At 40.0% G+C, this 72089-nt stretch overlaps 2 protein-coding genes and 2 long non-coding RNA genes across 4 annotated transcripts; 1 reads left to right on the top strand and 3 right to left on the bottom strand.

Moving 5' to 3' along the window:
- Positions 1 to 24254: 24254 nt before the first annotated feature.
- On the bottom strand, positions 24255 to 26299 carry LOC129747885 (uncharacterized). The gene is made up of 3 exons (XR_008737593.1): positions 24554 to 26299; positions 24416 to 24490; positions 24255 to 24352 (listed from the first exon to the last, which is right to left on the bottom strand). It is a non-coding gene; the product is annotated as an uncharacterized LOC129747885 (long non-coding RNA).
- Positions 26300 to 34183: 7884 nt separating this feature from the next.
- Positions 34184 to 34697, bottom strand: LOC129750186 (uncharacterized). The gene is made up of 3 exons (XR_008738325.1): positions 34483 to 34697; positions 34345 to 34419; positions 34184 to 34281 (listed from the first exon to the last, which is right to left on the bottom strand). It is a non-coding gene; the product is annotated as an uncharacterized LOC129750186 (long non-coding RNA).
- Positions 34698 to 38794: 4097 nt separating this feature from the next.
- LOC129740963 (transformer-2 protein homolog alpha-like) lies at positions 38795 to 39934 on the top strand. Its single transcript, XM_055732627.1, has 3 exons — positions 38795 to 38920; positions 38986 to 39476; positions 39540 to 39934. Exons 1-3 carry the CDS (start codon positions 38918 to 38920, stop codon positions 39643 to 39645), a joined length of 600 nt encoding a protein of 199 aa, XP_055588602.1. The 5' UTR covers positions 38795 to 38917; the 3' UTR covers positions 39646 to 39934.
- A 9888-nt stretch (positions 39935 to 49822) lies between these two features.
- LOC129748864 (2-oxo-4-hydroxy-4-carboxy-5-ureidoimidazoline decarboxylase-like) lies at positions 49823 to 50749 on the bottom strand. The gene is made up of 3 exons (XM_055743628.1): positions 50608 to 50749; positions 50209 to 50547; positions 49823 to 50145 (listed from the first exon to the last, which is right to left on the bottom strand). Coding segments are annotated over exons 1-3 (525 nt in total). The 5' UTR covers positions 50610 to 50749; the 3' UTR covers positions 49823 to 49961.
- Positions 50750 to 72089: the final 21340 nt, after the last annotated feature.

The following is a 72089-nucleotide window of genomic DNA, read 5'->3' as shown; positions in this document are numbered from 1 at the left end:
AAACCCCGCATGTAACGAATGCGAAGATAACAAACTGAGAAGACTTAAACATCGATAGATGCGTTTCTGAGTTAAAGGGAGCTTATCTGAGCGATCACATACCATCTTTTTGTTCGTCCGCACTACAAGTTCTCGCTTGTGGGGCGGACCACGCTAAGCCTACTAATGTGTGGTGGTAGATGCAACTCTATCTGTATCTACCACTTCATAGTAGTAGGCTCGTGAGGAACAAAAATTTGGTATGTGATGGTAATGCTTCTAGACAAATTCTACCCGCTCATTTTCACCATCTTTCATTTCTTCTTACCTTCTATCCATCTGTATAAAAATTTCATAATCTTTAGATGTCCCTACTAAAAAGGACATCACTTTTCACCGCTAGGCCGATAAATCAAAGTAACAAACAAAAATTACGGTGGTTAATCTCTTCATAAAATTGAAAGCAATTTTCTGAATTTAATATTCAAATTGGTACACTTGTTTTAGAATGAATTTCATACAAGATAAAAAATTTTTGGAGTCGTCATGAGAATGAAAAATTGTGAATTAATTTGAAATTAATTGATATATGAATCAAACATATGTTTACATTCTTATTATATATTAGTTTTTAAATCATTCAAGAAACTACATCGGGGTTTTGAGATAACTATCTTGTATTTTCAATCAAATGTAAAAAAAAAGTATTATCTAAACATGAAGAAGCGATTGTGAAATATTTAATCAAAATGGATTAAAGTTCATTGAGTGCTATTAAATGGAACTTATAATTACGTGTGGCTGCAGATAATGGAATGAATTTACAAATATGGCTCATTCTACATTCAACTTAAAAGGTTGTTTTCAATAGAATGTTTATAATGGTTGATTTTTTTTTGTTGATTCATTTGTGAACAAGAGTACGGGTGGAGTCGAATGTATACATTGTATGTATGTATACATTGTATATACATTTGTCGCTACACGTTGATTAATCTTGAAGCAGAAGAGGGTGTTTCAAAACTCATATCAGTTGTTAGCCAAGACACATTTCAGCTGCGCAATGATAGAGCGCTACCTTGATGTTGAAAAAATAACTAATAGGTAATACACACTAAATAAAAATTTAAGACATGTTATTTTCGATTCGAAGAATATTAGTTTCATAAATGTTCAAATCGATTTCAATCAATTAAATTTAGAACTACTTTGAGTCATATCTGTAGAGAATATTGGAAATAATAAAGAATTAATAGAATCATGGAACATTATGAAATTATGAAAACATTAATACTATTAATAAACTTTGGAAGAAGTCGAAATATAAAAAGAAATGCATCTTTTACGAGACACCCTGTGTAACTGGGAGATTTCGCTCGGAATTAGTCGGAATCGAATGAGCAAATAAAATGGAGATAGCAAGAGAGAATTCATGAACGAGCGTGAGAACGACTTCCCGAAATCTAAACGAGCAACGAATGAACCGAACGATAGTCAGTTTGCAGAAAGAGCTTAAAGAGATAAGACGTTTTGCCCGAATTGAATATGGGTTGTCGGTCAAGAAAATGGATGAGACCAGACCATCAGTCACGACAATATCGATCGCTCGAAAAGCTGCCCAGTTAACATAACTTCATTTTGAAGAAGTTTTTTTTTTTTGCTTAACTATTTATTGGCTTCACCTCTATTACATAACCGGCCAAGTGTTGTAAAAAAAATGTTTTTTAAAGATCTATGTTACATGTTATAATCAAATCAGCTATCACTTTATATAATTCAAAATCTTTGTGTTTCAGAATAATTTCTAAATCCGGAATAATACGTTTATCAATCAAGCTTCTCCAAAGTGGTCTACGATGAGTTTCAATGAATTAGCTGATCAGGAGGCCAAGTCAGCTTGCATCAATGGATCTTCAGGAGACTACGAATTCACAACTTTCGACATCGCTTTTCCGGCTCGTCAAATGGTACTGCAATCTTGGCAAAATTCTTGGAATACAGCGAATAAGGGCCGTTTTTGCTTCGGAATTTGCTCTCGTGTAATTTTACAACCATGGTTCTACACGGCGAACATGAATAGAAGGCAAATTGTTATCCTGTCCAAGCTCATCACTAACCATTCTCGAGTTCCTGCTCATCTGGCTCGGAATCAAATCATCGCAGATGCAACGTGTACGTGTGGTGAAGGTTTAGCAGATCCAAACCACATTATTTTTCTATGCAGTCAATATTTTGAAGAAGTTAAAGAAACAACAGGTATATTTTTTATTATTTTCATCAATATTTCGTCAATCTTGAAGGTAAACGAGGTTCGGACATTTTTTCGGTATTCTTTGAGCTCATTTAAATTTTGAATTTATTTAAGGAAATTAAAACTTGAATTTTCTTTACAAACTTTAACCGCTCATTTTAACCTGAAATCGAATGTTAAGAAACTTTTTTTTTTTTTTTAATTATTTACATTCCAATCCAAAAACACAGAGTTGGAAAAAACCGCTGCAAAAAAAATCAATGAGCTGCAATACGTTTTCATGTTATTTTGAAAATAGGAGAGAACATATCTCAAAAAGCTGCCTTAACCCTGTGGGTTTCATGGTTTCATTTATTAGAGTCAAATAGTTCCAAAAATAAAGCTTATTTCATTCTGTAACATTTTTATTCATCTTCGCAATTAAGGAAAATTTTGGCTAAGCGAAAAACCGTCCACACTTACTCTGGTGTACCTTATATGTATGATTTTTTATTTAATTTCAAACAATACAGTTGGACTAGTGCGGATGTCATTTTTTCACGACCGTCTCGAAGTGAATTTTTTCTATCGCAAAATCGAAATTTGGCTGAATTTGCCACGATCGGTGGTTTTCCTGCAGTTTGCCACAGAGTGTGGTTTTTCCTGCTGGTACGGTTGTCAATTGCCGTACACCGCCAACAAACAACCGGTGCGAGGGTGCAGTCGCCAATTTGGTCGGAAGCTGCGGATTGTTTTTCGCCATTGTCACCAACATCGCCAAGGCCATCATCATCATCATCAAAAGGGTGCTCTTTGTTCGCTCTGAACATACGGGTTTGCATACCGAGGAGGGCGTACCGAGGATTCTGGTTCTGATTGCCGTAATCGGGATACAGGGAGGACCCAGCAATTGATTGATCGTCGCCACCTTCAACCAACGAAGGACGACAACGTGGTAGAGCCGGTGCCGAAACTGAAGAAAAACACTCGCTTAAGTCTAAAAAAAATAACTGTGAGTTCTTTTTATTCTTTTTTATCTTTTTCTCCTCTATCTTTTTCCCTTTAGTTGATTTCAACAGTTGTAAGCTTTGCTTATATTTTCCACACGGAAGGCATTCGTGTCCCCGTTGGAAAATATGAGCGAAGGCGGGGGGCTTTACCCGTTAACTGTGGATGACGAAAGTGTCACCTACGAGGATGAGGAGTATTTGGAGGAATCGGCTGTTGCTGGTCCATCAAATGCTTCCCATGCTCTGATGGAGGATAATCTTATATCACCCACAGTTAATAGTAGACCCACCCGGCTCCGAACCTACACAGATGGTTCAACTTTCAATGGGCCTTGGGTGGTTTTCATCCGGCCCAAAACCGGTGGAAAACGACTTAATTTGATTCAGATAACTAAAGATCTGGCGAGGTGGACCTCCGTGACCAGCATAACTAAGGTGCGACCAGACAAGTTGCGCGTTGTTGTGGCTGACCGGAAAGCTGCCAATGAAATTGTTGTCAGCAATTTCTTTAGGCTAGAGTACAACATTTTCATTCCGTCTCGAAACGTAGAGATCGAGGGCGTGATAACGGAAATGAGTCTGGAGGAAGACTACATTAAATCCAAGGGCGTTGGTAAGTTTAAAGGCCTTGATTCGGCTTCGGTCGAAATCTTGGATTGTCGTCAACTTAAAACTGCCAACGTTATAAATGGAGTTAAAGGGTATTCGCCTTCAGCCTCATTTCGTGTTACCTTCGCGGGAACCGCCCTCCCTCACTACGTCTTGATTGACGGAATGTTGAGGCTTCCTGTGCGACTCTTTGTGCCTCGCCCAATGAGTTGCAAAAGGTGCATCAAATTGGGCCATACCGAGTCCCATTGTTGCAATAAAGCACGGTGCTCTCGTTGCGGAGAGGATCATGAGGAAGGAGCGTGCTCAGCAATAGAGCAGAAATGTATCTATTGCGGGGGCTCTCCTCATGATATCTCTGTGTGCGAGGCATTTAAGAGTCGCTGGGATAAGGAGAGGCGCTCTTTGAAAGAACGATCCAATCGCTCTTACGCCGCTATTTTAAAGAGCGCTTCTCCCCCGATTCAGCCTCCGATAAGTAACATTTTCTCAGTGCTGCCAGTTGACAATGGAGATACTGACACGACTGATGAAGAACATCCTATTGTTTTTGTTGCGAACTCTCGAAAACGTTCTAAACCAGCTCCGAAGAACCGGCAAATTCCAAAAAAAATTCCTACATTTAGCTCTTCAATCGATGATGGACAAAAACCATCTACTTCGGGAAAAGAAAAATCAATTCCGCCAGGATTTCCCATTAATTTTGTTACCCGAAATAAACCAAAACCAGCGGAGACTTCGGAACCCCCAAAATCTAACACAGTTTCGGCTGAGCCATCAACTCAATCGGGAATTTTTAAGTTGAGCGACATCTTAAATGGAATATTATCGTTCTTCAACGTATCTGAATCGATAAGAGGCATCGTTTCCGCGTTGCTTCCTGTAGTAAAGACATTTTTAAAGCAATTGATGCAAACTTGGCCCCTTCTTTCAGTGTTTATCTCTCTCGATGGCTAATTTAAGCCGAGAGGTCGGAGATATCACTGTTCTACAGTGGAATTGTCGTAGTATAATCCCTAAATTGGATCCGTTCAAATTTCTTCTTCATGAAACAAATTGCGATATTTTTGCGTTATCCGAAACTTGGCTTGCTTCTCATTCTATCATCTCTTTCCACGATTTTAATATCATCCGTCTGGATCGTGACGATTCTTACGGAGGGGTGCTTTTGGGGATCAATAAGCGCCACTCCTTTTATAGAATTCACCTTCCATTATCAGGCGGAATTGAAGCTGTTGCTTGTCATACAACTATAAGAGGTAAGGACTTAAGCATTGTCAGTTTGTACTGGCCTCAGAGAGTTGCAGTGGATCGAAGTCACCTAGAGGACCTGTGCTCAGTGCTCCCTGAGCCAAGGTTGATCCTGGGTGACTTCAATTCTCATGGAACTGTCTGGGGAGAACAAATTGACGATAGTCGTTCTTCTCTTATCTATGACATTTGTGACAGTTTCAATTTAACAATTTTGAACACGGGTGAAAAAACACGAGTACCCAAACCTCCTGCAAGACCAAGTGCAATTGACCTCTCACTCTGCTCAAACTCACTATCATTGGATTGCCAGTGGAAGGTAATTCCTGATCCCAATGGTAGTGACCACTTGCCTATCAAAATTACAATCACCAATGAAGTCAACTCTTCAAACTCAACAAATATAGCATATGACCTCACTAGACACATCGACTGGAAAAAGTACTCAGACACAATTGTCTCAGCCATCCATTCCGTTGATATTTTACCTCCGATGGAGGAATATACCTTTCTTGCTCGCTTGATTTATGAAAGTGCAGTTCAATCTCAAACGAAACCCATCCCAGATCCATCTGTTCGTCGAAGGCCTCCCAATCCATGGTGGGATAGTCAATGTACTAAACTATACGTGGACAAATCGAATGCTTTCAAAATATTTCGGAAACACGGTACCCTTGATAATTTCAACACGTATTTTTCTCTTGAGCAGCAATTCAAAAATCTAATCAAGGGGAAAAAACGTGCGCATTGGCGAAATTTTGTTGAAGGTTTGTCGCGGGAAACGTCCTTAGGCACTTTGTGGAATGTGGCACGGAGCATGCGTAATCGTTCTTCCACGAACGAAAGTGAAGAACATTCGCATAAATGGATTTTCAATTTCGCACGGAAAATCTGTCCAGATTCCACACCTGTGCAAAAAATTGTCCGAAGTGTGCCTCCGAATAGATGCGATCTGGATTCTAGCTTTTCAATGGTGGAATTCTCACTTGCTCTCCTTTCTTGTAACAATTCAGCTCCGGGAGTTGATAAAATAAAATTCAACTTGTTGAAAAACCTTCCGGATGCTGCCAAATTTCGCTTGTTGAATTTATTTAATCAATTCTTGGAGCTTAACATTGTTCCCGAAGATTGGAGACAAGTGAGAGTTATTGCTATTCAAAAGCCTGGGAAACCTGCGTCCGATTTTAATTCGTACCGACCAATAGCGATGTTGTCTTGCATTCGGAAATTGATGGAGAAAATGATTTTGTTCCGTTTGGATAAGTGGGTGGAAACAAATGGTCTCCTTTCAGATACTCAATTTGGGTTTCGCAGGGGCAAAGGGACAAACGATTGCCTGGCTTTGCTGTCTTCAGAGATACAAATGGCGTACGCGAAACGTGAGCAAATGGCTTCAGTGTTTCTAGACATAAAGGGAGCTTTTGATGCAGTTTCAATAGAGGTTTTGGCAGACAAGTTGCACTCCCGGGGTCTGCCTCCTCTTTTGAACAACATCTTATACAGCTTGCTTTGTGAGAAACATCTGAACTTTGCTCACGGAGATATTGCAATCAGAAGAACCTCTTACATTATTAAGGGCTGATGTTGGTCGGTGCCACAGAATAAATCAAAATGTATTTGCAAACAGAAATTGTGCAACTTTTATTGAAGTGTTGCTAAATTTCAAAACCCATTATTTCTCCCACCCTCACATGTTACAAAAACGACTTACGTGCATGCTTGAGTCTTCAGCGCCACCGGTATCCTTTTGGCTGGCTTTGGGCGGCTCCCTGGCGGTTCGGCTTTCGCTTGGGGCCTGCACCTCACCTTGTTGTGCACCGATCTCCTACGATGCGTGGGCGGTTGCCCCCTTGCTGATACACCTGCTGTCGATCCGGACCACCACTTCGACTCGCATGCGCTGTCTGTTTTCAAGCGCCGACCGTCGATTCTGCTACTTGCAGGCGCACGCCTGCAATGGCTCGTTGCTTCGCTACCTGTCGCGCCAATCCCGCTTTCGATTTCCGGAGCACAGTGGCACCAGAATTTGATGTCGCTTTCCGCTGGTACACGTGCGATATGGCTCGCTACTCGGCCACCTTTCGCACTGATTTCACCTTCAATCCTGCTCAAAACCTGATGCATGCGCTGCCTCGCTTTTCGATGAATTCGTCCACTCCGTGGACTTCCGCTTGGCCACTGGTCGTTTGTCATCTGCTGGCCAACAAGTGAAAGGGTGCCTCGACGACAATTGCACCACTCGTTGACACACACGCGGTGGGTACCGCCTGACGAAATGCTCGGTTTACTGTCTAGATGCGGAATGAAATGCTGATCGCTCGTTCGCTGGATAGCACCAAGTGATAATGCTGGTAATATGGTGCCACAAGAAGTGCTGTGCTGGCGTAACCCGGACAGAATTGTCACTCAGAGGTAGAAGGGTCGTCGACGGTAAGAGTGACTCGTCGCAGACGAAAAGAAAGCTTGTCGTAGACGGAAGAAGAATGGGGGAAAGAAAGAAGAAGGGGCCGATTTCCGACCCCTTCGTATGTGTTTTCTGTTTTGGCTGGCAACCTTCTGTGCTTGCGTGGCCGGCTTTTGAATTGGCCAATCGGTACGACAAATCTTTCTCTTTCGCTTCGATCGGAAGTTGAACGGAATGGTAGAAATTCTTTCCGGGATGCCTTCTTCGACCACGGATCAAACTTTTGGCCTCTTGTGAGAACACAAAAGCAACTTTTCCGGCTCAGAATGGCTTGTTCCGACGGCCAATCGGAGTGGCAAATCTTTCTCCCGCTCGATCGGAAGCTGAACGGAATTATGGAAATCCTTTCTTGGCCCACGGGCTCAGACCTTTCGATTGTTGCGTATTTGCCAACTTTTCCGTTTCGGAATGGCTTGTTCCGGCGGCCAATCGGCGGAGCGTCTGTCGGTTCCTGCTCCCGCTGCACGGGTATCCGTTTTGGTTTTTTGGCCGACAGCGTTGTTCCGACCGATTTGCTCGCACCGACACTATTGCCTTCTTTGTGGCTTTTTTCCGGAAACGCGAATGGCAAGGCACTGCTGCCAACTTTTAAAGCTTCTTTCGTTTATTTTGGTTTTTAACTTACACGCCGAGCGTTTTTTACTCAAAGTTGTTTCCTGTTTGAGCTAGTTTTTTATTTCAGTGTTCTTCCTCTAAGCACTCAGAGAAATGTTTATTGCATTTGCGCTTTTGGTTTATCTATGAGGGGAATGGGTAAAGTAAAATGTTTGCAAAATAAGCTCTTATCGTATCGTCAAATTAGAAAGAATAATTAATTGTAACACAACATTGCTGCTTGAGCAAAAATTTTCATGGATCATGGCAAGGATCCATGAAAATTTCTATCTGCTTTTAGGAATTCGATGGAGTTTAAACGACTACTTCCCGATTCGATCTCGGAAGCATATCACCTTTGAGATAGGTGTCTACAGCATACTACATAAACTCAATACAAACGGCACTCAAAACCAACTAATCTTGGCAGATATCCAAATACAAAAATAACTCTAAACCATCGCATCATGGCAAATTGTGTCGGTAAGCACCAAAAGATCTGGCAAAGATTTCCATCGAATTCTGAGAATATTCAACAATATTATTCCTACTTCAGCAGCTTACAATTATCCTAGATCTAATAGCCATTGTAATGAAGAATGACTGAGATCTTACGAGTAGGACTTAACAAAACAAAACTAGGCGGTACTGGTATACTTGTTAACGAAGCAACAGAAGTCTAGGGAAAAGAGGGATTTAGTCCTCTAAGTTACGAAGAGCCCAATATAGAGGTTTTACCGCGCCTCCAGATCGCGTTCCTTTTGAATTTTTCTTGGCAACCCCCTTTGACAACTGTGCATGATCCTTTACATACGAATTTTATGCGATTTCGCATTCATAGAAGACAGTTTTACTGTCGGCACTTATTCTAAACGATGTTCCTCTGCTTTTCCATGGCTTTGACCGTAGTAGGTCTTTTGGCTTTTGTAGAGGATGTTGAGAGATTGTTTTTTGATTCGACGACCAATTTCTTGATCGGAAGGTCTTAATCGGGAAGTCTTAACCGGGTGTTGTGGTTGGTTGACGGTAGTCTTGATTGGGTAGTCTCAATCGGGAAGTCTTATTCGGGAGATCATGGTTGGTTGAAGGTAGTGTTGATCGGGTAGTCTAGATCGGGTAGTCTTGATCGGATGGTCTTAATCTGGTAGTCTTAATTTGGAGTTCATGATTGGTTGAAGGTTGTCTTGATCGGGTAGTCTTAATCGGGTTGTCGTAATCGGGATTGTTTATAGATGTCACTATTCGGTTCTTGTTGTATCCAGGATGCTTGGTCGAAGTATGGTTCTCCGGATTAGGAGAAAGTCAAAAGGAAACTAGCAACCTCTTTTAAGCAACACTGGGCGTTGTCCTGTTGATACTGTGCTTGTTCAGCAGTGTTCATGTTTGTGGGACAAGATCGGATGTTGCTGCTGCTGTGAATGAACTCCCTCAGATGGCGCCTTCTTCCGGAGTCGTCGAGCATGGCAGATGGTGGTGGTGGTGACGATAGACGTGTTTTTGCATCGACGAGGATTTTGTTGACTACCTTGGGTAGCGGACGTAGCTAGACTTGTTACTGTACTCACGAGGAGGTAAATGAGAGATATTGCTCGCTACGTTTTCCAGATGCACGATTTTTCTCGATCGGCCTAACGGTATTTGCTGCGCTGTGTCGTTGGTTGACAGGCTTTGGCAGTTGTCATAACTGAAGGTTTTGTATTGATTTGGAGATTGTTAGTGTTGGTCGATAATCTCCTAGTTGTGGTAGTAACGACTGGCGTGTTTTGACCTCGAGAGGCTCTTGTTTACTACCTTGGGTAGCGGTCATAGCTAGATTCGATAGGCGTGTGGGTTTCGATAGTTAGCGAGAGAAAGTCGATATAGTAGTAGCGGCCGTCATGATGTCTACTTCTCACAACTTCTTCGCATAACTGTATTCTGTGGTGCTGAATCCTCTTCTTGATGTCCTGACAATCCTTTCAATTGCAGCGACGTGGTGTTTGGAGCTGCTGTACTTGACTTTCCGAACATTCCAATATCCCGAACCTGGATGGGTTCTCTGCGATGGTGTGTAGCGCCTGGCTACGGTGGCTCACCAATGCTACTATCCCCAGCGCTGCTGCGCTGCTTCAAGATGATAGGATTGCATTCTGGACAATGAGTGGCGGCAATCCCACGCAAGGTTGCCAGCCCTCTCCAAATTCTGGCGAACTTCCTGGCAGAGTTCTCAGAGTCCATTCAGCCGACGCTGGTCCAGCGCAAGGCCGTTGTCTCCTTCATAAACACCTGCTTCGTTGTGTTCGTCGGTGTCCTAGCGACGAATTAGCATTAGCTGTGCTTCATTGAGTTGTTCGAATGGAAGAGTTCTGCAAAATTTTACTCCGAGTTGTTGGGGGCGAGGTTTCAAAGATGATGTTGGTCCTTCAGCCTTCTCCATTTCGTATTTTGTGCTCCGAGTGAGCATGTGGTCAGCGTTATTGCTTACATAGCTTGAATGTTTAATCAGGTTTGATGTCCTTCACATGGTAGCGCCCACGCTTTCCTGTGACGACATCCTCTAACATATACAAATTCGCTCCCAGTTTCTCCTTCACGATGGCAGCGATGAACTTCGGATCCAGCTTCTTGTTTATATGGTCCGCCTTCGACGATAGTACAAACGAACGACGCCATACTAGCTCGCCCGGTTGGAACGAGACAATGCGCTTTCGTAGATCGTAGCGTTCCTTCGTTTTCTCGTGGTTCTTCTTGATTCGCTGCTGGATGAACTTGTGAATCCTGTTGATCGTGGACAACCGCATCTCCTGCGCGACCTTTGGATCTTCTGACACGTTTAAGTCCTGCTGAGTGTATAGATCCGTATGCAGCAAAAGTTCCCGGCCGAAGTTGGCGAAGTGTGGGCTGACCCCAGTGGATTCGTGCTTCGCACTGTTGATAGCGGCGGTGATGGCTGCCAGATTCTTGTCCCATTCGCGGTGATCTTCCTCCAGCAAGGAGCGAATACATGTAATGAGAACTCTGTTTACCCGCTCGGCGTTGTTGACCTGCGGTGCGTAGAATGCTGTCTTCATGTGGATGATGTTGTGACGGCTAAGCAGCGCTCGAAAGACTTGTGACTCGAATTGCTTCCCGTTATCCGACAGTACTATCCTCGGCCTAGAGAATTTCAGGAATACCTTTTCCTCGAGAAATTCGACCATCTTGGTTGAATCGGCTGCCCGCATCGGGTGGGCAATGACGTATTTGGTGATCCAGTCGACGATGACCAGAAGAACTGTGTTGCCCTTCTTGGATCTTGTGAGCGGTCCGACGAAGTCGATGGATATTAACTCCCACGGCAGCTTTGCTGGCTTAAGTTTCCCCATCTGCGGCATCATTTGCTTGTTGGGAGCTTTGCTGGCTTTGCACGTAGCGCAAGCCTTCACGTAACGAGCGACGGTGTCCTGCATCTTCGGCCAATAATAGTGTTGTTGAAGTTTGTGCCATGTTTTGTAGAAACCTAGGTGCGCAGCTGAAGGCGAATCGTGAAAACGACGGATCAATTCTGCTCGCTCTTCCTCTGGAACGATCTTCTTCCAACGATGACTGATGACACCCATTTCGTCTTTGACCTGACAATTCTTGTAGAGTTCTTCGTTTGCTATTCGGAAGTCTGGATACTTTCCGCCTTGATTCTGCACCTGCGTGATGAGGTTTTTGTACCATGGATCGTGTACTTGCGTGATTGAGAAGACCAACGAACAAACTATCCTGGACAATGCGTCTGGAACGATATTACAGCTGCCTTTCCTGTATCGTATCTCGAAATCGAACGCGTTGAGCCTCAACAACCACCTGCTCATCAGGGCCGTTGGATTCTTCAGAGTCTTCAGATAACTGAGGGCGGAATGGTCACAGTAGACCACAAAGCGTACTCCTTCGACGTAGCCACGGAACTTTTCAATTGCACGTATTACGGCCAGGCATTCCTTCTCAGTTACGGTGTATTTCCTTTCCGATGAAGAAAGTTTTTGTGAAAAGTAGCAGATTGGGTGTTCGTCTCCGTCGATTTTCTGCGTCAACACGGCTCCAATTGCCATATCGCTGGCATCGCAAGAGATAGAAAATGGCTTCGTATAGTCTGGCATGGCTAAGACCGGAGCTGTTACTAAGGCCGACTTAAGTTTTAGAAAAGATTCCTCGGCTGCTGCTGTCCAACGAAACTTCGTTTTGGTTTTCGTAAGCTCGATGATGGGAGCGGCAATACGGGAGAAATCGGAGATGAAACGACGATACCACCCACACATTCCCAGAAACCGTTGGACTTCCTTCCTGGTTGTAGGTACGGGGAATTTGACAATACACTCTACTTTCTCGTCGTCCACCTTCCAGCCTCCTTCGCTGAGAATGTAACCGAGATACTTGATCTGCTGACGGCAAAACTTGGACTTCTCGGCCGAAATAGTAAGCTTTGCTCGATGTAGTCTGGCTGCGACTTCCTTAAGGACTGAGATGTGTTCCTCAAACGATTTGGAGCATATGATGATGTCGTCTAAATAATGGAAAACGTACGGTTCCATGTCCGCAAACAAGTGAGTCATAATCCTCGCCAGACCTTGGCTGGCTGTGCAGAGCCCAAAAGGGACCACCTTGAATTGAAAGTGCCCTCGGGAAGGTACAGTAAATGCCGTCAGAGGCCTCGATTCCTTGTGAAGCGGCATTTGCCAAAAAGCATCTTTGAGATCTATCGACGATATGAATGAACAGCCTCCTAGATTGTTGATAATCGAAGAAATCTGTGGGATAGGGTAGCCCTCGTTGACCATGATGGAATTTAGATGCCTTGCATCTAAGCAGACGCGGTAGTTCCCGTTTTTCTTCTTGACTGCCACAAGAGGGTTGTTCCATGGCGAGAAAACTGCCTCCTCGATCACATCCAGCGAGATCATCCTGTCTACTTCACGGTTAACCTCCTCCAGGACATATTGAGACATTGGATAGTATCGCTGCTTCCGTGGCATGGCGTTGCCCACATCTATTCGGTGTTCATAAAGCTCCGTTCTTCCCAATTTCCCCTCCTCGGCTTTCGGGAATAGGTTGATTGTCTTGTTCAGTATCTGGCGTTGTTCTACCGATAGTTCCTTCATCGGCTCTGCTTCAAATTCTTGCTCAGTAATCATTGAACAGCATACTGCTTTGACTCCGAACGTTTGCCAGAAGTTCATGCCCATGATGGCGCAGTCTGGCAGACTCGGCACAAGAAGGACTGGTAATATTTCATTTCGATTGTTATATGATATCGGTAGACGTGTGAAGTGGTTGATTTTGTGTGGTGTTCCATCCGCTGTCTTGATTCCACCGTTCAGTGCTTCCTTTCGCAGTCCAAGCTCTTCTACAATCTGTGCTTTACTGCCACCTAACAACGAACAGTTCGCACCACTGTCCAACAAAGCTGTGATTTTCTTTCCTACACTCAACGAAATCGACACATTGTGGCTATGTGTGAGCCTATATAGATTTTTGCAATTTGTGTTTCATATGTAGAATATGTGTCCCGCATATAGTCGAAAACATCGAAAACGTTATATGTGGGTGACACATAAACTGTATGTGGTAAGATAAATAAAAGTTATAAAATTTGTCATATGGCTGTCATTTGTAAAAAAATAATAAATTTAAAATCATTTTTTCTTGGAAATGTTAAGTTCATGTTACTTTTCTATTGAAAATCATAAGACGGAGTGATATCATTTTAATTTATTACCCTTTAAAGTTAGTTTTATTTTTGCTAATTTCTCACCCGACTCATTCGCAATTTTTTTCCAATATCACCCAGCGAGATATTTAACATGGTTTTGCATTCAGCTCGCCCACTGCTGCGCTCTGGTCCTTCCATTGGGATTGGGCGTGCTAAAAAGAATAAAGCTTGCTCTTTATTCTTACACAGATTTCCATAAGAATGACAGCTAATCGGAGTGAAATTGGAGTGAAGGCTATTGCTTTCTCTGTTTAACACACGAGAAATCCTATACCGGGATTGCGAGCGCGCCCATCGCCCATCGAATGCGGCATGATTCTTCCGCTTACTTCTCAGGTTTTTCGTTCTCTGTTTGATGCATTGATTCTGGGAAAACGAAAAACAAACTGTTCATAAAAGTTAGTTTAGGAGAGCGTAAAATCTAAAAGCTTACCTGCGCGTAACTTTGGAAGAAACAACTTCCGCAAACAATACTGCCTGAACAAGCCAGCGGGTATTTGGCCCTTTCCTCCGCTCTTCATGAAATCTTAATTGCCATCCGTGTCTATTCCGGAATGTAGATCGGGGTTGCATGGATCGGTGTACGGGCCAAATAGAACCAGGTCGCTGAGTTCCGGGAGTGTACTTTTTTAGAACATTGTCGTTGACCATTTGCACGGGTAATAACTGACATTGTTCCTCTCGAAAATACTGCACCCACTCCGAGGCTACCGATTGGAACCATCTTCCTCCGACCGAGGACATTTTGAACAGGATTCCAGGTTTTTCTTTGTCGGTTCTATGCGAGCAAAACAAACGAATTTCGCGAACGCCATTTTGAGAACACCAGAAAAATATCATCGACGACAAATTCGATGATTTTTCGCTGGTCGCACACGCTCATTTTATTTGACCCGGTTCGATATATTCCTCCCACATAAAACTTTTTTTTTTTTTTTTTTTGTAAATCCTTTATTTGAAACGGCTCATACCTTAAGGCTTTAAGGAGCCAAACTCGTTTTTTTTTAACAATTTATTTCTTAGCTTAACACTTTTATTTTTGAGGAAAAGAGAGATAGAAAGGGAAACATGAAAATAAAAAGATTCATAGGCGAAGATCGATAGCTTTAAGGAAAAGATATATTTCGAACATGTAGTCCAAGTCAAGCATAGCCAGCACATCTCTCACCGGAACGTTGGGTGGCATTCCTCGGGCCCGAAGGGAGTCTATAAAATTCGTTCTGGCGATAAGGTGGACCTCACACGACCAAACAATATGCTCGATGTCATGGTAACCTTGGCCGCAACCACACAAATTGCTGCTAGCAATGTCAAAACGATAGAGTACCGCATCTAAGGAACAATGATTGGACATGAGACGGGAAAATATACGAATAAAATCCCGACTCAGGTCCAATCTATTAAACCAGGGTTTAAGGCTTACCTTTGGGATAATCGAGTGGAGCCACCGACCATCCTCATCCTCGTCCCATTTGCGCTGCCAGTTGACAAGAGAGTTTCTTCGAACCAAAAAGTAAAATTCGTTGAAGACGATTTCACGTGGATACGTGTCGCCTTCCATCGCTCCCACCTTTGCCAGAGAGTCTGCCTTCTCATTACCCTGTATCGAGCAATGAGAGGGAACCCAAACAAAGGTGATGATAAAGCGACATCTTGTAAGAGCACTCAATATATCCCGTATCTTCTCGAGGAAGTACGGCGAGTGCTTTCCCGGTTTTATCGAGCGCATTGCTTCAACAGAGCTCAGACTATCCGTTACAATAAAGTAGTGCCCAACTGGCCTTGAAGCGATACTGTCCAAAGCCCAATGAATTGCTGCTAACTCTGCTATGTATACAGAGCATGGTGACTCAAGGCTGTAAGAGGCGCTAGATATTTCGTTGAACACTCCAAATCCTGTTGATTCCTCTATAAGTGATCCATCAGTAAAGAACATTTTATCAGGATCGACGTGTCTATATTTAGCTTCGAAAATTCTTGGAATCAGAAGTGGACGATGTGGATCCGGGATTCCACGAATTTCCTGCTGCAAAGACAAATCAAACTGGACAGAAGAATCATCGTAGTCTAGGCTACAAACACGAGCTGGAGAATACGAAGAAGGGTTTACCTGCATTGACATGAGGACATGGTATATAGACATAAATCTGGTATGAAAATTTTGCTCAAGAAGCTTTTCAAAATTTACAATCACCAATGGGTTCATGACCTCACACCTGATGAGGAACCGGAGTGATAATAAATTGAATCGATCTTTTAGTGGGAGTATTCCTGCCAAAACTTCGAGACTCATGTTATGCGTTGTTGGCATACTGCCCAAAGCGATGCGAAGACAACGGTATTGGATACGCTCGAGTTTGATGAGGTGAGATTTGGCAGCTGACTGGAAACAGAAGCTACCATATTCCATCACTGAGAGAATGGTTGTTCGATACAATTTTAAAAGATCTTCTGGATGGGCTCCCCACCAGGTGCCAGTGATTGATCGGAGAAAATTGATTCTTTGTTGGCATTTTCCTTTCAGATACTCAATATGGGCCCTCCAGGTACACTTGGAATCAAACCAAACCCCAAGATACTTAAAACACCTCGATTGAGTGATCGTTCTGCCCAGGAGTTGAAGCTTAGGTTGAGCTGGTCTATGTTTCTTAGAGAAAACAACCATCTCCGTTTTCTGAGGGGAAAACTCAATCCCAAGCCTCAAAGCCCAGGAAGACAATCTGTCTAAAGTATCTTGTAAAGGTCTGTGCAGATGAGACTCAGTAGATCCTGTGACAGACACCACGCCGTCATCTGCAAGTTGTCTTAGAGTGCAGCCTTCAGAGATACAACTGTCGATGTCACTTACGTAAAAGTTATACAAAAGTGGGCTCAAACATGAACCTTGTGGGAGGCCCATGTAAGAGGTTCTTCTAACTGCAATATCTCCGTGAGCAAAGTTCAAATGTTTCTCACAAAGCAAGCTGTATAAGATGTTGTTCAATAGAGGAGGCAGACCTCTGGAATGCAACTTGTCTGACAACACCTCTATTGAGACTGCATCAAAAGCTCCCTTTATGTCTAGAAACACTGAAGCCATTTGCTCACGTTTTGCGTACGCCATTTGTATTTCTGAAGACAGCAAAGCAAGACAATCGTTTGTCCCTTTGCCCCTTCGAAACCCAAATTGAGTATCTGAAAGGAGACCATTTGCTTCTACCCATTTATCCAAACGAAACAAAATCATTTTCTCCATCAATTTGCGTATACAAGACAACATCGCTATTGGACGGTACGAATTCGCATCGGACGCTGGTTTTCCAGGCTTTTGGATAGCGATAACTCTCACTTGTCTCCATTCTTGGGGAACAATGTTGTTTTCCAAAAATTGATTAAATAAATTCAACAAGCGAAATTTGGCGGCGTCCGGAAGGTTTTTCAACAAGTTGAATTTGATTTCATCAATTCCCGGAGCTGAATTGTTACAAGAGAGGAGGGCAAGTGAAAATTCGACCATCGAAAAGCTGGAATCCAGACCACACCTATCTGGAGGCACATTCCGGATTATTTTTTGTACAGGTGTAGAATCTGGGCAGACTTTCCGTGCGAAGTTGGATATCCATCTATGTGTATATTCTTCACTTTCATTTGTAGATGATCGATTGCGCATGCTTCGTGCCACTTTCCATAAGGTACTCAAGGAAGTTTCCCGTGATAAATCGCCCACAAAATTCCGCCAATACGCCTTCTTTTTCCCTTTGATTAATTTTTTGAACTGATTTTCAAGGGTAACATAAGCATCAAAAAGGACGAGAGTTCCATATTTCCGAAAATCTTTGAATGCTTTTGATTTGTCCTTATAAAGCTTGGAACACTGCTGGTCCCACCATGGGTTTGGAGGCCTACGAGGAACTGATGAATCTGGGATGGGTTTTGTTTGTGCGCAAAGTGCACTTTCATGTATCAAACGTGAAAGAAAGTGGTACTCCTCTAAAGGAGGCAAAACATTCATAGAATCGATGGCTGTTGTTATTTCGTCCGAGTACTTTTTCCAGTCGATGTGTCTTGTAAGGTCATATGTCATATTCGTAGAATTCGAAGAGCTGACCCCATTGGTGATTGTAATTTTGATAGGCAAATGATCACTACCATTGGGATCAGGGATTACCTTCCACTGGCAATCCAATGATAGTGAATTTGAGCAGAGTGAGAGGTCAATTGCGCTTTGTCTTGCAGGAGGTTTAGGTACCCGTGTTTTTTCACCCGTGTTCAAAATTGTTAAATTGAAACTGTCACAAATGTCATAAATAAGAGTAGAACGACAATCGTCTGTTTGTTCTCCCCAGACAGTTCCATGTGAATTGAAGTCACCCAGGATCAACCTTGGCTCAGGAAGCACTGAGCACAGGTCCTCTAGGTGATTTCGATCCACTGCAACTCTATGAGGCCAGTACAAACTGACAACGCATAAGTCCTTACCTCTTATAGTTATATGACATGCAACAGCTTCAATTCCTCCTGATAAAGGGAGGTGGATTCTATAAAAGGAGTGGCGCTTATTGATCCCCAAAAGCACCCCTCCATAAGAATCGTTGCGATCCAGACGGATAATGTTAAAATCGTGGAATGAGATGTTTGATTGAGAAGAAAGCCATGTTTCAGAAAGGGCAAAAATGTCGCAACTAGTTTCATGAAGAAGAAATTTGAACGGATCCATTTTAGGAATGAGACTACGACAATTCCACTGTAAAACAGTGATATCTCCGACCTCTGGGCGTAAATTAGCCATCGAGAGAGATAAACACTGAAAGAAGGGGCCAAGTTTGCATCAATTGCTTTAAAAATGTCTTTACTACAGGTAGCATTGAGGTTACAATGCCCCTGATCGATTCTGATGCGTTGAAAAACGTGAAAACACCATTCAAAATGTCAGACAACTTGAATAGTCCCGATTGAACAGTTGGTTCTGACAAATTTACATTAGTTTTTGGGGTCTTAGAAGTCGTCGGAATTTCTGGTTTATTTTGGGGTGCAAAATTCATGGAGAATCCTGGAGGAACATTTTTTTCTTTTAAAGATGTAGTCGGTTTTCGCCTTACGCTTATTGGAGAGCTAATGGTTGGGATTTTTTTTGGAACCCTGGGGTTCTTAGAAGCAGGTTTTGCGCGTTTCCGGGAGTTTGCTACAAAAATAACTGGTTGGTCTTGATCAGTGGATTCATTATCTTCAATGTCAACTGGCAACACTGAAAAAATATTTGTGGACTTAGGTTGGATCGGAGGCGCCGCGCTCTTCAAGATGGCGGCATAGGAACGTTTTGATCGTTCCTTTAATGAGCGCTTTTGACTATCCCAGCGACTCTTAAATGCCTCGCACGAGGAGGTATCATGGGGTGAGCCCCCGCAAAAGACACATTTGTGTTCAATTGCTGAGCACGCTCCAACCCCATGATTCTCCCCGCATTGGGGACACCGTTGCTTGTTACAGCAGTGCGACGCAGTGTGCCCCAATTTAATGCAATTCTTACATTCCATTACGCGAGGCACGAAGAGCCGCACAGGAAGCCTCAACACTCCGTCAATCAAGACGTAGTGAGGGAGGGCGGTACCTGCAAAGGTCACTCGGAATGAGGCTGAAGGCGAGTACTTTTTAACTCCGTTTACGACGGTGGTAGTTTGGAGTTGGCGGCAATCCAGGATTTCGACCGAAGTCGAATCGAGGTTCCTAAACTTACCAACGCCGTTGGACTTAACGTATTCTTCCTTCAGACTCATTTCTGAGATCACGCCCTCGATTTCTACGTCCCGAGACGGAATGTAGACGCGATACTCTAAATTTATGAAATTGCTAGCAACAATTTCATTTGCGGCCTTCCGGTTGCCCACAACGACGCGCAGCTTGTTTGGCCGCACCTTAGTTACGCTGGATACAGAGGACCACCTTGCCAGATCTTTCGTGATCTGAACTACATTAAGGTGCTTACCATCTTTTTTGGGCCGGATGAAAACCACCCAAGGGCCAGAGAAATCTGAGCTTTCTACGTATTGTCGGAGTCGGGTTGTTCTACTCTCCGCAATGGATGATGAGGAATTATCAATCTGAGTGTGACTTGCATTTGAGGGACCAGACTCATCCGAATCCTCCAAATGCTCCTCATTCTCATAAGTCAACCCTTCTTCATCCATAGATGAAGGGTTAAACCCCCCGCCTTCGTTCATATTTTCTAACGGAGACACTAATGCCTTCCGTTTTGAAAATATGAACGAAGCACTTAAATGTCGAAATTACAATAAAGAGAAAAAGATAGTGTAAGTAAAGTGAAAAAAGAAAAAGTACAAACTTGTAATTCGTATTCAACGATTTGTTTCGGTGTAAGCGATGGACCAGATTCCAAATATAAACAATGGCCGGCCGCCACGTGGTTTCGTCTCGGTCCGTATCGTCCGTATCCACAAAACTCCGTCCGAACTGTTTCGCCGTCAAGATCGGAGTACGTGCTGTGTCAAGCTTGGTGAGTCGTCTTGAATCAAATCCTCTTTGGATCCTCGGTCACGGCAATCCAGGCACGAATCAGTCGAGTCTCCAAGAAATTCCCAGCTGCGCGACGGTAGTGTAATTCCGGATTCAGCAGGCTGCCTGGTAGGTTAGTCCTCGATATCCCAGTGAACCGTGTAAAAACTCGCGGATTTAACGTTTTCACAGTCTCACTAAATCAATCGAATTAAAAAAATTTCGATGGAGAAACGGGACACTACGACTACACTCTTCGATGTATGAAAACAGAATGCACATAAAACTTATGTGTGAAAATATTGGTTTTTATTTACTTCATTTAAATTTAATTAGTAGAAGAATTTCAGAATCGTATGTGTGGAAACACATATTCTTTAAATGTCAATTTTTTTTTTTTTTTTTTTTTTTTTTTTTTTGTTTTTTTTTTTTTTTTTTTTTTGCAGTGTAGGATGTCCAGAACGGCGTGTGGACGATTGTCATGTCCGGGATTGATGATTATAGAGTTAATGTTTTGAAGGTCGGGAGGTATTGAAGGTTGATCGATTTGTTGCGAAGAATCTGGCCCTCCATCTACCACTTCCTCGCTGCGGCGTTTTCCGCTTCGCTGTTACAAACAAGACAGCTGCGTAACGTGTAACCTTTTCGACCGCATCGGTAGCAAAAGAGAATTGCCTGTGCCTTCGTGCAATCCGGAAACCTATGCCCCTCCTCATCGCAGTTCCAGCAAAGCGCTGGACGGTACGCTGTATGCTGAACAGGATCTAGATCGTACATGTTGCTGCCTGCTTGCTGAAGCTGCTGGTTCTGAAGCTGTGATGGATAGTGCTGTTGAAACTGACGTTGAAGCTGCTGTTGTTGAGGCTGTTGAGGCTGCTGCTGTTGTTGCTGCTGCTGCCGCGGCGCCCATTTAGCTTGCTGTTGCAACGGATGTTGTACTCGATAGTTCTCCGCTTGACTGCCTTGCCGGTTTACCAAATTGTTCTGACCTGCCGAAGTTGTGGGAGGTTGCAGACGTTGTTCCGGTCGCTGTACAGAGTGTGACTGCTGCTGCCCTGTATTGAAGCGATTTGGTCTGCGCTCCAGTTGAAGCTTCATGGCACAAACTTGCTCGTACAACTGTTCGTATTTCTCCTGCCAATCGACGAAGTCTTGTGGAGTCGTGTGCTCCTCTGCCTGGTGATATGTGTTCGGCTGCTCCATCACAACTCGTTCGTGATTATCGGCTTCCAATGCGTGAACCCTGTTGAAACGCTGTTGTTGATGCTGAGTCGCTTGTGCACGACCTGGCGCGGGTGTAGCGAAGTTTGGTTCCAATAGAGCTGTATGGGGTATTGGAATCCTACGCTGTCTGCTTAACAATAACCTGGTTTCATCGAAGTTGCTGCATACATCCAATAACTCCACCAGTGTTCTCGGTTGCCGTGCTGTAACGATGGTAGCGTACTCCATGTTCATGTTCTTCTTCACCATGAACATCATTTCCTCCTCGGTGAGTGGCGGCTCGATAAAGCGAAATAATGTTGAGATATCTCGGTAGAATTTGCCAAAAGGTTCATCGGGACCTTGATACCGGAAACTAGCTTCTTGACGCAGTATTTGTGCATATCCACTCGGCAAGAACTCCCGTCGAATTTCTCGCTTGAACGCTGACCACGAAAGAAGAAGTCCTTGGGCTAACGCTCTGGAGTACCAATCAAGTGCGTCTTCTAACAGAAGGTGTTTTACTGAAGCAAGGATAGTTCGATCGCTAAGCCCTTCGGATCTGGCAAACGTCTCGACCCTGTCGAGGAAAATGTTGAGTGACGTCGTGTCCTTTTCACCCCGGAACTTGAACGGCCAGTTGTGAATCGCCTTCACCATTCGCTGCTCCTCATAACCGAAGCTTCTGCTGGAGTGTGGAGAACTGCCACCCAAATTTCGCTGCCTCCTCTGTCGATGTTGAAGATCCACACGTAACTCGTCGATAACGTCTACGGACCTCAAACCCACTTCCGCTTCAATGTTGAAGTTCGTTGGACTCCGGACGTCCTCCTGCGCTTGCTGCCTTCCAGCTAATCCTTCGACCTGCTCTCGTGCTGGATTTTGTTGACCTGTGGCACCTCTTCGTCGATTTGTAACTTCTTGACCCCAGCTAGGATTGTCGTCTTCATCTCTGCCTTCCACTGCTTCACTGCTAGGCTCACTTAATCTGCCACTTAAATTTCCCGAATCACTGCGTACCACTTTGTTGACAGCGCTGCTGATTTCGGAAATCAACATCTCGACTAAATCGCTTAAAATCTTTCGCGCTTCCCTAACCGAAGAGACCGGAGTATTATTGACAAACGTTGCCGGTAATGTAACAATCTCGAGCGAGCGCAAGCCATTTGCTCCGAGTTGCCATTTTGTATAGCCAAATCTACGAGGTTTTTTAATTCCTGAAGTGCCATCTGACAGGCTTCAATGTTTGATTCCGGAGACATCGCGTGTTCAGAGCTAACGTAATTGGTTTCTCTTAAAATGTCTCTTGGACTAGTGCCTTTAATTGACCACCTTCGCACGTCTGGTGCCAGGGGCTAGATTGTTGCATGGCGCAAGGCCAATTCGTATGATATTTCCTCATCATTGAGGTGCAATAATTCTATTCGAGAATTCATAATAGTCGATCAAAGACCAGTATAAGTGTGTTACAAAACAAAATTATCGACGAACGATACGATATTTCCAAAAAAGAGCAATAATAATTTCGACTAATATTAATGATAATTACTGAATATTATAATAATCATCATAATCATGAGCATACACAAAAATAACGATGTTGTGATTAGCATTATAAATTTATCGAACAAACACAACTAATTAGGTTCGATTTAGTTGGGCGCCATTTATTATGGGCTGATGTTGGTCGGTGCCACAGAATAAATCAAAATGTATTTGCAAACAGAAATTGTGCAACTTATTGAAGAGGCTTTTCGTGGGCGATGCCACATGAATAAAAATGATGGCTACAAAGGATTATGCAAGACACACCCACACTTCCCAAACCAGCGTGTACTCACCGCATTTTCGCCGAATGGATCCCACTGTGCGGCACCTCGCCTGCCCGGCATGCGTCCGCCGCCTTTCGACCGAGCGCCGATCGGGTGGCACCTCGTGCCTCTTCCGCTATTCGGCCGCCCTACGCCTGGGGCCGATGGTGGCGCTGTCGCTGCTGGTCGGCCGCCCTACGCCTGGGGCCGATTGGTGGCGCTGTTGCTGCTGGTCGGCCGCCCTACGCCTGGGGCCGATTGGTGGCGCTGTTGCTGCTGGTCGGCCGCCCTACGCCTGGGGCCGATTGGTGGCGCTGTTGCTGCTGGTCGGCCGCCCTACGCCTGGGGCCGATTGGTGGCGCTGTTGCTGCTGGTCGGCCGCCCTACGCCTGGGGCCGATTGGTGGCGCTGTTGCTGCTGGTCGGCCGCCCTACGCCTGGGCCGATTGGTGGCGCTGTTGCTGCTGGTCGGCCGCCCTACGCCTGGGGCCGATTGGTGGCGCTGTTGCTGCTGGTCGGCCGCCCTACGCCTGGGGCCGATTGCTGGCGCTGTTGCTGTTGCTTTCCCTTGTGGACCCTTTCTGCCGGAAGACCTCCACTTTTCTTCACGGCAGAGTCCCGGGGCCTCCGAGTTTTGTTGTGCTGCTCGGCGATTCGGAGTGCCGATTGGCAGCACTGCGGAAACTGTGGCCCTACGCCTGTGGCGCCTCCTGGGGTCTACCAGGGGGCTGCTGCTTTTCGTTGATTTGTTCCTACACTTGTGGCGCCTCCTGGGGTCTACCAGGGGGCTGCTGATTTTCTTCGGCTCGCCCGAGATTGCCGCGCCGGAAGGCAGTTGAGTTGAGGGGGGAAAAAAGAGCCCTGAGGAAGCAGAAAGGAAACGCTTAAAATGCTGGCTTACGGGTCTAGTGCGAACGACTTACGCAGCGTGGTTGTGCGGCTCTTTTTGTTTTTTCCTGTCCACCTCTTCTGGCCGGCTTGTCTCGTCGATAGGTTTCTGTCAAGATGCAGAAATTTTCAATACTGCGAAATTATTGGTGCACTGCAGGGTGGTGCTTACCTTTTTCTTTTCTTCGGCCAAATCTATTGAAGGTGTACCTTCCGGCTCGTCTGGCACGCGCTCTGGAGTGGATTTCTGCACGGTGGGGTGAGAAACTGTTAGCGCAAGATGATCGGTGGACTGCACGGTAGGGCTTACCTGCTTTTTCCGGCAAATCCGCGAACGCAACCCCACTTCCCGATTTTTTTAGCGGCACTTTTTCCGTCTGTTCACGACGGTGCTAGGAACGAAATGGCGGATCTGTTCCGCGTGGCCCGTTTGACAGCTCTTGTTGCACGCTGCGTTTCCTTTCCTCATTTTTGGGTGCTCTTGACATAAAATTTCACGCTTGGCGTATTTTAACCAATTTTGGTTTAATAATAAAAACACGCTGATTTTTCTCTATATGGGGATGGGTTTTTATGTGTTAGTTTGCCAATCGCTCGTATCGTGAAATATTTTTAGGACTAATAACTTAGCTATAAGCTTAAATGCAACACAACATTGCTGCTTTGGTAGAATTTTTCATGGATCATGACAAGGATCCATGAAAAATTCATAATCACGCCACTAGGAGTTCGAAGGAGATATGAAAATCGACGGCTGTGTCGAGAAAACCTCGTACTGATGTCACCCTGCAGTGGTGAGTTTCTTCAAAACTAAAGACAATAAACTATATCTCTATGCCAACGAATCTTGGCAGAATCCAACAAAATTAAAGCCAACAAGTTATGGCAAATGTGTCGATCATTACCAGTATATCTGGCAGAAAGAAACTCCTTCGAATCCTTAAAACAATCTACTTAATAACATCCACCTCAGCAGCATACGAAAATCCAAAATCAAATGGTTATTGATAGAGATAATAACCTAGATCTTACAAATAGAACTTAACAAACGAAATTTAGGTGGGAACTTAACTGGTTTATACTAAAAGCAACAGAAGTCTAAGGAAAAGAGGGATTTAATCCTCTTAATTACCAAGGGCCCGGAATAGAGGTTATACCGCGCCTCCAGATCGCGTTCCTTTTGATATTTCCTTGGCAACCCCCTTGACAACTGTGCATGATCCATTATGTATCATTTTGTGAGGTTGGTGATTTATGGTCAAGTCTGAATCGGACAGTTGAACTGTCAACACCATTTCAGGCGAGGGTAATTTGTGGTTCCGCTGCGCGTATTTTGGGGTGTGGACCGTGGTAGATGGTGATCTCATAGCTTGTGGTTTTGACAAAGTTGGTAGATAGCTTTTGAGAATTTCGTCTAGATCGGGAAGTCGTAATCGGAAGTTGACCTGGTTGGTTGAAGGTGTTCTTGATCGGGAAGTCTTAATCGGGAGTTGACATGGTTGGTTGAAGATAGTCATGATCGGGAAGTCTTAATCGGGTAGTCTTAATCGGGTAATCTTAATCGGGAGGTCTTAATCGGGAGTTCCTTGTGGATGTACTTGTTCGATTTTCTTATTTCTGGGAAGCCTGGTCAGCTATGGTCCTCCGGACTAGGAGAAAGTCAGCAGGAATCTTGCAACCTCTTTCAAGCTACCCTGGGCGTTGTCCTGACTTGTCCTGTTGATACTGTGCTGAATAAGCAGGGTTCGTGTTTGCGGGACAAAATCGGATGTTGCTGCTGCTGCGAATGAGCTCCTTCAGACGGGCCCTTCTTCCGGAGTCGTCGAGCAAAGCAGATGGTTGTGGTGCTGACGATGAACGTGTTTTTCGCATCGGCGATGCTTTTGTTGGCAACCTTGGGTAGCGGACATAGCTAGACTTTGTTACTGTACTCACGAGGAGGTAGATAAGAGATATTGCTCACTGCGTTTTCCAGATGCACGATTTTTCCCGATCGGCCTAACGGTGTTTCCTGCGCTGTTGCGCTTGGTTGACAGGCTTTGGCTGTGGTCATAGCTGGATTAATTCGGAGATTTTTGAGGTTGGTGGATGATCTCCTGTTTGTGGTAGTAACGACTGGCGTGTTTTGACCTCGTTAGGCTCTTGTTGACTACCTTGGGTAGTGGTCATAGCTGGATTATTTGCGTGTGGCTTTCGATAGTTAGCGAGAGAAAGTCGATATGGTAGTAGCGGCCGTCATGATGTCTACTCCTCACAACTTCTTCGCATAACTGTGTTCTCTGGTGCTGAATCCTCTTCTTGATGTCCTGACAATCCTTTCAATTGCAGCGACGTGGTGTTTGGAGCTGCTGTACTTGACTTTCCGAACATTCCAATATCCCGAACCTGGATGGGTTCTCTGCGATGGTGTGTAGCGCCTGGCTACGGTGGCTCACCAGTGATACTATCCCCAGCGCTGCTACGCTGCCTCAAGATGACAGGATTGCATTCTGGACAATGAGTGGCGGCAATCCCACGCAAGGTTGCCAGCCCTCTCCAAATTCTGACGAACTTCCTGGCAGAGTTCTCAGAGTCCATTCAGCCGACGCTGGTCCCGCGCAAGGCCGTTGTCTCCTTCATAAACGCCTACTTTGTTGTGTTCATCGGTGTCCTAGCGACGAATTTGCATCAGCTGTGCTTCATTGAGTTGTTCGACTGGAAGAGTTCTGTATAATTTACTCCGAGTTGTTGGGGGCGAGGTTTCAAAGATGATGTTGTTGGTCCTACAGCCTTCTCCATTTCGTGTTTTGTGCTCCGAGTGAGCTTGTGGTCAGCGTTGTTGCTTACATAGCTTGAATATCTTAGTCTGGTTTGATGTCCTTCACGTGGTAGCGACCTCGCTTTCCGGTCACGACATCCTCCAGAGTGTAGAGATTGGCTCCCAGCTTTTCTTTAACGATAGCTGGAATAAATTTGGGGTCCAGTTTCTTGTTGATATGGTCCGCCTTCGAAGAAAGAACAAACGAGCGGCGCCATACTAGCTCGCCCGGTTGAAAGGACACAGTCCGCTTTTGTAGATCGTAGCGCTTCTTTGTCTTCTCGTGGGTCTTCTTGATCCGCTGTTGGATGAATTTGTGAATCCTGTTGATCGTGGATAGCCGCATCTCCTGCGCGACCTTTGGATCGTCCGACACGTTTAAGTCCTGCAGAGTGTAGAGGTCCGTGTGCAACAGAAGTTCCCTGCCGAAGTTGGCGAAGTGCGGGCTGACTCCGGTTGATTCGTGCTTCGCACTGTTGATAGCTGCGGTGATGGCGGCCAGGTTCTTGTCCCACTCTCGATGATCTTCCTCCAACAACGATCGAACACAAGTGATAAGAACTCTGTTCACTCGCTCGGCGTTGTTGACCTGCGGTGCGTAAAAAGCGGTCTTCATGTGGATAATGTTGTGACGGCTTAGCAGCGCCCGAAACACCTGCGACTCGAACTGCTTGCCGTTATCTGATAAAATAATCCTTGGTCTGGAGAACTTGAGGAATACCTTTTCTTCCAAAAACTCGACCATCTTGCTCGAATCAGCGGCTCGCATCGGGTGAGCGATGACGTATTTCGTGATCCAGTCGACAATTACTAGCAGCACAGTGTTGCCTTTCTTGGATCTGGTTAAGGGTCCGACGAAATCGATAGAAATTAGCTCCCACGGGACCTTCGCTGGCTTGAGCTTCCCCATCTGCGGCATCATTCTTATATTGGGCGCTTTACTAGCCTTGCACGTAGTGCATGCTTTGACGTAACGGGCGACGTTGTCCTGCATCTTCGGCCAGTAATAGTGCTGCTGTAGTTTGTGCCACGTCTTCTGGAAGCCTAGATGCGCTGCTGATGGTGCGTCGTGGTATCGACGAATGAGTTCTGCTCGGTGGTTTTCCGGAACTACTTTCTTCCATCGATGCGTGATTAAACCAGCCTCATCCTTACAATGACAATTTTTGTAGAGCTCGTTGTTTGCGATACGAAAGTCGGGATATTTGTCGCCTTTCCTTTCTACCTGCTTGACGATGTTCTTGTACCATGGATCATTCTTCTCGGAAATCGAAAACACTAGCGAACAGACTACTCTGGATAGCGCATCTGGTACGGTGTTGCAGCTGCCCTTCCGGTACCTGATTTCGAAGTCGAACGCGTTGAGTCTCAAGAGTCATCTGCTCATCAAGGCTGTGGGGTTTTTCAAAGTTTTCAGGTAGCTGAGTGCGGAATGGTCACAGTAAACGACGAAACGTACTCCTTCTACATACCCACGGAACTTTTCTATCGCACGAATAACTGCTAAGCACTCTTTTTCTGTGACTGTGTATTTTCGCTCCGACGAAGATAGCTTCTGGGAAAAATAACTGATCGGGTGTTCTTCTCCCTCGATGTCCTGCGTCAATACAGCACCAATCGCGACATCGCTAGCGTCGCATGCTATTGAGAACGGTTTTGTGTAGTCCGGCATCGCAAGTACTGGCGCGGTGACTAGAGCTGACTTGAGTTTGAGAAAAGCTTCTTCTGCTGCTGTTGTCCATCGGAATTTGATCTTGGCTTTCGTGAGCTCCGTGATTGGTGCGGCGATTCGTGAGAACTCTGGAATGAAGCGTCGATACCATCCGCATAAGCCTAAGAATCTTTGAACTTCCTTTCGTGTACTTGGAACTGGAAATTTGACGATGCTCTCCACCTTTTCCTCGTCGACCCTCCATCCTCCTTCACTGAGAACGTAGCCCAAATATTTTATGCGTTGGCGACAGAACTTGGATTTTTCCGGAGAAATGGTGAGATTCGCCTGACGTAGCCTGGTTGCCACTTCCTGAAGAACTGCTACGTGTTCGTCAAACGTTTTAGAGCAGATAATAATGTCGTCCAAATAATGAAAGACGAATGGCTCCATGTCCGCGAAAAGATGTGTCATTAGTCTTGCGAGTCCTTGACTTGCCGTACAGATACCAAAAGGAACAACCTTAAATTGGTAGTGACCACGGGATGGTACAGTGAATGCTGTTAAGGGTCGTGACTTTTGTTGGAGCGGCATTTGCCAGAAGGCATCCTTCAAGTCAATTGAAGATATGTACGAGCATCCTCCGAGGTTATTGATGATTGCGGAGATCTGCGGTATCGGATAACCTTCGTTCACCATGATTGAGTTCAGGTGTCTTGCGTCTAAACATACCCGGTATCTGCCATCCTTCTTCTTCACCGCTACCAGTGGATTGTTCCACGGTGAGAACACTGCTTCTTCGATCACGTCCAGGGATAGCATCCGGTCGACTTCCTTGTTGACTTCCGCTAGGACGTACTGTGACATTGGGTAGTACCGTTGTTTCCTTGGCGGCGCATTTCCGACGTCGATTTGATGTTCGTAGATCTGCGTCCTGCCAAGCTTACCATCTTCTGCCTTCGGAAATATGCGTACCACTTGGTCTAGTCGCTTTTGCTGTTCTGGTGAAAGCTCCTTCAGCGGTTCTGCATCTTGTTCAATTTCATTGTTCATTATCGAGAAGCACACTGCCTTGACGCCAAACGTTTGCCAGAAGTTCATGCCCATGATAGCGCAATCTGGCAAGCTAGGCACGAGTAGAACCGGCAAAATTTCGCTTCGATTGTTGTACGATATTGGCAGACGTGTGAAGTGATTGATCTGGTGTGGCGTTCCATCCGCTGTCTTGATCCCACCGTTCAGTGTTTCTTTTCGCAGTCCAAGCTCTTCTACGATCTGTGCTTTACTGCCACCTAACAAAGAACAGTTTGCACCACTGTCCAACAAAGCTGTAACTTTCTTTCCAAGAACGTCCAGAACGGCGTGCGGACGATTGTCATGTCCGGGATTGATAATGATAGAGTTGATGTCTTGTAAATCGGGAGGTATTGAAGGTTGATAGCTGTGTTGCGAAGAATCTGGCCCTTCATCTACCACCTCCTCGCTGCGGCGTTTTCGCTTCGCTGTTACAAACAAGACAGCTGCGTAACGTGTAACCTTTTCGACCGCATCTGTAGCAAAAGAGAATTGCCTGTGCCTTCGTGCAATCCGGAAACCTATGCCCCTCCTCATCACAGTTCCAGCAAAGCGCTGGGCGGTACGCTGTATGCTGAACAGGATCTAGATCGTACATGTTGCTGCCTGCTTGCTGAAGCTGCTGGTTCTGGAGCTGTGGTTGATAGTGCTGTTGGAATTGCCGTTGAGGCTGCTGTTGTTGAAGCTGCTGCTGTTGAGGCTGCTGCTGTTGTTGAAGCTGCTGCCGCGGCGCCCATTTAGCTTGCTGTTGCAACGGATGTTGTATTCGATAGTTCTCCGCTTGACTGCCTTGCCGATTCACCAAATTGTTCTGAGCTGCCGAAATTGTAGGCGGTTGCTGACGCTGTTCCGGTCGTTGTTGAGAGTGTTGCTGCTGTAGTCCTGTATTGAAACGATTCGATCTGCGCTCCAGTTGAAGCTTCATGGCACAAACTTGCTCGTACAGCTGGTTGAAGTCCCCTTGCAAACCGTCTGCATCTTCTGGATCCACTAGATCTGCTTCAGTTTGGATAGCTGACGTTGAAGCCGCACCTTGCTGGGCCTCGTTCTCCACCGCATGTACTCTGTTGAAGCGTGGCTGTTGTATTGGAAGCCGATGCGATGGTGCTGAGTATGATGTGGCTCCGTACAACTGCTCGTCCGCCTCCACTGCTTGCAATCTCCCGAAACGCTGCTGCTGGTGTTGCTGAGACCAGGCTTCTTCGATTCTCTTGATTTTTGCTCACTTTTTCTCATCTGCTTGTTAAACGCCTAAGAGAAACATGCTTTCTCACATTGAAACTGATCAAGCAGTCCACGTTTTGTTGCAGAGCATTTCAAAAACGCAGTCACCCAATTTCATTCTCGAAGGGAGAAATGTTCATCAGCTTCTCAGTTACTGGCTGAGAAATCAAGGACCGAACAGAGATGGACGCTTCGGTTGTGGTTTATTTCAGCACTTGCTGGGGCCAATGTTCCATAATTTCATATAGAAAGAGGTCGGTTCAATCCCACATTAAAGCTGTCCACGTGATTTGGTGAAACGATCAAATTTCATATGCGATTTGCATTTCTTTTTCTCTAAGGAGCGATGAGAATAGTAAAACTATGCCCTTGCCTTCACTGAGCAATTCATTTCACTGATCACACGTAGCGCTGATGAGGTGTTTTCAGAGTCACAAACCAACAGTGCTCTGACAGTAGAAGAGTGATCATTCGTTAGAGAAAAAATTTCTCTTGGCTCTCTCAGCAGCAGATGATGAAATGCTCATTTAAAATCTCCTCACAAATATTAGGAGCGAAAAAGTTCACCGTCTCCTTTTGGGCAAGATGAGCAAAATTAAGCCTGGCTGAGACCGACTTGTTGTTGCTGGTGTTGCGAAGTTCGGTTCTAGTAAGTGGTTGTGCGGAATTGGAATCCTGCGCTGCTGGTTCAGCAATAGCCTTGTTTCGTCGAAGTTGCTGCAGACGTTGACCAGGTCCATCAATGTCTTTGGCTGAGCGGCTGTTACTATTGTTGCATAGTCCATGTTCATGTTTTTCTTGACTATGAACAACTTCTCCTCTTCCGTAAGTGGTGGATCGATGAAGCGGAATAGTGTAGAGATGTCACGGAAGAACTTATCGAACGTTTCGTTGGCACCTTGAAAACGGAAGCTGGCTTCCAGCCTCAGGATCTGCGCATACCCGCTTGGCAGAAACTCCCGTCGAATTTCTTGCTTGAATGCTTGCCAGGAATACAGACGACGTTGGGCAAGTGCTCTGGAGTACCAGTCGAGGGCGTCTTCAAGCAACAGGTGCTTGATAGAAGCCAGAAGTGTCTGATCGTCGATTCCCTCTGATCTGGCAAACGTCTCCACCCGGTCCAAGAAAATGTTGAGGGACGTGGTGTCCTTTTCGCCTCGGAACTTGAAAGGCCAATTGTGAATCGCCTTCTGCATCCGCCTGTCGTAGTTGCTACCACTCCGGTTTGTAAAGCTGTCGTTCAACTGCTGCTGCCTCCTTTGTCGTTGTTGAATGTCGAACCGCAGTTCGTCCAGAACGTTCACAGCAGCCAGACCAGCCGAACTACCCGACCTCCGGATGATTACTTCCTCCAAGTCCCTCTGTCCTTGTCTGCCTTCTTGGAATGGAAGAGAAGACGGCTCGACATCCGCTTCTTGCATCCGTGCTCGTGCTCCTTCATCATTTCCGACTGCTTGTGGCCTCGGTGGAATCGTCAACGCATCGCAGGCATCCCTACTGCTACTGTTCTCTGCCTGGATGGTTGGGACACTAGTTGAAAGGCTAGTGTTTTCTGTTTCACTTAACACCATATTGACTGCACTGTTCACGCACTCTATCTGAGCTAGCAGCGTCTCTACAAGCTCGCACACGACCCTACGCGTTTCCTCTAAACTCGCGACCACTGGAATCAGTGATAATCTTTGCCGGTAATGAAGCAATCTCGATTTCGCGCAAGCCATTTGATCGGCATTTCTATTCTGCGTGGCTAAATCAACATGATTTCTCAATTCTACCACTGCCCTCTGGCAGACCTCGATGTTCAACTCCGGCGACATTACGTGTTCTGAATTAACATAGATGGTGTCTCTAAGGGTGTCCTCTTGGACAAGAGCTTTTAACTTGACAACCCTAGCTCTTCTAGAGCATGGGGCTAGATTTGAAACATGGCGCAAGGCCAATTCATATTCCATCTCCTCATCATTAAGATGATACAAATCAATTTGTTTATTCATCATTCTTTATTAGGTTTATTAGGATCAAAAAACCAGACAAATGTGGACTTACAGATTACAAAATTACGATACGATACAAAAATTGAGCGATAATAATAATAACATAACAGTAGGTTTAACTAAATTACTGTTACAATCAAAAACATACTAATATCATCACAAATACAAATGATATTTTATTTTTCCCGAACAAAACTTAAGCGGTTCGTTTTTGTTGGGCGCCATTTATTGAAGAGGCTTTTCGTGGGCGATGCCACATGAATAAAAATGATGGCTACAAAGGATTATGGCAAGACACACCCACACTTCCCCAAACCAGCGTGTACTCACCGCATTTTCGCCGAATGGATCCCACTGTGCGGCACCTCGCCTGCCCGGCATGCGTCCGCCGCCTTTCGACCGAGCGCCGATCGGGTGGCACCTCGTGCCTCTTCCGCTATTCGGCCGCCCTACGCCTGGGGCCGATTGGTGGCGCTGTCGCTGCTGGTCGGCCGCCCTACGCCTGGGGCCGATTGGTGGCGCTGTTGCTGCTGGTCGGCCGCCCTACGCCTGGGGCCGATTGGTGGCGCTGTTGCTGCTGGTCGGCCGCCCTACGCCTGGGGCCGATTGGTGGCGCTGTTGCTGCTGGTCGGCCGCCCTACGCCTGGGGCCGATTGGTGGCGCTGTTGCTGCTGGTCGGCCGCCCTACGCCTGGGGCCGATTGGTGGCGCTGTTGCTGCTGGTCGGCCGCCCTACGCCTGGGGCCGATTGGTGGCGCTGTTGCTGCTGGTCGGCCGCCCTACGCCTGGGGCCGATTGGTGGCGCTGTTGCTGCTGGTCGGCCGCCCTACGCCTGGGGCCGATTGCTGGCGCTGTTGCTGTTGCTTTCCCTTGTGGACCCTTTCTGCCGGAAGACCTCCACTTTTCTTCACGGCAGAGGCCCGGGGCCTCCGAGTTTTGTTGTGCTGCTCGGCGATTCGGAGTGCCGATTGGCAGCACTGCGGAAACTGTGGCCCTACGCCTGTGGCGCCTCCTGGGGTCTACCAGGGGGCTGCTGCTTTTCGTTGATTTGTTCCTACACTTGTGGCGCCTCCTGGGGTCTACCAGGGGGCTGCTGATTTTCTTCGGCTCGCCCGAGATTGCCGCGCCGGAAGGCAGTTGAGTTGAGGGGGGAAAAAAGAGCCCTGAGGAAGCAGAAAGGAAACGCTTAAAATGCTGGCTTACGGGTCTAGTGCGAACGACTTACGCAGCGTGGTTGTGCGGCTCTTTTTGTTTTTTCCTGTCCACCTCTTCTGGCCGGCTTGTCTCGTCGATAGGTTTCTGTCAAGATGCAGAAATTTTCAATACTGCGAAATTATTGGTGCACTGCAGGGTGGTGCTTACCTTTTTCTTTTCTTCGGCCAAATCTATTGAAGGTGTACCTTCCGGCTCGTCTGGCACGCGCTCTGGAGTGGATTTCTGCACGGTGGGGTGAGAAACTGTTAGCGCAAGATGATCGGTGGACTGCACGGTAGGGCTTACCTGCTTTTTCCGGCAAATCCGCGAACGCAACCCCACTTCCCGATTTTTTTAGCGGCACTTTTTCCGTCTGTTCACGACGGTGCTAGGAACGAAATGGCGGATCTGTTCCGCGTGGCCCGTTTGACAGCTCTTGTTGCACGCTGCGTTTCCTTTCCTCATTTTTGGGTGCTCTTGACATAAAATTTCACGCTTGGCGTATTTTAACCAATTTTGGTTTAATAATAAAAACACGCTGATTTTTCTCTATATGGGGATGGGTTTTTATGTGTTAGTTTGCCAATCGCTCGTATCGTGAAATATTTTTAGGACTAATAACTTAGCTATAAGCTTAAATGCAACAAACTTTTATTGAAGTGTTGCTAAATTTCAAAACCCATTATTTCTCCCACCCTCACATGTTACAAAAACGACTTACGTGCATGCTTGAGTCTTCAGCGCCACCGGTATCCTTTTGGCTGGCTTTGGGCGGCTCCCTGGCGGTTCGGCTTTCGCTTGGGGCCTGCACCTCACCTTGTTGTGCACCGATCTCCTACGATGCGTGGGCGGTTGCCCCCTTGCTGATACACCTGCTGTCGATCCGGACCACCACTTCGACTCGCATGCGCTGTCTGTTTTCAAGCGCCGACCGTCGATTCTGCTACTTGCAGGCGCACGCCTGCAATGGCTCGTTGCTTCGCTACCTGTCGCGCCAATCCCGCTTTCGATTTCCGGAGCACAGTGGCACCAGAATTTGATGTCGCTTTCCGCTGGTACACGTGCGATATGGCTCGCTACTCGGCCACCTTTCGCACTGATTTCACCTTCAATCCTGCTCAAAACCTGATGCATGCGCTGCCTCGCTTTTCGATGAATTCGTCCACTCCGTGGACTTCCGCTTGGCCACTGGTCGTTTGTCATCTGCTGGCCAACAAGTGAAAGGGTGCCTCGACGACAATTGCACCACTCGTTGACACACACGCGGTGGGTACCGCCTGACGAAATGCTCGGTTTACTGTCTAGATGCGGAATGAAATGCTGATCGCTCGTTCGCTGGATAGCACCAAGTGATAATGCTGGTAATATGGTGCCACAAGAAGTGCTGTGCTGGCGTAACCCGGACAGAATTGTCACTCAGAGGTAGAAGGGTCGTCGACGGTAAGAGTGACTCGTCGCAGACGAAAAGAAAGCTTGTCGTAGACGGAAGAAGAATGGGGGAAAGAAAGAAGAAGGGGCCGATTTCCGACCCCTTCGTATGTGTTTTCTGTTTTGGCTGGCAACCTTCTGTGCTTGCGTGGCCGGCTTTTGAATTGGCCAATCGGTACGACAAATCTTTCTCTTTCGCTTCGATCGGAAGTTGAACGGAATGGTAGAAATTCTTTCCGGGATGCCTTCTTCGACCACGGATCAAACTTTTGGCCTCTTGTGAGAACACAAAAGCAACTTTTCCGGCTCGGAATGGCTTGTTCCGACGGCCAATCGGAGTGGCAAATCTTTCTCCCGCTCGATCGGAAGCTGAACGGAATTATGGAAATCCTTTCTTGGCCCACGGGCTCAGACCTTTCGATTGTTGCGTATTTGCCAACTTTTCCGTTTCGGAATGGCTTGTTCCGGCGGCCAATCGGCGGAGCGTCTGTCGGTTCCTGCTCCCGCTGCACGGGTATCCGTTTTGGTTTTTTGGCCGACAGCGTTGTTCCGACCGATTTGCTCGCACCGACACTATTGCCTTCTTTGTGGCTTTTTTCCGGAAACGCGAATGGCAAGGCACTGCTGCCAACTTTTAAAGCTTCTTTCGTTTATTTTGGTTTTTAACTTACACGCCGAGCGTTTTTTACTCAAAGTTGTTTCCTGTTTGAGCTAGTTTTTATTTCAGTGTTCTTCCTCTAAGCACTCAGAGAAATGTTTATTGCATTTGCGCTTTTGGTTTATCTATGAGGGGAATGGGTAAAGTAAAATGTTTGCAAAATAAGCTCTTATCGTATCGTCAAATTAGAAAGAATAATTAATTGTAACAACATGGGCCTCCCGCAGGGTTCATGTTTGAGCCCACTTTTGTACAACTTTTACGTAAGTGACATCGATTGTTGTCTCTCTGAAGGCTGCACTCTAAGACAACTTGCAGATGACAGCGTGGTGTCTGTCACAGGATCTACTGAGTCGCATCTGCACAGACCTTTACAGGATACTTTAGACAGATTATCTTCCTGGGCGTTGGGACTTGGGATTGAGTTTTCCCCACAGAAAACGGAGATGGTTGTTTTCTCCAAGAAACGCCGACCTGCTCATCCTAAGCTTCAACTCCTAGGCAGAACGATCACTCAATCGAGATGTTTCAAGTATCTTGGAGTTTGGTTTGATTCCAAAGGCACTTGGCGAGCTCACATTGAGTATCTGAAAGGAAAATGCCAGCAAAGAATCAATTTTCTACGTTCAATTACCGGCACCTGGTGGGGAGCTCATCCGGAAGATTTAATAAGGTTATATAGAACCACTGCTCTCTCAGTGATGGAGTATGGCAGTTTTTGTTTCCAATCGGCTGCCAAAACACACCTGATAAAACTCGAACGTATTCAATATCGTTGCCTCCGCATTGCTTTGGGTTGCATGCCCTCAACGCATAACATGAGCCTTGAAGTTTTGGCAGGCATACTCCCATTAAAAGATCGATTCAGCTTATTATCACTCCGGTTCCTCACCAGATGTGAGGTCATGAATCCATTGGTGATCGCTAATTTTGAAAGGCTACTTGAGCAAAATCTTCAAACCAGATTTATGTCTATATACCATGTCTTCATGTCCATGCAGGTAAATCCTTCTTTGTATTCTCCAACTCGTGTTTACATCCCAAACTACGACAACTCTTCTGTCCAGTTTGATTTGTCTATGCAGCAAGAAATTCGTGGAATCCCTGATTCGCATCGTCCACTTATGATTCCAAGAATTTTCGATGCTAAATATAGACACGTCGATGCTGACAAAATGTACTTTACCGACGGGTCCCTTATCGAAGAATCAACGGGATTTGGAGTGTTCAACCAGATTACTAGTGCTTCGTACTGTCTTCAATCTCCATGCTCAGTATACATTGCGGAGTTAGCAGCGATTTATTGGGCTCTAGAAAATGTAGCCTCACGACCCGTTGAACATTACTATATTGTAACTGACAGTCTCAACTCTGTTGAAGCTATCCGTTCGATAAGACCAGGAAAGCACTCACCGTATTTCCTCGGGAAGATACGGGATGTTTTGAGTGCTTTATCAAGTCGATGCTTTGTCGTCACCTTTGTTTGGGTCCCCTCACATTGTTCGATAGTGGGCAATGAGAGAGCAGACTCGCTAGCAAAGGTGGGGGCAATGGAAGGCGACACGTTTCAGCGTGAAATCGTCTTCAACGAATTTTACTTTTTGGTTCGAAGAAACTCTCTTGTCAACTGGCAGCGCAAATGGGACGAGGATGAGTTGGGTCGGTGGCTTCACTCGATTATCCCAAAGGTAAGCCTCAAACCCTGGTTTAATAGGTTGGACCTGAGTCGGGATTTTATTCGTATATTTCCCCGTCTCATGTCCAATCATTATCCCTTAGACGCGGTACTCTTTCGTTTGGGTATTGCTGGCAGCAATTTGTGCAGTTGCGGCCAAGGTTATCACGACATCGAGCATATTGTTTGGTCGTGTGAGGTCCATCTTGTCGCCAGAACGACTTTCATAGATTCCCTTCGGGCCCGAGGAAAACCACCTAACGTTCCAGTGAGAGACGTGCTAGCTGTGCTAGATTTGGACTACATGTTCGAAATCTACTTCTATCTAAAAGCTATCGATCTCCGTCTATAACCCTATTTTATTTTCATATTTCCCTTTCTATCTTCTTTTTTCTTTAAAAAAAAGTGCTAGACTAAGAAAATGATTGTGAAAAACAAAAAACGAGTGTGGCTCCTTAAAACTTAAACGTATGAGCCGTTTCAAATAAAGAATTATAAAAAAAAAAAACAATACAGTTTATTTTAAACTCAAAACAAGTTAATATCAACCAAAGTTTAACTGCTTTAAGACTCTATTTCTAATTTTTTTAACAGGCAGAATTATTTGAAAAATTCTTCATACTAATTTATTTAATTTATAAAAAAAATACATTCCGTGTAGAAATTAGCCAAGACGCTTCCCAGATTGAAGCGTTTCATGAGTTAGCGCTCTCTTTCTTTGAAAACACAAACTACATCAAACGCTTGCCGACCAAAAATGCATGCACTGAAAAATATCGTAAGGTTAAAAACATTTGGAAAGTTAAACAAATTTTAAATCATGCACGTTTCTTCTTCAAAAGCAGAATGTCGTTTTGCTCTGTGTCAAGCTCTCATGTTTTGTTTTTCGTTTCGGCTGCGGAGTGCGGATTACCTAAACGGAAAAATTTCGAAGTGCTCGTTTTTATCTTTGGTGACCTCGAAATAGCATCGTAAATGCCATGGTAAGTTTGCTGGATTAAGTCCGGATTTCCAACATTTAAAGCAATTTTCTCTTGCTTATTTCCAGACACGATCGAAAAGTGTATCGACGGATCGTTTCGGTCGATCCAACAATATAGAAAATCGAGGGCGCAGAAGCCCAATCCGTGCACCAACTCCTGGGGCACGTCGCCGCGGGGGCTATTTCGTTCCGCGGGATCGGACCGGAAATTATCGTTCGAGATACTCACCATCAGAGAACCGCGCTACGCATCGTTATCGTTTGTCTGATTTTTATTGCCTGGGTGTTTTCGGTATGAGCGGAATTACGGTTGAAACGGACCTTCGGAAAATGTTCGAAAGATACGGACCGATCGAGCGAATAATCGTCATCTACGATCAGAGAACAGGAGAATCGCGTAACTTTGGTTTCGTTTATTTCCGAGACCGGCGAGATGCTTGGAGAGCTCGGGACAATTGTAATGGGGCGTTGTTACATGGCCGTCGGATTCGGGTTGACGATTCCCTTACCAAGGCACCACATCCTAGTACTCCTGGAGAGTACATGGGGACTGATAGGTGAGAAAATTTTTGATCTTATACGATTCTTTCGCCCATGGCCAACGGTTTTTCATTCCACAGATTGCGGCGTGGCGGAGCTCGTTTTAGGGATCGCCGTAACGATCGGCGTGGAAGAAGTCGATCAACATCCAACATGTACTCACGATATAGACGCGCACGTTCCTAAGCTTTTCTTCTCGACGATGCTAGCCATGAAAAATTGATAGAAATTGAAAGAATTCATTAATCAACAACATTCTGTTATTTTGCAAAAACCAACAAAAATGATTCAGGTTAGTCAGTACAGATATTTACTTTAATTTTTCTTTTTATTTAATTCTTTCGTTGATTTCCATTTGTTTATGTTATAGAAAAAAAGGTTTAAAATAAACAAACCCTAATTATTTTCAAACTCCTAATAAATCTGTAAAAGATAAGGTCATATTCTGCCAGTTCAAAAGGTTTTGAAAATCTTACACGACAATTTCTGGTTGAATGCCTTAATAAAAACATATGATTCAAACAAAATTTATGTTGGTTGTATTCAAATTTTTAAAATATGCGTTCAATTTGATGAATCCAAATTTTGTATCATTATCATCCCAACACCTTAAATCAAGCTTGAAAGTAGTTTTTATTTAAGTACTTTATTCTGTAGTGGCAAAATATATAACTTTCAAATGTGAAATTGAAATCAGTTCTTAGACCTTAATCTGAAATTTGAAATCTGAAAAGTTGAAATCTAAGAATCTGAAATCTGAAAAACTTAAACCTGAGATCTGAGAGTATGAAATCTGAGGATCTGAAAATTGAAATCATAATCATAATCATCTCAAAACTAATAATCTTGGAATTTGAAATCTGAAATGGGAATCAGAGACGAATCTGAAATCCTAAAACTGAGAATATGGAAATCTGAATCTGAAATTTGCATCTTTGTAAATTGATTTTCGGCATATTGGTGAAAGTGTATATTCTTGGAGAAAGAATATCGGAAATGAAAATTGATGAAGATGGATAGAAAAGTTAGGAGAAAATTGACAGATGTTGAAAAGAGCGAAAGAGCATTTTTGCGAGGAAAACTTATTAACGTACACCATACTTTACCCCGCAAGATTTCATTATTTAGGAGAAGAAGGACCGGGATAGAGATGGCACTACCTTAACCTATACAATGAAATCTGGTTGGTCCGAAGTTTACATGTGATGAACACGTATACTCCGGACGGGCCCGTCCGAAATCTGCATCTGAAAGTTGAAATCTTAATCTGAAATCTCAGAATCTGTTACCGGAGAATCCGAAATTTGATATTCGGGAATCGTAATCTGAAAACTTATAATCTGCCATCTGGTGTAACTTATGGCTCGCTCTACGCTGGTTGAACGGGAGACACGCACCCATACATACTCGAGATCGTTGGTAGACTGGCCCTCGCGAGAAGACGGTTCACGACACGACACGACAGCTTAGCCGTCGTATGTGGCATATCTCGGAATGGCATTTCATCAGAAAACGTGTCGCTCTCGCAACTATCGGCTACTCATCTCCCCTTCACACCAAAAAAAAAGAACGAAAACAAGAAGCGATGTTCCGAAAACCGCTCATAATTCATGAGTGAACCTTCAGAAAACTCTTCATGATGGTCCTCCCGATCCAACGAAAATTCATAAAGTGAACCTTCAGAACAGACTTCACGTTGGACCTTCCAACAAAAATTAATAAGTGAACCTTCAGAATAGACTTCATGTCGGTCCTCCCGATTTAATGATAGTTCATAAAGTGAACCTTCAGAACACTATTCATGTCGGTCCTCCCGATCTAATGAAAATTCATAAGTGGACCTTCAGAAAACTCATCATGTTGGTCTTTCCGATCCAACGATAATTCATAAAGTGAACCTTCAGAAAACTCTTCATGTTGGTCCTCCCGATCCAACGATAATTCATAAAGTGAAACTTCAGAACACTATTCATAAAGTGAACTTTCAGAACAGACTTCATGTTGATCTTCCCGATTTAACGATAGTTCATAAAGTGAACATTCAGAACACTATTCATGTTGGTCCTCCCGATCCAACGAAAATTTATAAGTGAACCTTCAGAAAACTCATCATGTTGGTCTTTCCGATCCAACAAAAATTCATAAAGTGAACTTTTAGAACAGACTTCATGTTGGTCTTCCCGATTTAACGATAATTCATAAAGTGAACCTTCAGAACACTCTCTTCATGTCGGTCCTCCCCATTCAACGAAAATTCATAAGTGAACCTTCAGAACACTCTTCATATTGGTCCTCCTGATCCAACGGTTACTATATAGCAGACCTTCCGTGTCAACTTTTCCTGTTGGACCTCCCGTCTTAACGATTATTACATAAGTTAACTTGGTGTTGTTAAAAATATTATAGTCCCTTTCTGTCCCCTTCCTGCTTTTGAAAAGCCGAATATCTTTGATTGTTACGTACCGGTTGCGTTCTGAACGACAGCAAGCAATAAAATAAAGCATCTTTTATCGTTAAATGTTAAAAATCCTGACATTCCCCTAAGTAAATTGGCAAATAAAATTCAAGGGGTTCGGTTCAGTCTGGCTGAACAAAATTTTAACAAATGCACACGCTGTTTTTTTTTAAACTCAAAATTAAGTATGACCGAGGTTCAAAACATAGTTCGATTCTATGAACTTAAAGTTAAGTACCCTTTTTTCCTCCTTGCGATGGATCAAAACGGAGTTCGAACTGCGAACTCAAATTGATCCCTTTTTTTCCTTCGGCGAAGGATCAAAGCTGAGTTCGACCTTATGAACTAAAAATTGAACTCTCTTTGTTGGACTGAAAACACTTAGCGAGTTCAGTCCGAACCGGAACAGCAACCAACGAACACGTCGCAAAATTATGTCGTTCCGGAACAATTACCGGAAGACTATGAAGGAACTTCATAATGGAATGCATGTTCACCGTGTCAGCGTAAAATTCTGTCCGTCATTGTCATCATATGGTGAGCGGCTTGGAATGTCCGGAAACTTCCGGATGTTGTTTACTTCCCGTGGGAAGTAACATCCGGAAGTTTTCTTTGACCGGGAATGTCAAAACTTTCCACCGCTCTGTAATTGCAATGCAATGTACCGGAACAGCAACATCCGGGTACAACAAATTTTAATCATCCTTTAATTCCCTGAAAATCAGCTACCCTCGAAAAAAAGGATAAATCCGAGTTCGGCTGCCGAACTTAGTATTGAGTATGCCTATCAGAACTTAGTTTTGCTATTGCCCAGTCAAACTCAAAGTTGAGGGAAGCCACCGAAGTGCTGTTTTGAGCCAAAACTACTTAATTTTGAGTTTAAAAAAAAGAGCGTGCAAACGTTCTGCAACATGAGGCTTTTAGCCACGGTAACATTTTTTTATCATATAATTTATCAGATATTAGTTTTTGAAGAGTCCGAGCACTGTTTAGAATCGAAAAAATCAACACACAGAAGATTATTTCGCACAAAATCAGTTTTCATGACCAAAACATGCTTTTCGACTTTACCTTTAAGGTGGCTCTTAGTTCACTTTGGCCCAACGCATTTTTACCATTTCCACTGTCTGCAACATTGAAATTTTCTAATAAAATCAGAAAAAATAGTATTAATGTTCCGATATTTTTTGGATAGGTGTTTATCATGTTTCGCATCCGCTGCAATAGATAACACTTTTTTTTTCCAAATTGGCATTCAGTTCGGTCTGGTTGAATCCCGACCATGTAATGTGTGACCAACATCTATTTTCTAAGTGTTAGTGATTCTCGTTTTCAAGCTTCTTTTTTATCAGATTTAAACTTTTTTGCCTTGATAGCATTGGGAATAAAAGCTTAAATCTGATCAAAATATATAAGGTTGTATAAGGTTGCATATCTGTCTGTACTCTATATGTATGTATCCGAACAGAAGAGGAAAACGAAATTATATCAAGATGAGATATATTGATATTCAATTTTTCCTATAAAAATGAGATATAATTTAGTACTCGTAGGATGTTAAAACATTTCAAATTATAGCAAAAATTCCATGCAAGCATAACTTAATTATATCAATCCTTGATAGCATTATATCAAGATTATATTTCAATCAGATAGGTTTTAGACCACCAAAAATGAAAAAAATATGAGTCTTGCATGCAAGCTGGTATACAATTGTTGTCTGCAATGTTGGACTCTCCCGATGTGTACTCAAAACTTTCATGCATTGGTTTCCAACTTGAACAATTCTTGAAACGTTTGGGTACTTGCCAGGAGATTGGAACCCCAACCTGCAGGTTAAAAGGCGCGCACTCTGCCACAGAACCATGCTTGGTGCATTGGAATAAGATCTTCAAACTTACAATGAAAGTTTTCGAAGCATTTGCTTGCCCGGCAGAAAAAAAAAACAATTGATTGTATCAAAAGAGATATAAGGTACATCGGGGCAAGTGCAAACGGTTTTCACCATAGTTCAACTTTCACATGTCCTAGAAAAATATGTATGTGTTCAAAAATTATCAAATATCGTTCGTTGCATCACTAAAACAGTTCTAAACAAATTCCCTTTAAAAGTGAAAAATAAAAAAATGTTGGTAAAAAGTAACGGTGTTTTTGTGAAAAAATTTCAAAATGTCTGTAATATGTCTGTCTCCTAGCGTTCACTTCTTGTTGTCTGACAACAACAAGTGAGTGAGACAGACATATTAAAATACCGTAGAGCTTCACAGTTTATTTGAAAAAAGTAATGAAAAACAAATTAAAAAATCAGGTTCGGAAAATCCAACAAAAAATCAGCCATAAGAAATACAACAGACACAAACAGTACACATTCCAATTTCCCTGATGATGGCCAAGATCATGGCCGAAACGTAGAACATTTAGTAAATTTAGTGTTTCTGAATTATATTTTGACTGAGAAGCCGAAACGTCCACAATAAGACTACATTCACCAGTCACAAATCAACCATCTCATTTCATTTACAAGACCATAAAATTACGTTCACGAATTGAAACTAATTTCTAATTGTAAATTTCTATTTGCACTTCAGATAACCTTTCGTATTTAAACATTAAACTTGACACAAAACCCTAGCTTGCCTTGAGAATGGATTTTTATTGAGAAGTGTAACTAAACAAGAACAGAGTTTGAAATGAATCATTTTAACTTCAAAATTAATTAATTGAATACTAATTTTATTCATCGACAAGTTGGACATCATGTAAGAGGCGTTTACTTCTCACGATGGTCCACAGAATTAGCAAAACATATCTCAAATCTTATACCGTCTACTTTATTATTAAAAATTTTGATTTAAAGAATCGTTAATGTCGTTAGAAATGTTCTGCTGATATGAAATATTTTTCAAAAAACCAATTCTTGCCTCAGTTTAGATTTTTTCTTGTTCTTTTCAATGCTCAACATCCCATTTTAAAACGTTCTGAAATTTAAGTATGCATTTTTTCTATTAGCTTTAGTTATTGAAATAACTTTTTACCTTAAAATCATTCAAGAACATTCTGCACTTTTTTGAGAAAACTAAAACAAAAACAAAACTTTAAAATCTATTATCAACTTTCCTCAAGACTTCAAGTAATTTTAAGTTCTGCTAAAAAAAGTTATAGATGTTTCCTATTTGTTTTCTTTTCCCCACTCAACGAATTTTGAAAGCATGTTTTTAACTAAATTGAATTTTAGAAAATTTTGAAAGCATGAATCTAATCGTTTTGCGGGTTTCAACTAATATTTTTTCAATGAAATCTAGTTTTTGTTGTTATTTTCTGCAGTTGTATATATAAATATTTGTACCTTATCATATTTCTCAAAATTTTATAAACTGTTGAATTTTACTTTTTTAAATCATGCATTACCATCATAAAAATATTATTCCTTGATTACATAAATTGTAATAAAAAAAATCAGAAACATATTTTTTCTTAAATGTAGGTTTGATAATTAATCAGTTATCAATGATTGATTTCACTTAAAACTGACTCATTTTAAAACTCCATATTACAAAAACTGAATGAGATATTTGTCAAAAGATTCGAGTTCAGAATGCTTAAATCTACCAAACCAATCATTAAAACATAAGCACCAAGAGGCTTTTCCCTTGAGTTATCAATTTATTTCTATAGTTATTATAATGTTAAGAAGTGTTTTTTGAAAAAAATCATTAAAAAATCTTAAATGGTCAAAACTAAACTTTTTGATCTTAATTTTTTTTTAATTTTTCAAATGAATTTACCGAATTTATATGTAAAGTTTTTTCCAAGTTTCAAATAAATTTAATGTATTTTAACGTTAAAGTATTGAAATTTTTGGAAATATTTTTAATAAGTAATTCTTCATTTTTGGTGTACGTAAACAATTTTTTTCTTATAAAAAATTCACATTCGAAATCGCGATTAATTTTTTTTTCAAATTCAATATACTACAGCGGAATTTTCAATCAACTCTTTATTTGAAAATGAAGAAAAAAAAAATGTAAACTAAGATGAATAACGTAACTGCTTAGTAATTATTTTGAAGCAAATTTCTAGTTCATAATAAGAAACATCATTTTGAAAAATTTATCAATGACTTATCAAAAATATCGTTGATTTGAAGCTTTCATTATGGTTTGTTTTGGAAGGTTTGATTTATTTTATTCGTAAAATTTATAATTTTTTGATTTTGTGTGACAAGAAAATGATGTTAGTAATCCATTTCCTTATTTATTGTGAATTTTTGGTATTGTTATTATTTTTTGCTAAGTTTGAATTTCGAAAACCCCCCCTCATGAACGGATCCTTCGCACGGGCCTGACTTACCCCGATAGTGTCGTTTGCACTTGCCCCGCACTTGCCATTTTCAAAACTTTCGGGGTGTACTGAAAATTTATCATAAATTTGCTGCTTTCACTAGAATATCGACCTCAAACTCTCACCTTTTAACGAAAATTCGGATTTGAATGCCCTTTTTTGTAGCCAAAATATGCAAAACAAAAACACACTGTTCATGTCTAGTACGTACTTGAATTCGTGTGTGATCAAACTGTGCCGTGTTTTTAGTGAAAAATTTAAATAAAGTTTAGTTTATCTATGTCAGATTGATTGTTTGGGTCTAAACAACAATTTCTAGTAGAAGAAATATTTTTTACTTTTTTTTGTAACAGATAAAAGTTGAGCGTTTGCACTTGCCCCGAGTTTGCACTTGTGCAAACCGGTGTACTTAATCTAGGCTTACCAGATACTTTCAGAAAAAAGCAGGACATTCACGACAAAAAAGCGGGACATTGCCGAAAAAAGCGGGACATTTCAGAAACTCTTTTAAACCTAGTTTTTGAGACCTTTGCTATACAAATGTATATGTTCCTTTAGCTAAAGTAGTTCATAGAAAGTAACAAAATATAGATAAACGAAATTTTTTTAAAACTTACAACTTACAGAATATTTTCTTCAATTGAAATATATTAACATCGCTAGAACGTGCTCAAAGAACGCTCAACTGAACCAGCATTTAATGATGATGCTAAAATAAGCTTGCCAGATTGCCCCATTTTACCCGGACTTGCCCGGATATTTGACACAAAATTTAGGAAAAGTTCGGCCCGGCCCGGTATCGCGGATTCGGTAGAAAAAAGTCAGGATTTCATCAGATTTATTCACTTTATTTCCAAAATGGAACAAAAAAACTTGAATTGAGTTAATATTATTTTCATTTTGACGTCCAAAAACGAGTGTTTTAGCATGTTTTATCTACATAATCATGAACTGTTTCACTGAAGCCTTAAAAGCAATTTAAAATCTACTGATGTGTTTCGATGAAAAATATATTTTCAAGTGAATTCTTTTTAATTTTAATTGAATAATTTCGTGGTTTTGACCACATTTGCCCTGATATTGTCCGAATTTTGGGTTGGAAATTTCGAAATCATATACCCAGATTACCCGGATTCAGATGTATTGAATAATTTAATTAAAATTTAGGTTTATCAGTGTAAATCATTGAAAATTCATAAAATTGTTATTCAGTTTCTAGTTTTTTTTTTGTTTTGATTATAGTCGTTTTAACATCTTATATCAACGATGCAGTTGGCGGACAGTCATTGAAAAATGTATCCGGTACAACTGTGATCGATGTTTACTCTTGGGCTCCGAAAATCATTAGATAATAGATGATTAAAGAATAAAATGACAGGAGTTGACAATATTCGAGGAGACATTATATAAGGGGCCGTCCATAAATGATGTCACGCGTTAGGGGGGGAGAGGGGGTTTCGATATTTGTGACAATTTGTGACATGGGGGGAGGGGGGGTCAGCTTGAACGTGACATCACACATATTGTTTAAAAAAAAGGGTAAAACAATAACAAATAATATTAAATTTTCCTATCGACTGGTAAGGTAATGATTTAAATGTTTTCGGCGTTTTCAGTCTCTAGAAGATGTCAAACACGAGATTTTTTTTTTAGGATGTAGTAAAAAACCTCGTGTTTGACATCTTCTAGAGACTGAAAACGCCGAAAACCTTTAAATCAATAACAAATAATTTTATCCTAAATTCAATAAAATTATACTACGTAAACTTTACGAGCATAAGAAAGTTCATAAGAACGCTTCCACTGCAACACTCAGGAAAGTCTGCCCCCCAATTAAATTGTGGCAAAACATAAACAGGAATGCTTGACTATTTTAACCTGTAGAGAAGATTTGGATTGCGAATTGATTGAAGAAGATGAACTAGATTTGAATGGTTTCTCAGACATCGTCGCTGTTCCCTCAGCAGTCTCGACTTTCCCGGACATTGATATTGAAAGTCATCATCATAATCTTTGGACTAATGATTTAAATGTGTTTCAAGCAATGATTGAAAGCTTGTTAAAAGTTGGTAACCTTTTTTTCAATTCTTTGAATAAAACTGATGAATTTGAAATAAAGATACATTTTTAATCAAATTTCTAGAGAGTTCAAAATTTTATCCCTGGGTGAGGGGGGGGGGGGGGTTATGAAAACGTGACGTAATGAAACGTTACGGAAGTTGTGACAATATGTGACAAGGGGGGGAGAGGGGGTCTATTTTTTTCCAAATTTTGCGTGACATCATTTATGGACGGCCCCTAAGAAGCGTTTTCTTCAAGCATTGACCAACAATATTGAAGTGGTAGAATCGGAGAGTGGTTGAGTCCAAGGTTGCCGAAAAAAAATTAGTGTTTTTGACAAAAAAAAAATTCTCGAATTCTGTGATTTGAACCTAAAATTCTATGACGGTTTTCTGTGACGCTAGTTCTACGAAATTCATTGCAAAAATCATGTGAAACATCAACAAATTGAAAAATATTTACAGTATTGATAGAAAAAAAAAACATTTTACATTACCTTGTTTTCATATTTTCTTGAATTATAGTCAAAAATAAAAATTCAAAAGTGACATTAAAATTTCGGATTTTGGAAATCTATACAACATTTATGAAATCTGTGAATTCTGTGAAAATTTTAAAAATTATGTGTTCTGTGACACAGATTCTATGACGAAATTTTGCTCAAAATTCTGTAATAATACAGATTTTCCTGTGATTTCGGCAACCTTGGTTGAGTCTACCACAAACTTTTCTCAGAAAAAAAGCGGGACATTTTGAGATAAAAGCGGGACGGCGGGACATTTTCTAAAAAAGCGGGACATGTCCCGCTTTTGCGGGACGAATGGCAACCCTAACTTAATCTTTTTTTTTCGAAACGACCAAAACGCAGATTTTGATATCAACGCTATATCAGACTAAGCTAATAATATCTCGTTGAGATGGGTTTGTGTAACAGTTTTGATATGCTCTCCTGATCGAGTATCTTCTACTTTATAGTAGGTAGTTGACACGTGCTGAACCAAAATTTTGTACCTATGCGATGATTTGTTTCTAAATGAAATTCTACTCGCCCATTTTCACCATCTTCCATTTCTTCTATCTTTCTATCCGTCTATAAAATTTAATAATCTTGAAATGTTCTTACTGAATAGATAAGAATTCGTTATATCATTCTGAAGTCAGAAAACGATTTGGACTACATGTTTGAAATCTACGCTTTTCTAAAAACTATCGATCTTCGTCGTCTGTTTTCATTTTTCCCTTTCTATCTTCTTTTTTTTTTCTAGAAAAAGTGCTAAGCTAAGAAAGGATTGTAAAAACAAAAAAAGCGAGTTTGGCTCCTTGAAACTTAATTGTATGAGCAGTTTCAAATAAAGAATTATATAAAAAAAATCGATATAACAGTATTGAATTTAAATCTTCTACTTGGTTCTGTTATATTAATCTTAATGTAAAATATATCAGTTCTGAAGTTTTTTGATGAGGACCTGTCAAAATTTCTTTCGAACTTAAAGTCAATACCTAGTATTGTAGTTGATGTTAGAAATTTATTTTTATGTAAAGTTTCAAGATTTCCTATTTTAAAAAGTTGAGTACAATAATTTAAAACATGGAATGCCGTATTAAATCGAAATGATTTCCAGTCAGTATAAATCAATCAAAATATCTATAACTTATTGACTAACTCAAGAATTCGCAACCGACAAATTTTTTTCACCTCCCCGATTGCGATCTCCAATTCCACTGCCGGTCCATTGCTCATCCTTTCGGTGACTCCCTTGAGGATGGCATCGAATTTGGAGGCTTCTCGTACGCAAATCACGAACGGAAATTCAAACTTTCGCTTGTACCTACGATTGAAGGATGTTTATTAGCCAGATATATAAATATTTTTTTAAATAAAATTCAATTACTGTTCATTCAAATCCGTTAGCCGTTGCTTATCCTCCGCTGTGAGTTTATCCAATCCAACGGATGCTTGCTCGTAGCTGGATTCCTCCGTTAGCTGATGGGTGTCCAGCAGTTTACCTGCCAAATCGGGGTGCAACCGAAGGATTCGAAGCTTGTTTTCATCGCTCAGCCTTTGCAGGTAATTTTCGAACAGGTAGATCATTGTGTCGAAATTCTTGAAGGGCAACATCGCCGAGCAAAAAATAGCCGCCTCGGGCCAACACTCGACGACATTTTCGAAAACCTTGTGAAATTCCGTTGGGCTGAGCGCGTTCAGCTGCTCCAGAGTCAGTTTGGTACGCCTGGAACGATTCAATCATCTTAAATATTCGAAATATAATTTTTTTTCTTCGCGTAAGTACATGATTGTGCTGGGCGAAGTAACGATGTTTTTAGATCAAACCGATATTTTCAAGGAACAACACGTAAACGACACTACCGGTCTATTAGAATCCTCACCGGCGACTGACATTGAGATCATACTGAAACGGTCATGACGAATCGGTCGTCGGTGCATTTGTCTCCTCTTATCAAAGTTGTTTAGTTTTCTGAAACTTGTGCTATAATTGTGCATATAGGTACCTTCCTAGCTTAGGCTCACGGAAAGCTGTTCAAGGGAAAGTATGATAGGGCAGAAAACCGGTAGTTGACTAAGCTAGAGCTGATGAGTGATTTGAAGCAACTTTCAAGTCGTCGAGCGTCAGAAAGAATGCTTCTATTAGGCGTGTTATTCATTACTCGGCCGGCGTATATTGCCACTATTCTGCAATCTCTAAGTAAGTAAGTAAGTGTCTGCTTACTTCACTTCATTCAAGCCCGCTTCTATTTGCATTAAAATCGAGTTTCAAATGTAGCGTGCTCTTAGATCAGCAAGCTGTATCGAAGAAAGAAAAATATAAATATAAATACACGTTGGCGAATATGTATGGATTTTGCAGTTGTGTTCTTTTGAGTCTTTTTATCAATCGCATTAGGTACATATGTCAAAGTTTCTTCGCAGTATTAAAAAAACAGAGTTTTTTTTAAATGCCCTTCTACAAGAGATTTCAAAGAATGTGTTAAAAGTGATCCCACCGGAAAACAAGTACAGCGAAATCAGATTTGACATTTTAAGGATCCGCTACCATACAACAAACAGCGCTTTTCTCGGTACAGAATAAGCATCTTGTTCAACAATCAGGATGAGCAATCTGATAACGGATCTCATTGATCGTTTTTGAAAACAACACTGTTCAAATGACGTTGAAAATGCGCGGCTGCAAAATAATGCATGCAGACAATCAGCAGCTCATGAATAAGGCAAATCAGAATCTGTAAAATGTAAGCATTCCGTTGTTGAATCGATAGAATTGAAGCGCGCCGGTTCCACTCGGTGCTCGTCGTCTTGTGTAATCAATGATCAGAGTGCGTGCGGTGGATGATCGCAAAAGGACAGAGCTCTCGAAAACGAAGCCGATAACAGTGCGTTTTGCACAATGCACTACTGGATTTGCGAGAAGGCGGGCCAACCATGATCTCAGCTTTACAGTTTAGTTCAGTTGAATCTCGGTGTTGAGGAAATCGTACAAATGAAAATTGACAAAAAGTCGAAAAAATCAGCTACTTACCTGAATATTCGCCAAAATTCTACAGAGCCTCAGACGATGCAAGATGGACCTGTCTGGTTTTAAGACAACCGCAAATAAAAAAAATAGAAAAATATCGACAGATGATTCATTGCAAAGTAACGTCAACATTTCAACTTCAATGGCTTCTAAAAACTTAATGTGCATAAATAATCACGTCGCTTGTACATCAAAAGTTTTGACGTTGATGGGACTTTGAATTGACGTAGTCAGAAAAATTATTGGTTCCACTAGTTATTTTGAAATTTACAAAAACATGCAATGATAACCCTTATAAGAAAAAGAGGTAAGTTGCAATAAACTTTGTTTTTAATGAAAAATCAAATAAAAAAGTTTGCAAATGATGTGATGTTTATCGCAGCATCAATGGCAGTACTTTTTGGTTTTGTTTGAATTAAATTTTACATTTTTTATATCAAAAATGTTTTTAAAGAAAATGTATAAGGGTGTTTCATACATTTAGGGGTAAAAAATACTACGAAAATCCTACTAGCTGAAATCATAAAAACTAGTGTTTGGAAGGATGAAATATTTAAATTATTTAACAAACTCGTGATGCAAAACAATCATATTCCAGCATATGGAAACGAAATTTGAAAAATGGAATCTTTGATTTGAAATTTGAATTTTGAAATTTATAATGAAATGTAGTGGTAACTTAACTAAAAAATTCAAATTTTCAGAGTTTCAAGGACCGCGTTATTAATTTTCTTAGCAAAATTATGGAGGTTTGTTTTGTCCTAAATACCTATATAATTTAAAAAATCTTTCATTTAAAAGAATTGTAAAAATATCAATATAAAAAACTTAATTATATTTTTTCGGCATAATAAAAAACATACGTAAAAATTAAATGAGTTGGACAGATTAAATTGCTGTATCAACTCTCTGCGAAACAATATCGTTTACATAAAAAATCATTGCTTACTCTCGCCGTTTTCTTAGTGTTTGGATGTCGATCAACATGCAGCGAGCCTCATATGATGGAAGACGGTGTGAACAATAAGTTTGGGATTCAGGATTATTCCTGAAACTCTCATTTTCTCACATCTTTTTTTTTTCCAAGTAAAATCTTCACCGCAGTAACGGGAAATTACTTGATCTTAAAATATATTTGACAAGCAAGTCTGATATTTTTCTCGCCTCCGGCGGAATTACGTCTTATCAACATAACCCTTGGCTTGAGACATTTCGATCTACGACACTATTCGACGTTTACGAATTGAAACCAAATTCTAGATTTCAATCTGTTTATCTTTTGTATAAGAACTCAAAACTTGACATCCAAAAACCCTACCTTGTTTTCAGAATGGGTTTTTATAATAGGTTTTTATGGGTGTTTACAATATAATAACAGAGTTTGAAATGAACCATTTTTTTTGTAAAAAAAATCGTTCATTTCTTTACAAATGTAATGCTGATTTGAAATATTCATCAAGAAATCAATTTCAGTCTAAATATTATTTCGTGTTTTTTGTTCTTCTTGATGCGGAACACAACACATAATTTACACAAGGCTACAAAATTTACATTTTTTGAGATGCAATTAATTTAAAAGGTAATTTCGACTAATTTAGGGTAGTCGAATCAAAATATGCAATATTTCTATCAGCTTTCGTTATTGAAATGACTTTTGAAAATAAGTAAAAAGCATTTAAGAAATGTCTGCGCTTTTTTTTTTACAAAAACTCAAGTTAGAAACATATCATTTAAAAAAAAAGTTTTATATGAACTATCAACTTTCTTTAAGACTTCAAGTAATTTTGAGTTCTGCGGAAAAAGTTATAGAAGTTTTATGTTTTTTAACATTTTCTCAATTATCAAATTTTTAAGAAGTTTTAATCCAAACTGAATTTTAAATATTTTTAAAGCATACATGTAATCATTTTGCAAGTTTCAACAAATATGTTGATCATTGCATCATGTTACATCATTTTCATCATAAAATTATTCCTTAATTGGATGGAATATGATAAACAGAATAAGAATATGATTTTTTCATGAAAATAGGTTTATTGGTTAATCAGTTATCAATGTTTTATTTCACTTTAAACTGATACATTTAAAACTCCTTACCACCAAAACTAAATGTACCTAACGTACTAAAAACTAAATGTACGCTAAAATTTACCACATCAATCATTTAAAAAATAACCATCAAAATGCTGTTGCCTTGAGTCATCGATTAAATAAATGGTTGTGGTGAAACGTGTTTAGATATTAAAAAAAACTTCTGAAATGTTTCAAAAAAACTTATCTTATTAATTTTTTTTTTCAAGATTTCTGAATAAATTTACCGAATTTTAAAGAACGGTTTTATTTTCAATTTTCTAATTAATTATTCAAATTTTATAGTATTACATTTTAAATTTTAGAAATGTATTTAACGAATTTGTCTTTGTTTTTTTCATTCTGAATTTTCGTGTACTTGACATATAATTCCTTAAATTTAAATTTTCTATAAGAATAACATAGATTCAACCGTCAGTTTTTTTCCAGGACCCAATATTTCAATCGAAAGTGACGAAAAACTCAGAGCTTGTATTTTCAAAAATGAACTTATTTTGATAACTTGACGATTTTTTTATAAAAAGGTTTTATCTCTGACTTTTATCACTGGCACTTTTCAAATAATAATAAATATATTCTTCTTTTTTCATATTCATAAAACCATCAACCATTGAATAAATTCTCCTAAGTTCAAAATGGATTTTTCCAGTTATCGAAAATTCACATTGCAAATCGATTTAATATTTTTTGTTCAAATTCAAAATACCACAGCGGAATTTTTCAATCAACCCTTCAGTTGAGAATAAAGAAAAGAATTTAAACTAAGATGAATTAAAATTAACTATAATTACCATTTTCCTAACAAATTATCATGGTTAGTTTTGTAACTGATTGGACATTTATTTTAGAATTCAGAATGGTTTTAAACTCTGTGTTTAGGAAATGTTTATTTTAAAGTTGCTTCGAAATTCTTTTGAAACAAATTTATACTTCAGAATAAGGAACATCATTTTGAAAAAAATATCAATGACTTACCGAAAATTTTAAACTTTCATTGTGATATGATTTGAAAACATAGTTTTTTATCATTCTTTTTTTTTTAGTTTGTGTGGTAATTATAAGTGAGAAATGGTGTTTATTTTTGGTATTGTTATCGTTTTTAGCTGAACTTTTGCTGGTCACAAAAGTAGTCGATCACAACACAAACCACTTAATCTTTTCAATGACCAAATTATATTCATTTTGAAGGAAATTTAATTTGCGACCGTTTGCTACTATTATTGTGCAGTTTCCGCAGATCGTTAGCGTCCTCATGTACGAGACTTTAAATTTCTCAATGTTTTTTCCTTGTTTATCTCCAGGAAATACCGGCGAGACTTGTCAACGAAAATTTTCTGTTTAGAAACCTGCCAGGTGACCGTTAAAGTGTTCGTTCTGCTATCCTTCACGGAATTTTTAAAATACCTCCCCACTAGCAGTCCAAATATTTTGCGCACGATTGAACAACGGATTCCGTTTATTTTACCGATTGGCAGCTTTTCTACCTTGTAGAAGTGAAGTCAGGCCTGTTTATTAGTCAGCTAGACGAACCAGTCCGAAAAAAATCATCTTTTTTATCACTTCCTCTATTGATATTTTCGGATTGAGCTTGAAAAAACCTCTCACATTCCTTAACTTAATGAAATCAATCATCTTAACTTTTATTCAGTTCACTATTGGATCCTTTCTAGGACTTCTCAAACGATTAACCATGTGAACTTTAATCGAATAGTTGATTTCCAGATGTTTTTGGGTCTCCCAATGCAACTTCTCTGGATTTTGCTCGATTCTGCCTAAAACATTTTGTCATTAAACTTCAGTATTGGACGTTATCTCAAAAACCACTTGACAGATTGTCACCATTTTTTTTACATGTATGTACACATTACATTACTAGGTAGCTTCACTGAGAATTTCATCAATTTTATCAATGCATTCAAAACTTATTCACAAAACAATGACATTGAGCTACATTTTTTACATTTAATTCGAGTAAACTTTTCTGACACTAGATGAAGAATATACCTATTTAATTTTGGAACAAATTCATATCTTCATGTTTTTTTATTTCCAAATGTAGCTTCATGTCGTCGACATATATAAGTATTTTGAGATATTTAATGTCGTTTACGTACAAAATGTGAGCCTTGTGGAACACATGAAGTGACTTGAATGGGACTTGATTTCTTTCCATAAAATTTCAATTTTTGTTGTCTGTTCGTTAAATATGATTCAAGCCATTTCAGAAGTCCGGAATCAACTCCAATTTTAAGCAGCTTATTAAGTAGCATCGGTATATCTATACGATCAAATGCTTTGGTAAAGTCTGTATACAATGCTTCATCATGAAATCACGTTTTCTATTATCCACTGCATTCAGTGAATAATCTACGAATTCAAGCAAATTTGTAGAAGTTGAGCGACCTTTGAAACATCTGTGATGTTTGGCTGTTATTCGGTTTTTTATTTGAAGGAAACAATTTTCATTCAAAATTGCCACAAAAAGCTTGGAAATGCAAGAGATATTAACAAACAGATAGATTTTACTGTTAGGTAAACAAAACAGACAATGACTTCAATTTTATCCAGCATTTCTATTTTTATGATAACTAACGGTTATTGATTTAATGACCGAATACTATGTAGACACCAATTAAAAAAAAAATACATGTAGACCAGCGGTCGGGGAACCGGGGTAAATTACCCCAAATGGGGTAAAAGTGATATTCTAGGGGGTAACAGTAAATATGCATATGCAGAAGCGAATATTTCTTCTTGAGTCATTCAAATAAAACGCTTTGAGAGCTCGCTCAGTGTTTAGATTTTAGATTTAGATTTAGATTTAGATTTTAGATTTATTTATTAAGTCAAACTATGTAGACTACAATACTTAAAACTACTTAAAACTAATGTAAGCTATTGTTTTGTTGTTCTATGAATTTGTTTTTGAATGCCTTCTTTAATTGTGTTTTGTTCATCGCTACGTCTATAATTTCACATTGTAAATTGTATTTGTACATCATTTGATTAATAGGTTGATGTTTTGCATAGTCTTTATCGTAAAGTTTAATGTAGAACAATTGTTTATTTCTTAATGGACGGGAGGGTGCGTAAAAATTTAGTTTTGAAAGTAATTCAGGACTATCTATTCTTTGTGTAACAACATCATTTACAAATGCAATTTGGGAAAATTCTCTGCGTTTACTGAGAGGTTCTATATCAATAAGCTTACAACGAGATTCATAAGATGGCAGAGGAAAAGTGGTCCAATTGATTTTACGTAGCGCATATAACAAAAATTGTTTTTGAACTGATTCGAGACGTTGCTCGTGAATATTTGAATAAGGATTCCATATGATGCTACAATACTCCAAAATCGAACGAACATAGGATATATAAAGTGATTTTATGGTGTACGGATCTTGAAAGTGTTTGCTGAAACGTTTTACAAATCCTAGCATGCAATTTGCTTTATTGATGATATTGTTCTGATGTTCTACAAACGTGAGTTTTGAATCCAATATGACGCCGAGATCCCTTACAATTTTGCATTTTTGTACTGGTTGATTGCCTAATTTTGTTTCAATGATAGGGTAACTTTGCTTTCTGCTAAATGATATAGAGTTACATTTTTTAACATTCAATTGAAGTAAACTTTTGTTGCACCATTCAAAGAAAACATTGATTTCGTTTTGAAATGTTTCAGCATCTTCGGTTGTTTTTATTTTCAGAAATAGTTTAATATCGTCGGCGTATATTAGGTATTCAATCCGTTTTAGAATAAAGGAAATGTCGTTAACGAACAGTATGAAAAGGAGAGGTCCTAAATGAGACCCCTGAGGCACACCAGAGGTCACAGCTACAGATTTGGATAATTCGTTTTGGAAACGAACGATTTGTGTTCGATCAGTTAAGTATGATTGTAACCAGGAGAGAAGATTTGGATGAAAGCCAATTTTTTTTAATTTGAAGATTAAAAGAGGTATGTCAATGCGATCAAAGGCTTTGCTAAAGTCGGTATAAATAGCCTCAACATGAAGGCCTTTGCTCATAGCATCGATAACGTATGTAACGAATTCAAGAAGATTTGATGCTGTAGAGCGTCCTTTGAAGAAACCATGTTGTTTGCTCGTTATAATATTTTTTACTTGTTGATAAATTTTTTCATTTATTATTGATTCAAAGAGTTTTGGGATGCAAGACAAAATAGCTATTCCTCTATAATTTCGTACATCTGATTTTTTCCCGGACTTGAAAATCGGAATTAAAAAAGATTTTTTCCAAAATTTGGGTACTTTTCTATAATTTAATGACATATTAAAAAGAATCAGAAGGGGCTCTGTCAATTCGGCCGCCAAGTTTTTAAGGAAACATGGGGGAAGTCCATCAGGCCCTGCTCCTTTGGAAGCATCAAGTTTTCTAAGTCCTTCGAAAACATTATTGTAATCAATTTCATTGACCTGAATGTCACACGCTAAATCTGGAATGACTGAAAAGTATTCCCTATCTCGGTCAGCCTCAGTGAAAGAAGTGTACACTTCTTGAAAAAATGTTGCAAATAAGTTAGAAATTTCCAGTGGGTTATTTCCGATGCTTCCGTCAAGTGTCAATTGAGTAGGAAAGTTTGAATTTTTCATCTGCGTTTTAGTATAGCCAAAGAACGCTTTTGGGTTTTGTTTAATTTCTTTTTCAATTTTCTGATTGTATTTTTCAAAAGAACTTTTTATACATGAATTAAGCTGGTTGCATAAATTTATATAATTTTGATGATTTGTAACACTTCTATCACTTCTGTAGACTTTATGAGCTTTTTGCTTCCTATTTTGTAAGTTTTTCAAATCTTTGTTATACCAGACAGGGTGTTTAGAGCTGTAGGACCGTCTTTTAAATTTTGAAGGAACATAACTGTTTATGAGATTAATCATTATGTTATGAAAGGTTTCTACTGTTGTATCAACATTTCCTTCATTCTTCAATACACTTGACCACTCTATATTAATTAGTTCTAGTTTCAATAGTTCGAAGTTTGAGTTCTGATAGTCTGGCATTTCCTCGTACTCCCAGTCGCGAGGTTTGGCACAGTTATGGATAAAGAGCGAGTATTCTATCGCTTTGTGAAATGCTTCGTTTTTCCATAGTGGAACAGCCGATTCGTTTACGCAAAAGTCTTCTGTACAGTTAGTAAAAAGTAGATCAAGATAATTATTGTTACTATTTTTAACATGATTCACTTGGTTTAAGCCTAAAATAGAAGCTTTGCCGAAGATTAATTGTAACGTTTCGTTCTCGCCTACGACTGGAAGTAGAATTGCTTCATTGTCTTCATCCAAAATAAAGTCAGCGTTGCGTTGATTGAAATCGCCATAAATGTGTAATTTTGCTTCCGGTTGTTCAGCTAATGTATTTTCAAGAATTTGGAAGAATAATTCAAAATAATGTGAAGTGGCATATTCAGGTGGAAAGTACACGGAGGCAAAAATGTGCATTTCCTTTGCCAATAATGTTTTTACAAAGATAGAATCAAATTCAGTATATGTTTGCGTTGAAATTTCTTCTGAGGGAAAAATGGAATCCAAAGCTACAAGAACGCCGCCACCTGACTTTTTTTTGGACAATGCTAAATTTCTATCGCTGCGGAACACATTAAACCTCGAACCGAAAACTTCTTCACTGTTAACGCTAGCGTCCCAGCTAGTTTCAGTAAAGAGAACAATTTGATAAGAGGAGCCTAAAAGTTTCAAGCTTATTTCCTTCATTTTTACCGCGCTTCTCATACGGTTCACATTTTGGCAATAAGCTAGAATTTCGATAGAAGATCTAGTACCTACATTGGCACGCGTCGTTGGGGCAGAAAATTATATTGCCCATACATTACCGGGTAATCAAACGCCGTGGGAGCTGTTGGAGCGCGATGGCAGCATGGGGCAGCAAACGGTGTGACGTACGGATTGGGAAACGGATAGGCAAACGTCGCTTGTGGGGAGACAGGTGGCACTGAAGGCGTCATGTTTCCGTTATGATTCGTTGGCAAATTTGATGGGACGGCAGGTACAGTAATTCTCGGACGTCTTTTACGGCGCGGTGATACTTTTTTTTACGGATACTTTTTTTTGCTCTTCGTCATGGGGTAATATCAACTTAAATAAATATGTTTCGGGGTAATGATTCAAAAAGTTGTCCGACCCCTGATGTAGACAATCAACTCATGGATTAGGCAGAGCAGAATCTGTAAAAAGTAAGAATTCCGTTGTTGGTTCGCTAGAATTGAAGCGCCGATTTCACTCACTTGCTTAAATTTTGAGTTGGAACAAACTTTTGCTCATATTGTGGCGATTCTGGTGGAAGGGTTTGGAAGTTCTTGGCGCCCACGTGTCAGAAATTTTGTAGATTCACGTATGTATTTTTGAAGCCGGAAGAAGGGAAAAAAAATTGTGCACAGTTGTTTGGAAAATCCATTGTAGATTGCATCTAGGCTACCCAAACAGCTGAAATTTGGGCAAATACCAGGTTAAAAATTTTACTTGGCAATGGCTCGATGGAATGTTCCAGCCAAATTTAAATTTGTTTTTTTCCGACAAATTTAAACGAAAATTTATGATTTGGCAGGGCAGTTGGCAAGCTGTGGCAAGTTTTGTTAAAAATAAGACAATGACGTCGGAACTTTACCAGAAAGAGTGTCACCAAAAAAGAAATTGTGTTGTTCATTCGATCCCACGACCATCACGTAATGTTTTGGCCAGATTTGGCTAGCTGTCATTACAGCAAAAACGTTCAAGAATGGTATTCGGAGAAGGGGGTCCAGTTTGTTCCGAAAAACCTCAACCTAATAACCTGTCCCCAGTTCCGCCTTATTGGGAAATACTGGACAATCATGAAGAGGAGACTCAAAGCCCAGGGAAAGGTTGTCAAAAACATCAATCAGATGAAGACTTGGTGGAATAAGATAGCTAAAACGATGGACGAAGAAAGTGTGCGCCGCCTAATGAGCCGTGTAACAGGAAAAATTCTAGAATTCTTTCGAAACCGTGACGAATAATTTTATCCACATTTTTTCTTAAAAGTATGAAGAAAACGCTACATTTGTATAGAGAAAGATATTGGATTCAATAATAAACAACTGAAATACGAGCGATTGTTTTTGTTCCAATTTTATCTGTAGCAAGCTTTAATTTTTGTGCATAGAATTTTTTTGTGGTCGTACTTTCAATATTTATAATTTATCTGCACCAAGTCAGATTAAAGTTCTTAATCATGATCTATTGTTAGTCTTTCATAAACTCAGTACTTTAAAGCTGATTCCAGTTACAGTTTTTCGAATCAAACTTGATTTGGGTTAAAAATTATGAGGTTCGTCCTGAATGTTTTTTTATATGTAATTTGGTTTCGGCATTAAGTTTTTTAAATTTTTTAAAGTTTTATCTTTTTTATTTTAAATAAACAAATTATGATGTTGTTTTCTGGTTTTAACTTTTCATTGAAATCGCGCAATTTTCAATTCTAATTATAATTGAATATGCAGTTTGTTATTTTTATTTATTTTATTTTTTTTGTAGATGATGGAAAGAATTAAAGAAACATGACCCGATCAGGAGGGAAAAACTAAATTATATCAAGATGAGATATTTTGATACTATTTTTTTCCTATCTAAATGAGTTATTATTCAGTACTCGTAGGATGTTAAAATATCTCAAATTATATCAAAAAATCTATACGATCATAGCTAGATTATATCAATTTTAGATATGCTCCTATCAAGATTATATCTCGTTCAGATAGCATAGTTTGATATTGGGCAGAACAAAACCTATCAAAATTATAACTTATCAAGATATGAGTGCTTCGAGAAAAATTTCTAGTGGAATGTCATTAAACCATATCATTGACTTAAACTATGTTCCATTTTTGGTTTCCCAAAAATTGGATCCAATTTAATGGATCTGTTGAGCGAAATTCATTAATGTGCGGTTTGGGCCGTTGACTTCGATGTCCGTGTTTCAGAAAAAGTTGTACATATATCAAAATAAGATATTATCATTTTATTTTGGGACAACCCGAAAAAATTCTTTATCATTGAAAATTATCTCAACCCCATTCAAGTCTGTCAATCAGAATAAGATATAATTTAGATTGGAGAAACTTAAAATCTATTTTTTTCAGTACGTAATTATAACTGAATCAGATGTAAATATCTTGGTGAGATACGATTGAGTTATTATTTTGATATGCTCTTCTGATCGGGGAGCTATCAAAGAACGAAAGAACATAAGCCGTAAATATCATGAATTTAGCTTAGCTTAGCTTAGCTTAGCTTGATTGACTACTCACATCCACCTTTAATCCATAAGCCGTAAATATCATGAATTTTTCGAAAAAGATACAACGGCTCACCGGCAGGACTTGAACCTGCAATCTCCGCTCCGGTTCAAGTCCTGCCGGTGAGCCGTTGTATCTTTTTCGAAAAATTCATGATATTTACGGCTTATGTTCTTTCGTTCTTTGATAGCTCATGTTTCCTTAATTCTTTCCATCATCTACGAAAAATGTGGATATTTTCAGGTACAAAAGATCTACCAAACGATTTCACAACATCAGTATTGAGTTTGTTATTCCTAATTAAGGCTTTCAGAGGCAAAGGGTTATAAGTTCCAAAATGATCAATTTTGAGTTAATAATGTTAAACGATTCTTCATATTTCAAACTTTATTTGGTGATTTTTTCGGATTTTTGAAATTTTATAAACATACGTAAAACATACAAAAGAAAAATACAAATTTTCAAAATATGTATGGAAAATGACCAAACAAAACAGCCTCAAAGCAAGTTTTCTCGAAATTGGGCTCTAAGCACTTATACTAAGGTTGCAAGAATTTTTTCAACAGGTATTCATTTTTGCTTCCATTATTTAAAACGCAAATCGGTGCATAGTTCTTCACTTTGCTGATATTTTTCTGATTTTTTCATTCCCCAGTAATCACCATTTTCCACACTGGTTTTCAAAGAAATGTCGATGATGATGCCTAACTTCAGGGGCAAAATTACTCAAGTGAAATACATCTACATTTTTGTTCTAGATAAGTGGACCAAAAATGTTGTGTCAAAATGGGTTACCGTTCAAAGCAGTTTGAATTGTCTTTGTTTTTTTTCGGCAAAATCATTCACCACGCAAGGAATGTTGCCGACAATTGTGCGCTAACTGATATTTTGAATCGTTCCAACGGGAAAACTAAGCCATTAGGGAAAATGAACATTCGAATACTGTTCCGAAAATTCACCAATCAGCTGTTTATTTGAGAAAAGATCCTTGAAAGCCAAAAATCCACCCACAAGAGAGTACACTCCTCACTCTCGTCATTTGTGGAAAACGAAAAAAAAACTCTCCGTCTGTAAAGTTGGAGAGAGTTTCCGAGTCCCTCCTCTCTGTGGATTCCATTTTCCTAGGTCAGGTGGAAACTTATTGGGCCGTTCGGATTCAGTGGGTCAGAATCTTCGCGTCTTCCAGCAAGATCGAATGTGGGTGAGCTTCTTCCAGACTTCTTGGGCCGATAATCGTCCAGATGTAAACATTCGTCATCCGGAGACTATCCTGGGCTCATTTGCTAAGTCCATGATGATGGCGGATGGAGCACTTGTTTATGTTTGTTGCTTCAAGCCTCTCCCCCGCCCTCGGTTGAAGCCCTCGATGAGTGGATGAGTTTTGTTCGGGCGTGGGTGGATGGCTCGAGTATATGGTGTAGCGATAATATTTCGAGCCATTTGCTTTCCTTCCCGTTTTTCCTTCTCCCTTCCCTGGGAAAGTTTCCGTTGGCCAACTTTCACCTTGTCCGCTTGGTTCAATTTTTTTTCCTCGGGCACTCGCCGAGGCTCGAAAGAAGGATAGAAGCATGTTGTTGGATTGGAGGGTTTTTCGGTCTGCATCAAGCAAGAGTAGTAAATTTTTTATTAGCATTGGAAAAACAACTGCCGTAACACCTACTTGAAATTTGATGGGTGTTTTTCTTTGAGTTTAGAAGGTTCAATTTTTAGAAGTTGCGTTTGCTGGCTTACGTCTGCAATGGATAGCTTTTTTCCCCTATTTTTCTGGCACCGTGTCGCTGGGTAGCTTCAGACGCAGTCCTTGTGAAAAAAAACCCAAAAAAAGATTCAAAATGCAGATAGTGTATTAAAATCCTTTGATTGAATTCATGCATAAGAATAAACAATATGACTCATATTTCTGGCCTAAGTTTTTATATTGAGTATTAGATTTAAGACATTCAAACTAGTCGAAAATAAAGCTTCCAAATGAAGAATTCACCACCAATCACGGTTTGGCGAAAATGTAATCCTGACCTTTTTTTTCTTCCTCTTGGGCTCTTGGTCGCCGAATGCGGATGGCCTACACACTGCAAGGTAAATTTTGCTATCTTTACCCTTTCTGCTACTGTGGGATGGGCAGAGTAAATCTGAGTTGTGTTTGTTTTGAAAAGGTTTACCATTTCGGAGAAATTTGATTCATTAGGTAAATGCTTTTTTCCTCTCTTGCTCTGGACAACAAGCGGAATCGTTTAAAAATAAATTTTTGTCAAGTGTTGTGATTGACGTAGGTAAAAGTAAGATGTTAAGAAAGTTTCCGACAAAAAAACTGTCAAAAATGATTAGGACCAACGAGTTTGGAAAACTTTTTAATCTAAAAAAAAAAACAATTCCAGATGCATTAAAAATCTAAAAACCTTTTCGATTGGCATAAATTTGGTTGCTTTTGATAATATAAGCTTTTTGTATAAACTATGTTAAAGTTAGGCATTCAATAATCTTAAAAAGAATAGTTTTCGTTATCTTACAATGAAATTGGCGTTTTTGCAAATTTGAATAAAATACAATTTTTTTTCGCAATTGTGATAAACTATTCGACAAGATTTAATATTGCAGAGTGTTAAAAATCCAGTAATGATTTTTTTTCCTTCGTCTATTTGATACAAATTTTGCACAACATTTTAACCATTTTAACTGTGAAATTTTGTTGCACTTTGAAAATTACTATTTCGTTCGTTTTGTTGCCAGTTTTGAAAAAAGGGGAGATGGGAAGGAAAAAAAGATTTTTTGACATAAATCGAGTAGGTAGGGGAGAGTGGGGATACTTGATCCCCTTTTCTTATTTTCACCATATCCTTTTGGAAAAATTTAGCAACTTGCATTCTTTACATTTTCTGACAGCGTGTAACTTCAAGTTTCTATGCTCCTAAAATTAGAACGATACTTGATCCCGTAGAAGAACTAGAACAGGGGTGAGCAACGCGTGGCCCGCGAGACCCTTTTGTGCGGCCCGCGAAGCTTTTTTCAAATTCAAATGCATTAACTTTTCTCAACAATGCATTGTTGGGAAAATTTATATGACTTGATCAAATATGCACTTATCTTAAGGTTGCCAGATTGCCCGGTTTTATCCGGGTTTGCCTGGATATTTGATACAATATTTGGGAACAGTTCGGCCCTGCCCGATTGCCCGGATTTCATTGAAAAAAACCCGGATATTTTCACTTTATTTGGCAAATAAAAAAATATAAATTGTGTTGTTAAAATTATTATTATATTATATTTAGCCACCAAAACAAATTTTTTAAGCAGCTTTTGCAAGAATAATCATGAAAGGTTTTTTCGAAGCTTAAAATACGATTTAAAATCCGTTTATTAGTTTTGATGAAAAAAAAATTATTTCAATTTCTTTCATCTTGATTTTGTTGAGTATTTTTTGGGTTTTGACAAAATTTCCCCAGACGGATTTTTGGTCGTCTATTTAGAAATAAAAAGCCCGGATTATGCTAGGATTTTATAGAAAATAGCCCGCTTTGTCCGGCCCCGATACGTGCTGAAAAGAAATCTGGCATCCTTAACTTATCTGCATTGGCCCCACAATCATAAGGTTGTGAACTTTTTATTGGCATTTTAAACATTTATTATGTTCTGTTCAAAGGTATAAATGCAATATCGTTTATAACGTAACTCAATATTGAAATATTTTTTTTTTATTGAAAATACATTTTTCTTAATAATTTATCTCTTAACACTTTGAATAGCAGTGAGCCGAAAGAGCAGCCAAATATCGGTAGCTACTCATGATCAAAGGAATTTCGAAGTGCGTTAGTGAAGTCGTTATTTTTGATTCAAGCAAAAATAAAGTTATTTGTGAAAAAACATGCTCAGCAGATAATTTTTATAAAATATGTTCTATCCAATTCGGCAAAAAGGCTTTCAATACTTACAAAAAAATTTAAACCAAAACTTTGTGAATTATTTTTTTATTTCTGAATATTGACATAAATTGAGAAAGTTTAATAAATAAAGCCTGGGTGAACGATTTCAGATTTTTTTTATCAACATGAATCAGCCGGCATTAAAGTTACCGACAAAAATTATTAGTTGTTGGTTGGTAAAAACAAAAGATATCTGAAATTCTGTTATTCGACCCAAAAGGTCTTTGAGGTATATCTGTGATGCCTTTCCAAAAATTCTATTGGAAATTTACATCAAACATTGATAAATTGAGTTATTTCAGATATCATTCGCATTCCACATTACCGAAGTCATATTAAATCTTTAGAAATCATATCCCAATTATATCTAAATAAGATTTAAAATTAAAAAAAATATGGATAAAAAATTTAGAATCAAGAATGTAGCTTTGAAGATATTTGTTTAAAAATATGTGAAATTGAACATTTTTCTGTTAGTTCGAAAACCTTCCTCAACATCTCAATGCAATGATATGATCCAATTCAGAACTTCAATTAAAAAAAAAACAGGGTTCTCACCGTTTGTAGGAAAAAAAATCTATGGACAAGTTTTACTTGTGGAAAAGAATAACAGAAAATAAATTAGCGATTCAACGACAAACGCTAATAAGACTGTGATTTCTTTGAATATATATTTTTTTAACACTGTTAGTTATCACTGTGCTAAGCTCCAGAAGATTTTTAAATGTAACGGATAACAAATAGTACTTTGGTTTTAAAAATAATGTTGTAAGATCGAATGTTTGCTAAAAAGTAGTAGTAGATACAATTGAGAGAATTTAAAAATGTCAAAGATGTAGTGATGTACCTTTTTAATACAGGGTATTTAAAAAGTAATTTTGAATTCCTGTTTTTAGATACGTGAATTATCTTTTTCAGAAATAAATTCGTTGTTATACAATTGACGTGAAGCTCTGCTAATTATAAAAAAAAAATAACATTAAGTGCGGCCCGTCGACAAGATTTCAAATTTTAAATGGCCCGTTGGTTGAAAAGGTTGCTCACCCCTGAACTAGAAGCATTTTCGTGGGAGTAAAAAAAATGCGATATTTTTGAAGTTAAGGGAGACTTGATCCTTTATTCAGGAAGCCTTAATCCATGGAAAAAATCAAACAAAATTTCAAAAAATAATGTTAATTGACTATTTTGGTCATGTTTGTTCTCATTTCACAATCTATAATTGTCAGAAAAAAAAATCTATAGCTTATTCTAAACCCTTATGACATTGCATACTTACGGGCGCCATTTTTTATAAACAATAAAATCAATTATTTTAGCCCTTTTCTTCAGATAATTGATGGATGAATATTAGCTATTGGATAAATATTAGTAATCTCGTAATCAGCAATGACTACGATCCATTGAGAAGAAGAATATACCGGGATCATTTGTATCCATATATTAGGGATCAATTGTACCCAAAATCAACATTCTGAAGAAAGTTGGGAGTTTTCCATCACTTTGAAATATTGTATTTTGAAGTTCATTTTAAACTCGAAAGATTGATGTATTGCAATAAATATTGTTGTTATAATATTTCCATGTTAGGAACATTTTGAAATGATGAAAAAAGATCTTCAAGTCACATTTTGTGAAATTTTTCAAACAAAGTTCAATAACCCAAAAACTTATTTTATTAAAAATTTTTGAGCTTCAACCATTGCTGTTTTGTTCCATTTGGCACATTTTACTAAAACATTTGATCTTTGTACGACATTCCAGTTTGGAGATATTGTAGGGTTTAGGATCAATCATGTTAGCTTAGTTTTAGCTAGATCAGGAGGCTGCGGATTCCATTATTGTAATCGCGTTAGAATAACTCGAGACGTCCAACAACAAACACGTCAAACCACCTTTCAAGCGTTTTATTTAACGTCGGCAATCCTGCAGATTCAGAAGTGGGATGGTTATAACAAGAGAACATTCGAGAAAACCCACAGCCAGGAAAAGTTTTTCGGAGGATCCACCAGCCTTTTCAAATTCGGATCCAGTAGAAACTCCCCTCCTTGATCAAAATCGAAACGTTCCGGAAATGTCGGTAGAAGCTGTAGGATCAGTCTCTCCAGGCACTGGTGCTGTGAATGCGACAGCCAGTGATGGGGCCGAAGCCGGAAGATCGATGTTTCTTCACCCGGATGATGTAAGGAGTTTGCTGCCGGAATTTGATCCTGAATTGATTGCAGTGACTCGATGGATACGAAAAATCGAAAGGTTACAAATTTTATACCACTGGCGATCGGCAGAAACACTCCACTATGCTACAATGCGTCTAGGAAGAATAGCGAAACTCTGGTTTGAAGGTGTAGAGGAGCAGATCGAAAATTTTGAGGACTTCAAAAATCAAGTGATTTCCGCTTTTCCGAACCATCAAGATGAAGCGGATGTTCACTGTACGCTTTTGAGGAGGAGGAAGCTGCCTAATGAAACTTATGACAACTTTGCTTATGAAATGATTTCCAAGGCGAGACGAGCGAACTTCAGTGATTCAGCTACAATCAAATACATCATCAACGGAATTCCTGATCCATCTCTTCGAGTGGCTTTGAGTGCAGCGGGACATCAATCGATTCGGAATCTTCTAACAGCAATACATCATTTTGAAAGTATATCGACAATGAACCAAGAATCCAGAAATCAACAACAACATCGTTACCCAATGGCTTGTTTTGGATGTGGAAATCCGGGTCATGTAATTCGAGGATGCCCCCAAACGGACTCTAGAAATGGTAATTATCGAAGAGTAGCTAATCAAGACCCCAGTCAAGTCGGAGGAAGCAGATTGTTACAACGGTCGGAATTTCCAAGTAACAATCGTCAACAAGGCAACGTAATGAGGTCCAATAATCCAGGTGATACAGGTTCCAGAGGTGCCAGGATGGATTTTGTTTCGGCAGTGAGAGAAGAAGACGAAATAGTTTGTTCCGATGGTTCACAAGCGCAGCAGAGTACGTCTCGAGGTAGAGTAGAAAAACAGGGCACTGTTAGTATTCAAAATTTATATTTTAATATTTTAGTTAGATTTGATAAAAAATTTTCAGATTGTTCAGCACTTTTTGATACAGGTAGCCCAATTTGTCTTATTAAGCGCAGTTTAGTTCCAGAATCATTTGATTTTCCTTCTAGTAATCGTTATAATTTTGCAGGCTTAAATCATTCAAAATTATCTATTCTAGGTGAATTTTCGACTGAAATTGTAATCAAAAATTTTATTTATATTTCACAGTTTAAAATAGTACCTGACTCGACCATGCACCCAGGGTGTATCCTTGGATAAGATTTTATTGAAAAGAACAAGTTGTGCGCAGATTACGATGCCAAGACCATTTCGTTTGCTCGGTTATCTCTATCTACACGTAAGAAGCCTTTGGAGCTAGCTTGTAAAAAAAAATTTTTAATGAAATTGATAACATTCAGGTGAGTCCAGATTTCTTCTCGAACACTGAAGTTGAGGAGTTAAATATTGGTGACAGTTGTATTGCTTTATACCATGTTAATCGAATTAAGAATATTTTCGTTGAGGAATATTTAGAAAAATGTAAACCTATAAATCCGTTGAACAAATATGTAATGCGAATTGAGCTCTCTAGTTTACAACCATTTAATTTTTCTCCTCGGAGATTGTCGTTTTCACAAAAACAAGAAATAGAAAAACAAATTAATAAACTTTTATCAGAAGGCGTTATTAAAGAAAGTAGTTCTCCTTATGCTAGTAGAATAGTGTTGGTAAGAAAGAAAGACAACTCTTGGAGAATGTGTGTTGATTATCGTGAATTAAATAAAATAACAATAAAAGATCGGTATCCTCTTCCATTAATTGAAGATCATTTAGATAGTTTACGAGATAAAAACTATTTCACAACACTTGACCTAAAAAGTGGATATCATCATCTTCATATTGATGAACAATCACAAAAATATACTGCTTTTGTAACGCACATGGGATTATTTGAATATACTCGTGTTCCATTCGGATCATTCGGATTGTGCAATGCTCCATCTGCTTTTATGAGATTTATCAATTCCATTTTTAAAGATTTAGTGTTAGAAGGAAAATTAAGAATCTATATAGATGATTTATTGATAGCTACAGAAACCATTGAAGAACATTTCCAAATTTTAAAAATAGTGTTTAATATTTTGAAGGATAATCATTTAGAATTGCAATTAAAAAAATGTGCGTTTATGAAAACAAAAACTGAATATTTGGGATACATGATAAGTTCTAATGGAGTAAGCCCTAGTGAAAAGCATATCGAATGCATAAAAAAATTTCCCGTTCCTAAAAACATTCACGATGTACAAAAATTTGTAGGTTTGGCAAGTTATTTCCGAAAATTTATATCAAATTTTTCAACAATAGCTAAACCGTTGTATGATTAAATCAAAGTTAAAAAGAAAGATATTTGTTTTGGAGATGTTGAACTAAATTCTTTTAAAAACTAGGAAACAAACTAATTGAAGAACCAGTTTTGAAAATTTATTCACCTCATGCGAGAACAGAGCTTCATACTGATGCAAGTTCTTCAGGTTTTGGTGGAGTATTAATGCAAGCTCAATCTAATGGAGTTTTGCACCCTGTTATGTTTTTTAGTAAAAGAACCGATTTACATGAATCAAAATTACATTCATTCGTATTAGAAACATTAGCAGTTATAAATAGTATAAAACGATTTCATATTTATTTGCAAGGAATCAAATTCACAATTGTCACAGATTGCATTGCTTTGAAAGAAACATTAAAGAAAAAGGATATAAATGCTAAAATTGCACGATGGGAATTATGTTTATCAGAATACGATTATGATATTGTACATAGGAGTTCATTAAATATGAAACACGTAGATGCATTATCTCGGTTACCTTTAATAAATGCTTTAGAAAATGAGAATAGTAATTTCGAGAGAGCACTCATTGCGAGTCAAATTCAAGATTCGTGTTTGGAACAAATTCGTTTGGAGCTTGAGCGAAGAGAACATAAAGACTACGAACTTCGAAATGGTGTTCTTTACAGAAAATTAAAAAATAACAAAGTTTTATTTGTAGTCCCCAATGTTATGATCAACCAAATTTTAAAAATGTATCATGATGATTTTGGACATTTTGGCACAGAAAAAGTTTATGAAGCTATTATTCAATCTTATTGGTTTCCAAATATGAAAGATCAAATTTCTAAGTATATAAAAAATTGTTTGAAATGTATTATATTTTCTAAGAAGAATTTTAAAAAAGATGGCTTATTACAAATTATTGATAAAGGAAACGAACCATTCCATACTATTCATATTGACCATCTGGGACCATTTAAACTACAAAATTGTAAGTATAAATATATTTTTGTAGTTATTGATGCCTTTTCTAAATTCATTAAACTATACGCTTGCAAAACAACGAACACTAGTGAAGTTTTGAAACATTTAAACAATTATTTTTCTATGTTTTCTGTTCCTTTCCAAATAATTTCGGATAGAGGAAGTTGTTTTACTGCTTGTAGTTTCAAAAATTATTTGAATGAAAGTGGTGTTAAACATATTTTAACAGCAACTGCTTGTCCTAAAGCTAATGGGCAAGTTGAGAGATTTAATAGAATTATCATACCCGTTTTGGCCAAACTTTTAGACTCTAACCCACGTAAAGGATTCGGTCCACTTTTGAACGATACTGAATATTATATGAACAATACTTATTGTAAATCTATTGCAAATACCCCATCACAAGTTTTATTTGGTGTAAATCAGAGAAAAGGCAATAATCTTTTAATTCAAAAAATGGTTAATAAAAATCAGGAATTAGGAAGAAATTTGGAAGAAATTCGGAACAAAGCTAAGGCGGTGAATAAAGCAATACAACTTTATAATAAGAAACAGTATGATTCAAAATGTAAAATTCAGTCAGTGTATAAA

This window comes from Uranotaenia lowii, chromosome 2, assembly GCF_029784155.1.
Source record: "Uranotaenia lowii strain MFRU-FL chromosome 2, ASM2978415v1, whole genome shotgun sequence".
Classification (NCBI taxonomy): Eukaryota; Metazoa; Arthropoda; class Insecta; order Diptera; family Culicidae; genus Uranotaenia; species Uranotaenia lowii.
Note: the sequence above shows the minus strand (reverse complement) of the source record. Positions and strands in the feature narration are given on the sequence as shown.

Coding starts and splice junctions, on each gene's coding strand:
- LOC129740963 (XM_055732627.1), top strand. Junction 39,477..39,539: donor GAGTACATGGGGACTGATAG/GTGAGAAAATTT, acceptor TTCATTCCACAG/ATTGCGGCGTGGCGGAGCTC.
- LOC129748864 (XM_055743628.1), bottom strand. Junction 50,146..50,208: donor CTAACGGATTTGAATGAACA/GTAATTGAATTT, acceptor CTTCAATCGTAG/GTACAAGCGAAAGTTTGAAT.